We start from the raw sequence: 72,089 nt of genomic DNA, 5'->3' as shown, positions 1-72,089 counted from the left end.
GTCGGATTATAAGAGAGCATGTTCTCGCACCTTTATATTCCAGACTCCCGAGTTACTGATCGGGTTATAAGTGAGGATGCTCTCGCTCCTTTATATTCCAAGCTCTCGAGCCATCGACCGGGTATAAGAGAGCATGCTCTCACACCTTTATATTCCAAACTCCCTGAGCCACTGGCCAGGTTATAAGTGAGCATGCTCTCACACCTTCAAATTCTAGACTCCTGAGCATCGGCCAGGTTACAAGTGAGCATGTTCTCGTGCCTTTAAACTCTAGACTCCTGAGCATCTGGCCAAGTTATAAGTGAGCATGCTCTCAGTCTTTATATTCTAGACTCCCGAGTATTCGACCGAATTATAAGCGAGCATGCTCTAGCACCTTCAAGTTCCAGACTCTCAAGCATTCGGTTAGGTTATAAGCGAGCATACTCTCGTGCCTTTAAATTCCAGATTCCTGAGCCACCGGCTGGGTTATAAGTGAACATTCTCTCGCGACTTTATATTCCAGACTCTCGAACTACCGACCGAGTTATAAGCGATCATGTTCTTGTGGCTTTATATTCCAGACTCCCGAGCCACCTGCTGGGTTATAAGCGAGCATGCCCTCATACCTTTATATTTCAAACTCCCAAGCCACTAGTCGAGTTATAAGCGAGCATACTCTCGCGCCTTCAAATTCCAGACTTCCAAGCATCTAGCCGGGTTATAAGCGAATATGCTCTCGCGCCTTTATATTCCAAACTCTTAAGCCATCGGTTGGGTTATAAGCGAGCATGCTCTCGCACCTTTATATTCCTGACTTCAGAGCCACTGGCCGGGTTATAAGTATGCATGCTCTGGCACCTTCAAATTCTAGACTCCCGAGCATCCAGCCGGGTTATAAGCGAGTATGCTCTCGCACCTTTATATTCCAGACTCCTAAGCATCTGAATGGGTTATAAGCGAGCATGCTTTTGCGCCTTTATATTCCAGACTCTTGAGCATCCGACCGAGTTATAAGTGAGCATGCTCTCGCATCTTCAAGTTTCAGACTCCCAAGCATCCTGCCGGATTATAAGTGAGCATGCTCTTGTACCTTTAAATTCCAGACTCCTGAGCCACTAGTCAGGTTATAAGCGAGCATGCTCTCATGTCTTTATATTCTAGACTCCTGAGTCACCGACCGGATTATAGGTGACCATGCTTTCGCGCCTTTATATTCCAAACTCCCGAGCCACCGGCTGGGTTATAAGCAAATATACTCTCACACCTTTATATTCCAGTCTCCCGAGCTATCGATCAAGTTATAACTGAGCATATTCTCGCGCTTTCAAATTCCAGAGTTCAGAGCATCCAGCTGGGTTATAAGAAGCATGCTCTCACATCTTTATAGGTCAGACTCCTAAGCATCTGACTGGGTTATAAGTGAGCATGCTCTCGCACCTTTATATTCCAGACTCACAAGATACTGGTCGCATTATAAGTGAGCATGCTCTTGTGCCTTTATATTCTAGACTCCTGATCCACCGGCTAGGCTATAAGTGAGCATGCTCTCGTGCCTTCAAGTTCCAAACTTCTGAGCATCCAGTCAGATTATAAGCGAATATGCTCTCGCACCTTCAAATTTTAGACTCCCAACCATCCGGCTGAGTTATAAGCGAGCATTCTCTCGCACCTTTATATTCTAGACTCCTAAGCCACCGGCCAGGTTATAAGCGAGCATATTCTCGCGCCTTTATATTCCACACTCTCGAACCATCGGCTGGGTTATAAGCGTGCATGTTCTTGTACCTTTATATTACAAACTCCTGAGCCACTATCGGGTTATAGGCGAGCATGCTCTCGAGTCTTCAAATTCTAGACTCCTGAGCCACCGGCCAGGTTATAAGCGAGCATGCTCTCGCGCCTTTAAATTCCAGACTCCTGAGCCACCAGCCAAGTTATAAGTGAGCATGCTTTTGCACCTTTATATTCCAAACTCCCAAGCATCCGGCCGGATTATAAGAGAGCATGCTCTCACGCCTTTATATTCCAAACCCCTAAGCATTTGGCAGGGTTATAAGAAAGCATGTTCTCGAGCCTTTAAACTCTAGACTCCTAAATTCTCGTACGAGTTCTAATTATAACGAGTCTATTATATTAGCCGGTCTGGTTATTCCGCTGGGCATCATTATCTTGTCCAGTTTATTATTTAGTCCAATAATCAATTATGAAGAGTTACCTTGGAGGTTACATCATAAATATATTAAGGGGTTATAGTTGACTGGTCTGACTATTTTGCTCGGCATTAATAGATAGCCTAGTATATTATTTAGCTAGAGATCCCTTATAAGACAATTCATTCGCTCGGCCAGATTATTCTAACTTGGGTTATTAGCTCGTCCATTTTATTATGCAGACTAGTAAAATATTTTATGAAGAATACACATGAAATCTATTTTACAAGAAATATTGATAGCTCTGAAGATACATAAGAAAATAGGTCTAATTTAATAATGTTCCATGCATATCTTGACATTTAAATTCTATTTCCTTCAACGATTATACAACAAGAAAAATACTATCATACAATACTATTATACACTTAATCAAACTTGCTCAAGAGGTCCTTCATATGCTCTTTGAGAAGTCGGTGATGGTTTATGAATCGTCAAGGAGGTTCTGCTGATAGATAGTTGCCCTCACGTAATTGTTTGACAACTCCTCTAGCTACATGCCTGAGCGTTCTTGAGATGCGCTTGGAAATTTTTTTACCGAATTCAGGAGAGTCAAGATAAGCCCTCCGTCTAACCTCAAAATGCTCGTCCTCCCCGGCCTTGTACATTTCTAACTTAGCCTTTGCAAAGTCTAATTCAGCTTGAAGTGATTTCAGCCGGACTTATTGTGTATCAAGTTCCCTTTATTGCTCTGATATTAATAGGTCCTTGGAAGATAATTCCTGAATTCGTTCAGAGGGTCCAGATGTGTGAGAAAGTCTCAGCTCCTCTAGAAGAGCAGTTTTCTGAGCTAGATCAGAAATGACCTTGGCCCTCATAGCGATTTTTGCTCAGAGCTCAGATTCGCTAGTCTGTATCAAGGTTTCTATTTTTTTTTCCTATCCATTTGCTTAGATTCCATCAGTTGTTGATATTCCTTCAAGGTTGCCTCCATACCGAAGAGAAGCTCGGCCTGATCCTTTACCTCTTGTTGCAAGTTAGCCATCTCGATGTTTGGAGCAGACGCAAAAGCTTATAATTCCTCTATCCATTCTCTCAGGATTTTGTTAGCCCGCTCCAAATCCACAACCAGTTGACTTAAATGTAGCCCGGAAGCATAAAGCTAAAAAAGAACAATAATGAGGTCTTAATTCATAAGGTAGACCAAGTTTGGAGCTTACTGCTGTAGCATTTTAAGCATGTACATCTATGCATGCCGACACCAAGGACCCTTTGACTATCCCCATGCTTTCTCCCAAGATTCGGCTAACGAGCCATTTAGCTTTAGTACCCCGTAGGAGGATGAGGCAAAGACTCCTAACCCTTGTTGAGATGGTAATATATAGGATTGTTTGAAGTATTGATGAGGGCTAATCGGGGAGCTGGGCCTTGAAGGAGGAGCACCAGAAGCCCTTGGTGACGTCGGATGAGTAGATGGGGGAAGATTCTGATATTGTCTTGATCGACTCAAGATTTTGTACGACCCTAGAAGGCACCAGTGTAGGGCCAGCCAACCTCATAATGGGATTTTTCCTAGGACTCCCCAAGGTGATGGAAGGAATGCCTAAGGCTTGTGGCAGTGCCAGATGAGTGGACGAAGGCTCCAGTATTTTCTCGATCAACTCAGATGCTTGAGCGATAGCATAAGGTGTTGGAACCCCAACGTTGTTTTGGTGTGATCAACAAGTTAAGTTAGGTCCTGTGTGCTTTTAACCTTTTGTCTAAGTGTACAGAAGCTTAGGAGCATAGGTAGTCGAGCGGAAGACGTAACTAGCGAGAAGGACGGCACGCGGTGTGTCCGAGAGACGAGGCGTTGCGGAAGAGTACACCGACGAACGAGAAGGAAGTGTGCGGTGGTTCTGAGGGACGAGAAACTGGAGCGGAAGACTGCTCGAGAAGCAAGAGACGCAGCTAGCGAGAAGGTCGGCACGGGGTGCGACCGAGGGACGAAGACTGTGGATGAGTACGCTGGCGGACGAGAAGGAAGCATGTGGCGATTCCGAGGGATGAGAAGCCGGAGCGGAAGCCTACTCGAGAAGACCGGAAGTTGGGTTCGGGTGAGCCCTATTCGGATGACAGAGATTACCCAAGCGAGCTGAAGACTTAGTCTAAAGCGAACGGAGCTGGAGCAGAAGACCCAGGCGGGAAAAAGTCAACAGAGTTGACTTTTCCCTTCGGGGCGCCCGGAGCTGTCCAGGGTGCCCGGAACAGTCTAGGGCGCCTGAAGCTGTCCGAAGCGTCCGGAGTTGACTTTTTGACCGGATCAAGTTTTGACTCAATCTGAACATTGAGGGATAAAGTTTATCCCCCCAGGGCACCCGGAACCCTCAGGGCACCCCGACCAAGGCTATAAATATAGCCTTGTCCAAAAGCTTTTCAACAACTCAAGCAATTCATTCTTTCTGCACTTGTACACTTTCTTTGTAGTTAAGCTTCTATTTTCTGCACTTCATCATTGTAAGAGGCTTCTCCGCCTGAAGGAGTTCTTAGTACGATCATTTTTCTTGGATTAACAACCTCCCCGATTGTAACCAAGTCAAATCTTGTGAGCCTCGTCTTTTTGTTTGTTTAGTTAATTATTTATGCAAATGTTAGTTTAAGAGTTCGAGAAGGATTTGATTTTTATTTTCAGGCTATTCAACCCCCCTTCTAGCCAGCCACCGCAATCCAATACAAGGCACAAGTATAAAACTAGTCAGCTTCGTAATAAGCTTAGATTGACGACGTTTTGGTGGCATGGACTCTTTTCCTCGAGCAGAAAAAATCTCATTCATATCAAATAAAGTCCGCTTATCCGAGAGTTACTCAGATAAATTCAGAGTTTTTGATTGGGGTCTTTTGCGCTTAAATGTGAGGGGAGCATCCAAATCGAAGGAATCAGAAGAGGAAGTTTCTATTTGGGGGGGGGGGGGGGTCTATGGGGGGAACATGGCCAACACAGGATGAGGCTTGCTCAGCTTTGCGCTCCTTTAGCAGGGTCTCTCCCAGTTGGTTTAAAACATCCTCTTTTATCCGAGTATTCTAGAAAAGAAAGGTCGAGACAATAGTCTCCGCTACATATATGAGTAAATATTATGAAAAAAAAGCATTTATAAATAATTAAGGGAGAAAGAAAAACTCCTTACTAAAAGTGGTTCTTAGCCTAAGGTCAATAAGACTAAGCCCAAAAATTTACAACAAGCCCTCTATAGTCAATTCAGGAAGACTGAACTTCAGACTTTTTAGTTTATCTGAGGCCTTGCTTAGGGCTAGATCCGTGTTGATATGGCCCGCAGCCAGGATAGGGGGAAGTTATTGTTGCCACACAGTTGGCCAAGTCAAAGAAATTAGGACTCAAATGAAGAAGTATTTGTCTCTCCACTCACCTTGAGGTAGAATCCTATTAAATAAAGTCACTTTAGGATGGGTGCGAAAGCGAAGTAAGCCATCTGCCACTTGTTAAGGGTGGAAGTAATGATGAAACAAACGAGGAGACAAAGAGATGCCGAACAGACAAAAAATAATAGTAGCGCCGCTTAGAATGCGAATGGAATGGGGGATAAGTTGATGAAGTGGAATATGAAAATATTGGCTAATAGAAGCAAAGAAGGGGTGGATAGGGAAGTGAAGCCCCACCACAACATGCTCCTTAAAAACAGTGATGCTTTCTTTAGGAGGAAGGTGGGGACGATCATGGCCATTAGGTATGACTACATAGGTGAGAATCTTGTAGTTAAAACAGAGGTCGTTGACATCCACAGTGTGAAGATTTGAGGAATAGAGTGTGTACCATGCACAATCTTTAGCCATTTTGAGAAAGAAGACGAAAAGAAAGAAGGGCGTGGGAACAACGTGTTGGTTGCTACTCGGAAAACCTATAGGTTCCACTGTACAAAAATTTTGTACAAAGGTCTGAACCTTTTCCTAGCTACCATGTGTTCTTTTAAATTAAATTTTGGATCGCCTGCGGAACTTAACACGTTTGATCCAAAACTTAATCTATTTGTTCTTTTAGGTTTTGACTTGGATCTCCTGCGGAACTTAACACGTTCGGCCCAAGTCTCCTTAAGTTATTAATTTCATTAAATATTAATTTCCATAAAAGGTTCCCAGTACTGACGTGGCGAGGCACATGACCTTCTTGGATATGGGAGCAACAACCACCGACTAGACAAAACCTTTAATAGAAAGCTAATATTTAATTTCCTAAAATAACTTTAGGTTAACCAAAGAGAACAATCAAATCACAAGGAAAAGAAAAAACAAAAGAACACAACTTCGAAAAAACATATTCGAAATTCTAGAACGTAAGCCTCTTGTATTTGGTATTATTTCCATAAATAACTAGCATGATGCGGAAATAGAAATTACTAGTTATACCTTGTAGAAAACCTCTTGATCTTCTACAGTATTCCTCTTCTAACCTCGGACGTTGTGTGGGCAGCGATCTACCGAGATGAGAAACCACCAACCACCTTCTTCTCCTCCAAGCAAGGTTCGGTCACAAAGGAAGAACTTCACCAAAGAAGAAAATCAAAATACTAACCAAGCTCCAAGAGATGCTAGCTTTCTCTCCTTCTTCTTCTTCTTCTCCAAGTAGTATCCGGCCACCACAAGAACTCCAAAAGAGATGGAGTATTCGGCCACCACAAGAGGAAGAGAGGGAGAGGGTAATGGCCGGCCACAACACCAAGGAAAAAGGGAGAGAAAACAATAGAGGTTGTGTCTCATGAAGGCACCCTACCCCTTCTTTTATATTCCTTGGCCTAGGCAAATTAGGAAATTTAATTACAATAAAATTTCCTTAATTTTTCTTGACATGAATTAATTGAGAAAAATAAAACAAAATTTCCCAATTAACTTGAGATGGCCGGCCACATCATTGGAAACAAAAGAGGACAAGTTTTAATCAACAATTAAAACTTCCTAATTTGTTTCCGGAAATTTTAAAAAATAAAATTTCTCTTTAAAATCTCTTCATGGTTGATAAAAGGAAATTTCTATAATTTTAATTTTATCAACATGTGAATAATTTTTAAGAAAAAATAAAACATATCTCCAATCTACAAATAAGGAAAGAGATCTAATCTCTTTCTTTAATCTTTTGTAGATCTTTTACAAGAGAGATATTTTAATTTTAATTCTCTTTAAAATATATCTTCCACATAATAATAAAATTAAAATTAAATTTCTTTTTAATTTTATTTGGCCGACCCTACTAGCTTGGGTTCAAGCTAGGGCCGGCCACCCAGCTTTTCCCAAGCTAGCTTGGCCGGCCCCTATTAGTGGGTATAGAAGGTGGGTATAGGTGGGTATAGAACTCTATAAATAAGAGGTTACGATAGGGACCGAGAGGAGGAATTGGTTTTGGTCTCCCGATAAAATTAAGCATCCCGTGTTCGCCCCGAACACACAACTTAATTTTATCAATGATAATTCATTCCACTAGAGAACTATCATTGAACTACCGCACCAATCCCAAATTACATTTTTGGGCTCCTTCTTATTATGAGTGTGTTAGTCTCCCTGTGTTTAAGATATCGAATGTCCACTAATTAAGTGAGTTACTGACAACTCATTTAATTAATATCTAAGTCCAAGAGTAGTACCACTCAACCTTATTGTCATGTCGGACTAAGTCCACCTGCAGGGTTTAACATGACAATTTTTATGAGCTCCTCTTGAGGACATTATCAACCTAGTATCTCTAGGACACAGTTTCCTTCTATAATCAACAACACACACTATAAGTAATACCATTTCCCAATTTATCGGGTTTGTTGATTCAACGAACTAAATCTCACCCATTGATAAATTAAAGAAATAAATATCAAATATATGTGCTTGTTATTATATTAGGATTAAGAGCACACACTTCCATAATAACTGAGGTCTTTGTTCCTTTATAAAGTCAGTATAAAAGAAACGACCTCAAATGGTCCTACTCAATACACTCTGAGTGTACTAGTGTAATTATATAGTCAAGATAAACTATCATCTAATTACACTACGACCTTCTAATGGTTTGTTCCTTTTCCATTTTGGTCGTGAGCTACTGTTTATAATTTATAAGGTACTGATAACATCATCTTCTGTATGTGACACCACATACTATGTTATCTACAATATAAATTAAATGAACAACTACAAACAAATGTAGACAATTAGACCAAATGTGATTCTTTATTCATAATAAATGTTTACAAAGCTTAGGCTTTCAGTATACATTCAACAATCTCCCACTTATACTAATGACTAATTGCCATATCTTCTACCATACATCGATTCCCATTCCTCCACATGCCGATCGAAAGCTTTCATGGGAAGGGCCTTAGTGAAAGGATCGCCAGGTTTTCCGATGCAATCTTGGCGATGACAACTTCTCCTCGCTCACAATATCTCGTATCGGGTGGTACTTACGCTCTATATGTTTACTTGCCTTATGAGCTCGTGGTTCCTTGAGTTTGCAGCACCACTATTATCACAATAAATTGTGATGATTTTGGGCAAACCAGAATCACATCTAAGTCCATTAAGCGCTCCTGAGCCATCAGCTTCTTTAGACGCCTCGGAGGCTGCCATATTCAGCTTCCATGGTTGAGTCCGAAACGCATTTCCGCTTAACACTCCTCCATGAAATGGCTCCACCTCCTAAAGTAAACACATAGCCTGATGTAGACTTACTGTTATCCCTATCTGATTGGAAATCTGAATCCGTGTAACCCACAGGGAGCAGATCGTCTGCTTGGTAAACTAGCATATAATCTCTAGTCCTTCTCAGGTACTTCAATATATGCTTTACCGTAGTCCAATGTCCTTGTCCAGGGTTACTCTGATATCTGCTGACCATGCCCACGGCAAAACAGATATCAGGTCTCGTACATAGCATTGCATACATTAGGCTTCCTACAGCCGAAGCATAAGGAACTGCTTTCATGTCCTCTATCTCTTTTGATGTCTTTGGAGACATCTCTTTAGATAGAGCTACTCCATGTCTAAAAGGTAAGAAACCTTTCTTGGAATCCTGCATGCTAAAACGAGCAAGGATTGTATCTATATATGAAGCTTGGGATAGACACAACATTCTTTTCTTACGATCCCTTATAACTTTGATCCCAAGAATGTGTGCACATTCTCCTAAGTCCTTCATATCAAATTGTTTGGACAACCATACCCTTACGTCTGATAATACCTTGACATTGTTGCCAATTAACAAAATATCATCTACGTATAGTACAAGAAATACCACCACGTTTCCGTTACACTTCTTATATACACAAGACTCATCCGGACTTTGAATAAATCCATATGACTGGATTACTTCATTAAACCGGATGTTCCAAGACCTTGAAGCTTGCTTCAGTCCATAAATGGACCGATTGAGCTTGCACACTAGATGCTCTTTGCCTTTTTCAATGAACCCTTCTGGTTGCTTCATATGGATGTTCTCTTCAAGACTTCCGTTAAGGAAAGCTGTCTTGACATCCATTTGCCAAATCTCATAATCCATATGAGCAGCAATGGATAAGAGTATCCGGATAGACTTAAGTATGACTACCGGTGAAAAGGTCTCCTCATAATCGATTCCCTCTTTTTGAGTGTACCCTTTTGCAACAAGCCTAGCTTTGAAGGTTTCTACCTTCCCGTCTGTCCCTCTTTTCCTTTTGTAGATCCACTTGCATCCAACGGCTTTTACACCATCAGGTGGTTCTACAAGCTCCCAAACCTTATTAGAGTACATGGACTCTATTTCAGAATTCATTGCCTTTTGCCAAGATGCTGCATCTATATCTTGGAGTGCTTCGTCATATGACCGGGGATCAGGTTCATGTTTACCCGGGATCAAGTCCGAAGACTCTCCCAAAAACATGAATCTCTCAGGCTGCCTCACAACCCTCCCACTACGACGAGGCACTGTCTGTGGTTGTGTATCATGTGTGACACGTGTTGCAGTCTCTTGTGGTACTTCATCTTGTACTGTTGATACTGAAGTAGACATGTCCTCTCTAAGTTCTTCTAAAACAACTTTACTCTTGGGCTTGTGATCCATTATATAGTCTTCTTCTAAAAGCGGGCATTGGTGCTAACAATGACCTTGGTCTTAGGACTATAAAATAAACCACCTTTCGTTCCTTTGGGATATCCTACAAACACGCGAACTTCTGACGAGATTCTAACTTATCAGTATCTGGTTTCAGCACATGTCTGGACTACCCCAAATCCGAATATGTCTTAGGCTGGTTTTCGCCCATTCCACAATTCTATGGGAGTAGAAGAAACTGATTTAGAAGGTACTAAGTTCAGAACGTATACTCTTGTTTCGAGCATATCCCCAAGAATTTAGTAATTGAATAACTCATCATCGATCTAACCATTTCCATAAGAGTCCTATTCCTTCGTTCTGCTACACCATTCTGTTGGGGTGTTCCAGGTGCAGACAATTGGGATTGAATCCAGCCTCGATAAGTAATTCCTAAACTCTCCTAAGAGGTATTCGCCACCACGATCTGACCGTAGTGTCTTGATACTTTTACCTAGTCGTTTCTCCACATCAGCCTTGTATTCTTTGAACTTATCAAAGCACTCGGACTTGCGGCGCATTAGGTAAATGTATCCATATCTTGAATAATCGTCTATGAAAGAGACAAAATATTCAAAACCTCCTCTTTCCTGGACAGACATAGGACCACACAAATCAGAGTGAACCAACTCTAACACTTCTTTGGCTCTATACCCCTTGGCCTTGAATGGCCTCTTGGTCATTTTACCTTCCAAGCAAGATTCACAAGTTGGAAAATTTTCCAACTCTAATGAACCTAAAAGTCCATCGGCTATAAGCCTCTGAATCCTACTTAAGTTAATATGACCAAGCCTTAGATGCCAAAGATATGCTTGGTTCATTTCCGAAGGTTCTTTTCTCTTATTAGAATTAGAAGATGAGTTATAAATTTCCATGTTTTGCTTTGTGGAAGAAATTGGATTTAAAGTATATAAATTGCCAACTAATGCACCAGAACAGATAATCACTTTATTTCTTTTAATAACTACATCGTTACTAAAAGAAACTGAATATCCATCTAAAAACAGTTTAGAAACTGAAATTAAATTCTTTCTAAAACTGGGTACATAAAGACAATTTCTTAAAACCAAATTTCTATTTCTACTAAAAGATAAGTAGACGTCTCCCACTGCAACAACTGCCACCATAGTAGCATTGCCCATGTAGACGGTAATTTCTCCTTCAGATAATCGTCGGGTTTCCTGGAACCCCTGCAAGGAATTGCAGACATGATCAGTGGCTCCCGTATCTACACACCAGGTGCTGGTAGATAACACCGCTAAACATGTTTCAACAACTAGAGTATGAGATATACCTTTGTTTTGGTTCCTACGAGGACGATCCGCCTTCGATGTCACCTTCTGGATGAAGCACTTGCCCTTGACTTCTTCATTCCGACTTTAAATCCAGTACTGAGATTTATTCACTTTCTTTCTGAACTAGCTTGTTTCTTCTTCTTCTTTCCTTCGGTTTAGAAGTAGAACCATTTTCACATAGTGAATTTGAGCATTGTGACGAAATAATCCTTCTGCTGCTTTAAGGTAGTTCCGCTAATGAATAAACCCTCTTATTCATATTATAGTTCAAAAGTGCTCAAAACTTCTAGGTAGCGTTGGAGGATCATATCGATCTGGGTTTCCCATCAATTTCTCCTCCAAGGATCGTATCTCGTTCAGATAAGCCATCATCTTTAGGATATGATCCCTTACAGGAGTACCCTCTTGCATGGTGGCTGTCATTATCTTTCTCATGGCTTCTTGCCTAGAAGCCCTATCTTGATGACCAAAGAGTTCCTTGAGATTGTTCATAATATCATAGGCTGTTGGTAAATCTTGATGCTGATGTTGCAATACATTTGACATTGAAGCCAAAATGTAACACCGCGCCATCTCATATGCTTTTACCCATTTCCTATGATATTCAATCTCCTCTTGGGTAGATTCACCAGTAGGTGCATCAGGGCACTGCTCAGTCAGTACATATTTATAGCTTTCAGCAGTAAGAACAATGTCCAGGTTTCTTTTCCAATCTATGTAGTTTGGTCCAGTAAGTCTATTCTGTTGAAGTATGATGGACAGTGGGTTGAAAGACATCCTAAGAATCACAAATAACTTTTGGTCAGAACTCTAAATTTAGAATAATATTGATTCCTCAAACAATACTATTTTAAATTAACCAACACCTCATAACACCATGAATTTTGTATGCCACGTTAGTGTGGACGTATACAAATTCAACATTTGTAAAAGGAAGGTTTTAACCCATTAATTTTATTATCTTGTCAACCTAACTTTTTGACAAATAAAATTAATAGTTGGTATCATTTGGTCACACAAATAATAGCAGTGACTCCGTTAGGGAGGATACTATTAGATGTGTCTAAGTGTATACCATTACTTGACACTAAGTCCATTAATAAGATTATGCCCCTTCCGTTGGGGAAGATCACACGCTCTTAATTAACTTCCTATAGTCATCCAAAAATGGAAGTCTGTTCTAGTGATCTGCAAATAAGCTCATCCGTTATGGAGGAAGGCACTCAGAGCCAACGCGCAAGCTTGTTTGCATCACTTACAAACCAGTAATGGAGACCATGGGATTTATTTAAAAATCCCTCTCCCACTTAGTTATTTATAAATGAGGAATTTTAACTATGCTAGCCTACTTAAACTTGTAAACTAACATGCACACACAGCACAATATAAAAGCAATAAATAGAAAATTTAATTTTCAACTATTATGACTTTTATCTCTAATTGTCCTCCGTGTGTTGTCATCCCAAGCTGCTGCCATATTTGGCCACCGCCACCGGGTCTAGCTGTCGCATCCATCTTGCTCCTAGTTCCGCTGCGCCTCTGGTCCTTAGAAGGTTCCACGCTTTGCAAGATTCGATCCGCGACATAAATAGAATTTTACATTTTGATCCTATATTCCATAAAAGGAATGTACATGTATCTAGATCAAAAATAAAATCCTAATAAAAACTAAATACAGCTCCTGCTGTATTTTAATACAATCATGCACACACATTAAATGCCCTTGACATGTCCAAGGGTCCAATCACACACATAATAACTAAAAGTCATAATAGTTGGATCCTGCATCCACAAAGTTAGCACATCCTACTATTATCCTGCCTAAATTATGTATGACATGTGCATAATTAAACTAAATACCAAATACACAGAGGCAAAACCCTAGCTCTGATACCAATTGTTGGTTGCTACTCGGAAAACCTATAGGTTCCACTGTACAAAAATTTTGTACAAAGGTCTGAACCTTTTCCTAGCTACCATGTGTTCTTTTAAATTAAATTTTGGATCGCCTGCGGAACTTAACACGTTTGATCCAAAACTTAATCTATTTGTTCTTTTAGGTTTTGACTTGGATCTCCTGCGGAACTTAACACGTTCGACCCAAGTCTCCTTAAGTTATTAATTTCATTAAATATTAATTTCCATAAAAGGTTCCCAGTACTGACGTGGCGAGGCACATGACCTTCTTGGATATGGGAGCAACCACCACCGACTAGACAAAACCTTTAATAGAAAGCTAATATTTAATTTCCTAAAATAACTTTAGGTTAACCAAAGAGAACAATCAAATCACAAGGAAAAGAAAAAACAAAAGAACACAACTTCGAAAAAACATATTCGAAATTCTAGAACGTAAGCCTCTTGTATTTGGTATTATTTCCATAAATAACTAGCATGATGCGGAAATAGAAATTACTAGTTATACCTTGTAGAAAAACCTCTTGATCTTCTACCGTATTCCTCTTCTAACCTCGGACGTTGTGTGGGCAACGATCTACCGAGATGAGAAACCACCAACCACCTTCTTCTCCTCCAAGCAAGGTTCGGCCACAAAGGAAGAACTTCACCAAAGAAGAAAATCAAAATACTAACCAAGCTCCAAGAGATGCTAGCTTTCTCTCCTTCTTCTTCTTCTTCTTCTTCTTCTCCAAGTAGTATCCGGCCACCACAAGAACTCCAAAAGAGATGGAGTATTCGGCCACCACAAGAGGAAGAGAGGGAGAGGGTAATGGCCGGCCACAACACCAAGGAAAAAGGGAGAGAAAACAATAGAGGTTGTGTCTCATGAAGGCACCCCTACCCCTTCTTTTATATTCCTTGGCCTAGGCAAATTAGGAAATTTAATTACAATAAAATTTTCTTAATTTTTCTTGACATGAATTAATTGAGAAAAATAAAACAAAATTTCCCAATTAACTTGATATGGCCGGCCACATCATTGGAAACAAAAGAGGACAAGTTTTAATCAACAATTAAAACTTCCTAATTTGTTTCCGGAAATTTTAAAAAATAAAATTTCTCTTTAAAATCTCTTCATGGTTGATAAAAGGAAATTTCTATAATTTTAATTTTATCAACATGTGAATAATTTTAAAGAAAAATAAAACATCTCTACAAACTACAAATAAGGAAAGAGATCTAATCTCTTTCTTTAATCTTTTGTAGATCTTTTACAAGAGAGATATTTTAATTTTAATTCTCTTTAAAATATATCTTCCACATAATAATAAAAATTAAAATTAAATTTCTTTTTAATTTTATTTGGCCGGCCCTACTAGCTTGGGTTCAAGCTAGGGCCGGCCACCCAATAATATACCTAGGCCGGCCCTAGCTTGGTTCCCAAGCTAGCTTGGCCGGCCCCTTATTGGTGGGTATAGAAGGTGGGTATAGGTGGGTATAGAACTCTATAAATAAGAGGCTACGATAGAGACCGAGAGGAGGAATTGGTTTTGGTCTCCTGATAAAATTAAGCATCCCGTGTTCGCCCCGAACACACAACTTAATTTTATCAATGATAATTCATTCCACTAGAGAACTATCATTGAACTACCGCACCAATCCCAAATTACATTTTTGGGCTCCTTCTTATTATGAGTGTGTTAGTCTCCCTGTGTTTAAGATATCGAATGTCCACTAATTAAGTGAGTTACTGACAACTCATTTAATTAATATCTAAGTCCAAGAGTAGTACCACTCAACCTTATTGTCATGTCGGACTAAGTCCACTGCAGGGTTTAACATGACAATCTTTATAAGCTCCTCTTGAGGACATTATCAACCTAGTATCTCTAGGACACGGTTTCCTTCTATAATCAACAACACACACTATAAGTGATATCATTTCCCAACTTATCGGGTTTATTGATTCAACGAACTAAATCTCACCCATTGATAAATTAAAGAAATAAATATCAAATATATGTGCTTGTTATTATATTAGGATTAAGAGCACACACTTCCATAATAACTGAGGTTTTTGTTCCTTTATAAAGTCAGTATAAAAGAAACGACCTCAAATGGTCCTACTCAATACACTCTGAGTGTACTAGTGTAATTATATAGTCAAGATAAACTAATACCTAATTACACTACGACCTTCTAATGGTTTGTTCCTTTTCCATTTTGGTCGTGAGCTACTGTTTATAATTTATAAGGTACTGATAACATCATCTTCTGTATGTGACACCACATACTATGTTATCTACAATATAAATTAAATGAACAACTACAAACAAATGTAGACAATTAGACCAAATGTGATTCTTTATTCATAATAAATGTTTACAAAGCTTAGGCTTTCAGTATACATTCCAACACAACGAAGAAGGAGAAGTGAATGCACTAAGATTCTCGAAAATTTCTTATGAAATCCCTTAAAAGTTACTTTTTGAGTCTTTTTTAGTAGAGCCATTGGATCGTAACAATAAAGAGGTGGACAAAATTTTAGACCATAGGATGGTAAGATAAAATTATGGGTATGTGGAAAAGTGTACATTGAAGATAGTGTGAATACACACGTGTAATGATGTGATAAGTACTTAGCCTAAAACATCGGCAGGTTTACCGAGTTAAAATTTAATTTTTACTCAACTCTTAAGGAAGCCTGATCAACCCTAATCTTGAGCGAGTTTTTAAAGACTTGCCCAAAAGGACAGTAAGTGGGACAATAATCGAAAGGCCCATCAGATTCATTCTGGACTAGTTTTAACTCCAAATGGAGTTAATACCGAATGGATCTAATCTCGACCAGTCTCAAATATTGTCACCCTTAACTAAATAAGCATTATCTATGACAATCCATCCGGCCTTAAAGTTCGTACGAACTTGACTCTGAATGATTTCTAAAAAAGTGTTACACCTCCCTAAGTAGTCCTCACCTCATTATATCCCATCCAAACTTTGGCTCGGAAGGATTTATGCTATCCTTAATGTTGGTTGCTACTCGGAAAACCTAGAGGTTCCACTGTACAAAAATTTTATACAAAGGTCTGAACCTTTTCCTAGCTACCATGTGTTCTTTTAAATTAAATTTTGGATCGCTTGCGGAACTTAACACGTTTGATCCAAAACTTAATCTATTTGTTCTTTTGGGTTTAGACTTGGATCTCTTGCGAAACTTAATACGTTCGACCCAAATCACCTTAAGTTATTAATTCCATTAAATATTAATTTCCATAATTGGTTCCCAGTACTGACGTGGCGAGGCACATGACCTTCTTGGATATGGGAGCAACCACCACCGACTAGACAAAACCTTTTATGGAAAGCTAATATTTAATTTCCTAAAATAACTTTAGGTTAACCGAAAGGAACAATCAAATCACAAGGAAAAAAAATAAACATAAGAACACTACATCGAAAATAAATCCGAAATACTAGAATCGTAAGCCTCTTGTATTTGGTATTATTTCCAAAAATAACTAGTATGATGCAGAAAAGAAAAATACTAGTTATACCTTTTAGAAAGACCTCTTGATCTTCTACCGTATTCCTCTTCTAACCTCGGACGTTGTGTGGGCAACGATCTTCCGAGATGAGAATCCACCAAAGCACCTTCTTCTCCTTTCTTCAAGTTTCGGCCAAGCACAAAGCTTCCAAAAGATGAAGATCATTTTCCACCAACCAAGCTCCAAGGGATGCAAGAAACAAGACTCCTTTCTCTCCTTTTCTCCAAGCTAGATCCGGCCACTTCTATGCCTCCAAGAGATGATGAAGTCTCAGCCACAAGAAGGAGAAGAGAGAAGGAGAAGGGGAACCTCTAGGGGCCGGCCACACCAAGGAAGAAAAGAGAGGAAGAAAAAGAATAGAGGTTGTTCACATGAAGGCTCCTCTACCTCCTCTTTTATAATCCTTGGTTTTGGCAAATAAGGAAATTTTAATAAAAACTTCCTTAATTCTTTTGCCATGAAAAGGAAAAATTTATTTAATTAAAAATAATTTTTCTTCTCCAATTTATTTAGCCGGCCACCTCTTTCCCCAAAACAAGGAGAGTTTTAATTAAAACAAAAATTAAAACTTCCTAATTTGTTAATAAAAAAGAAATTTTATAAATTAAAATCTTTCTTTTAAACATGTGGATAATTTCCAAAAGGAAAGTTATCTAAAAATTAAAATCTCCTTTTAATCTACAAATAAGGAAAGATATTAAATCTTTTCTTAATCTTTTGTAGAAACTAATAAAAGAGAATTATTAATTTTTAAACTTTCTTTTAAATCATGAACATAGTTAAAAGGAAAGTTTTTACCAAAATTAAAATCAACCTTTTAATCTACAAATAAGGAAAGAGATTTAGCTCTTCTCTTAATCTTTTGTAGAATCTTATACAAGGAAAGATTTAAATTTTTAAACTCTCTTTTAAATCATGTTATCCACATAAGAAAAATTTTAAAAATAAAAAAACTTTTATTTTAATTTGGGCCGGCCACACCAAGCTTGAACCCAAGCTAGGGTCGGCCACCTTGAAGCACCCATGAACCAAACTTTGGCCGACCCTAGCTTGGTCTCCAAGCTAGCTTGGCCGGCTCCTATGGGATGGGTAAGAAGGTGGGTATAGTACTCTATAATTAAGAGGCTACCATAGGGACCGAGAGGAGGAATTGGTTTTGGTCTCCCGATAAAATTAAGCATCCCGTGTTCGCCCCGAACACACAACTTAATTTTATCAATAATAATTCATTCCACTAGAGAACTATTATTGAACTACTGCACCAATCCCAAATTACATTTTGGGTTCCTTCTTATTATGAGTGTGTTAGTCTCCCTGTGTTTAAGATAACAAATGTCCACTAATTAAGTAAGTTACTGATAACTCACTTAATTAATATCTAGCTTCAAGAGTAGTACCACTCAACTTCATCGTCATGTCGGGCTAAGTCCACCTGCAGGGTTTAACATGACAATCCTTATGAGCTCCTCTTGGGGGCATTCTCAACCTAGATCACTAGGACACAGTTTCCTTCTATAATCAACAACACACACTATAAGTGATATCATTTCCCAACTTATCGAGCTTATTAATTTATCGAACTAAATCTCACCCATTGATAGATTAAAGAAATAAATATCAAATATATGTGCTTGTTATTATATTAGGATTAAGAGCACACACTTCCATAATAACTGAGGTCTTTGTTCCTTCATAAAGTCAGTATAAAAGGAACGACCTCAAATGGTCCTACTCAATACACTCTAAGTGTACTAGTGTAATTATATAGTTAAGATAAACTAATACCTAATTGCACTACGACCTTCCAATGGTTTGTTCCTTTCCATCTTGGTCGTGAGTTACTGTTTATAATTTATAAGGAACTGATAACATGATCTTCTGTGTGTGACACCACACACCATGTTATCTACAATATAAATTAATTGAGCAACTACATTTATCATTAATGTAGACATTTGACCAATGTGATTCTTATTTCTAGATAAATATTTATACCAAAAGCTAGACTTTTAGTATACATCCTAACACTTAATTTATTATACATACTTAGAAAAAGCAACAGTTATTAAACAATCAAACATTATAGTGAAGACAGAAAATAAAATTAATAGAAACTTAAATATACATACAGTGAATACAAATATCGAGTTCTGGTTCATTAACTACAAGGAGAAAGAAAGACAAAACAAATAATAGCAAATTAGGAAACAAAATGGACGGACGATTCTGGATCAATTTCTTACTGACAAGGAAGCAAGGGGTTTAGATGCCAGATATCCTCCCTCCCTTAGTTGCTCCACTGCACCATCAACTCTGAAAAGAAGGGCTTTATTGATGGAGCTGGCGATAGGTGCATTGAAATCACATGATTGAAGGAGGGCTTTCTTCCTCATTTCAAAGCGCTCGTCTTTCCCTGTTTAGTAGGGCGCCAACTCCACCCAAATAGCTATTAATGCAGCAGAAAGTCCCGACAATTCAGATTCTTTATCAGATAGGGTGGTTTGGGTAGTCTTTAGGTCCGAGCTCAGAGAATTCCACTCAGCATTTCGAGCCACGAACTCAGACTCTTTGGTGGCTAGCTCAATGTCATATATAGTTTTCAATGCCTTCAGCTGAGCGAAAAGATGCTCAACCTCTGCAATTTCCTCATCTAGCTCTGTTCCCAATTTTGCTCGATGATTTGTTTCCGATCAGAGTTTGGCTTCAGAAGTCTCTAGGGCGGTCTTTAATTTGGTCAATTTTTTAAGTTCAGTTTTTGCCAACCCTTGAGCTTCTTGAAGCTGAGTCTCTAGCTTGCTCAGCGATTGGAAGAGTGTACGAAAGCAGCATCATAAACTTGTTACTTCAGGGATGTATTTTCCTCGGCCAAAGATGATAATTTCTATGCTAGGCCCATCCCTATCACCTATCACTAAAAGATAAACAGTGTTAAAAATATCCAATAGGGGATACAATAAACAAAATTATCTTACCTTGGTCAGTTTATAGGAATATTCATCAGCTAGCTCCTTGGGAGTAAGCTCGCTCAGCTAGTTCCCTATTATCTCCTAGGCCTCCTTTAAGTGACCCCTCAAAAATATTTGGCCATTAATCATAGGGGTGGTCTATGGAGAAAGTGTGGCCTGGGTGGATGGTAGATCAAGGGCGGTCGAAAATTGATAAGGCCTCCTTGGCGCGACAAAGGTTGAGGTAGAAAGAATCCTCGCACGAGCAGGAGCCGGAGAGCCGCTCGGTGAGGAAGTGACTTCCTATACTTGAGTGGTTTTCAGCGTTGGACTGGCAGAAGGAAGGGCGGACAAGGTCTGCTCGGAAGATTGCTCTAGCGCCTCCTTCCAGATGGGTCCTTCCCGAGCACTTCAGTGGAGGGCATTCATCCTTCAAGGACTTAGACGTGGATAAGCTTACACCTTTTGCATCTCTTTTTTGAGACGACCTTCGCCTTCGAAGGGGAACCCTCAGATACCGGGAGCGGGTAAGGAGATAACTCCCCAGAAGCAGTGATCGTGCTGGATTCGGCTGTCCAGCTACCAGAGGCTCCATTGGAAGGGATGGTCGGTTGGGCAGCTCGCTTGGCTAATAGTGCCCGCTTTTGTTCAAGGAGCTCTCTTCTTCTAGATTAATCTCTTCAGTGACCAAGGATTCAAAGATGACATCCATTGCATACAATAAGAAGAACCTTAGTCATAACATAAGAACCAAGTTACCAAGGCTTACCAAAAGAGCAAGGTAGTTTCGTCCAAATGGGGCTCAGACCAAACAAGTAAAACAGACCTTTGCTCAACCACTTGTAGATTTTGAAGTATTGGTCGCTCAGTTTAGTAGAATATGATATGAAGGTCGGGTCATGCTTGTAATTTCCTAAGTCAGGAAGAGGAGAAAGGGAAAACTGTCATTCACTAGACCAAGGGGTCGGCTCAGGCATCTCAATGAAAAAGAAGCGAGATTTTCAACCCTTGTTCGAGGAAGGCATGTCCTTGAAAAAAATTGACTTCGGGCGGGATTGAAAAAGGAAGACCCCCGGTTCTGATTTTGTAGGGTAAGAAAACAAATAAAGATTGTGAGAAGTGATAGGAATGTCATACAAGCGAAATAGCATAAACATGCCGCACATAGCGCGGAATGCATTTGAGGCAAACTACTGTAAAGGGATATTGAAATACCGACTCACCTCCGATATGAACGAAGGGACAGGGAAACATAGGTCGACTACTAACTGGTCCTTAAAGAAAGTGATGTGGTTTGTAAGAGGATGATGAGGACGAGCGCCCGAGGAAGGAATAGCAATATTATAGCTTTTTGGGATCTCATACCTAGAACGAATAAAGGCCCTATTAGACTTATTGAAATCTGAAACAGTAAGGGTATACCATGGGAGAAGGATTCTTGAGCCATGAGAAACGTAAAGCAAACAAAGAATCAGCAACTTACTATATCACTTAGGGCGCAAGAAAGAAGAAGTTTGTATAATAGAAGTCGCCGGAGAGAAAATCGGGGAAGACGAAAGGCAAAGTGTGGAGAGTTTGTGTTATTTAGGGTTTTTACATAATCAACTTAATTATAGTCGTTCAGTTAAAATAATAGACACATAGAGGATTGTTGATTTGAAGGGGAAGATGTGTTGTTGAGTCGTACGAAGAAGTGTGCGTTAAAGGCTATTTTAGAGAACAAGGAGTGGTGTCACGTGACATTCACCCATAAATAGACATTTTTGATGGAGGTGACAACCAAATCATTCCGCTACTAAAGGGCCTCTCCGCGCGTCCTCAGTACTCTCTTCTGAATAGCCAACCACTGGCAGACAGTTTCTGAAAAAATATTATTAAGTGCCCCAGGTGCAAATGAAAATATAAATTTTTGGACGGCCTTAGTAAAAGGGGTGAGAGGATGAGAGTTATACTTGAGTCCAATCAATCGGCTACACTTCTTTCGACTAGACTTAAAGGGGAGGCTAGTGATACGAGCTATAACAAGCAGAATTAAAAGTGACGTGGTGGTCAAGATCATGGTGACATGGCAGTTAAAGTCAAGATAGCATGGCGGCCAAAGTCAAAGGGAGGGAGCATTCCCCACCTGGCTTCATTGCTCGCTCAGTGCTAAAGCTCTTAAGTCTAGCCCGATCGGATCATAAGCCATTCGAGAGAAGGTCGATCGACCCTTAAGTCGGTCGAACATAAGAGGTTTAGTGTGTTATTCTTGAACTGAAAAGATAGCATGTCTGGTCATTCAATAGCCGACCAAGTTTAAAGGTAGTTGACCTTATAGATCGGTCGGAATGTCCTACCCACCTCACAATCGACCAGCTATAGGTATGGTTAAAATAAAGGTCAGTCTCCCCGATGCTCATAAATCTCTCTATGCATGCCCGACCAGATGAAAGGCTTACCGGGTTTAAGACACTTACCCTCATAAATCTCTCTATGTGTGCCTGACAAGATAAAAAGCCAACCAGACTTAAGATACTTAGCTTCATATTGATTCTCAAACGGATTTCCAACAGACACAGTTTATCATATGACTTCTTGAACGAATTTTCAATACTCCCAATGCATCATATTATTCTCTAAATGAATTTTTAATAGCATTTAATACATAACAAAGCAGTTTAATGTGAGGATATACATAAAGACTGTTGACGAGTGGCTCATATTTGGATGAAGGGATGTCATGGAAGAAAAATCTGTTAAGATTTTTCGTAATAAAATTCTGTTAAGATTTTATATAACAGAATTTTGTTATGTTTTTCATAACAAATTCTGTTACGTTTTTACCGGGTCTGGGGGTTTAGCAGTATTTATAGGGATCATTGTAAACCCATTGAAGATCAGACAACACAAGAATCATTAGATGTGATTCTCTTGTGTAGAAGAGAATTCTAATAAAGCTTCGGCCGTTTTGTGGAGTAGGCAAGTCGCCGAACCACGGTAACTCTTTTTCTTTCTCTTCTTCTTCTCCTTCCTGGTGTTTGCTCTCTTTTGTGCGTCTTTGTCTTGTTGTTCCGCGCGATCTCTTTTCTCTCTTCCTCTTCTTCCGCGGTTCAGAGGTTGAGAGGTATTGCCCTCTCTTTGCACAACAATTGGTATCGAGCTCCGTGTTTTTGGATTTCTTCAACATGTCGGGGACGACTTCTGCGAAGTTTGATATGGTGAAGTTTGACGGAACCGGAAACTTTGGATTATGGCAGAGAAGGGTCAAGGACTTGTTGGTGCAACAAGGCATAGTGAAGGCGCTAGGAGAAAGAAAACCGGAAAGCATGGAGAAATCAGATTGGGAAGAACTTCAGGCGAAGGCAGTAGCAATAATCAGGCTTTGTCTTACGGATGACGTGATGTACCATGTCATGGACGAGGAGTCACCGGTGACAGTTTGGCAAAAGCTGGAAAGTCGGTACATGTCAAAATCATTGACAAACAAGCTGTATCTCAAGCAGAAATTATTCGGGCTGAAGATGACAGAAGGAACCGATCTGAGCCAACACATCAACGTATTCAACCAGATTGTAAGTGATCTGAAGCGGATTGATGTGAAGATCGAAGACGAAGACAAGGCGCTGATGTTGTTGAATTCTCTACCTTCATCTCCTATGTACGAGAATTTGGTTACTACTTTGATGTGGGGTAAGGAAACTCTCAAATTGGAGGAGATCACAAGTGCGTTGCTAGGTTTTCACCAAAGGAAGAAAACAAGCGATGAAATTTCTCAAGGAGAAGGACTTGTGGTAAATAGCAACCAAGAGCGTGGTAGGAGCAAATCTCGACATGGATATGACAACAACAACAAGACTCGTTCTAAGTCGAGAAGGAAGAAGGTGATCACGTGCTACAAATGTGGAGGTAAAGGTCATATCAAGAGAAATTGTCCAGAGATAAAGAAATATGTTGCAGAGAACAAAAGTAGTTCGGCAAAGTCTGCAAACATAGTTGAAGAAGAAAATTCAGAAAGCGGTGATGAAGATATGCTATCAGTTATGTCAAGTTCGGAGCAGCTGACGGATGCATGGATTTTAGACTCTGCATGTTCATATCACATGACTCCAAACAAGGATTGGTTTGACACCTATAGGGCAGTGGATTCTGGTTCAGTGTTGATGGGAAACGATGCATCATGCAAGGTTATCGGCATAGGGAATGTCAGAATCAAGATGTTTGATGGTGTGATCAGAACTTTATGTGATGTCAAATATATACCAGAGCTAAGGAAGAACTTGATCTCACTAGGCACACTGGATGATATTGGTTGTAATTACAAATCAGTGAGCGGGGTGATGAAAGTCAGCAAGGGAGCTCTGACGGTAATGAAAGGACAAAAGGTCGCAGGAAACATCTACAAGTTGATAGGGACTACAGTTGTAGGTGGAGTCGCCTCGGTGGAGTCTGAATCAGATAGTACTGTCTTGTGGCATATGCGGCTAGGGCATATGGGTGAACGTGGGATGCTAGAACTTCACCAGAGATTTGTTGAAGGGTGTCAAAACGTGCAAGCTTGAATTCTGCAAATTCTGTGTTCTTGGGAAACAGAGCAAAGTGCAATTTAAGACGGCAACAAACAAGACGGAGGGGATTCTGGACTACGTACATACGGATCTCTGGGGACCGGCCAGTGTAGCATCACGTGGAGGGCACTTGTATTTTGTGAGTTTTACTGATGATTTCTCACGAAAGGTATGGGTATACTTTATGCGTCACAAGTCAGAAACTTTTGCAAAGTTTAAATTGTGGAAAACTGAAGTAGAGAACCAGACCGGAAGGAAGATCAAATGCCTTAGGTCAGATAATGGGACCGAGTACACAGATTCAAAGTTTCAGGAATTCTGTGAGACATGGGATAATGAGGCACTTCTCGGTTCACGCACCTCAGTGGAATGGGGTGGCGGAAAGGTTGAACAGGACAATCATTGAGAAGGCAAGATGTCTCAGTCTGAATGCAGGGCTTGCAAAGAATTTCAGGCGAAGCGGTTAACATGACATGTTATCTCATTAATAGATCACCAAGGGCAGCACTAGAAGGCAAAGTATCGAGGAAGTTTGGACAGGGAATCAAGTAGAATACTCTCATCTTGAGTTTTTGGATGTCCAACCTATATGCACATATCTAGTGAGGAAAGATCAAAGTGGATGCAAAGTCAAAGCAATGCATTTTTCGGGCTATCGAAAAGGAGTTAAAGGCTTCAAGCTTTGGGATCCTAAGGCAAACAAGGTGGTGATCAGCAGAGATGTGGTGTTTGACGAGAAAGCTATGTTACAACGTACTCAGGAAGAAGGAAAGGAAACACCACAAAGCAACAAAGAGAAAGATATTGTGCAGGTGGAGCTAGAGACTCATGACTTCGATGATTCTATCTCAGAGCACATGGAGCATCGCACTATAGCTAGTGGTAGAACGAGACGAGTCGTAAAACCACCCACTAGATGCGGATTCGAAGACTTGGTATCTTATGCACTTACCACTAGTAGCGGAGACCCTACATCTTTTCAGGAGGCAATACATAGCTCTGAGAAGGGCAGGTGGACGGGTGCTATGGCAGAGGAGATGGAGTCGTTGCATAAGAACCAAACGTGAGATCTAGTGGAACTTCCTGAAGGAGAGAAAGCTATAGGGTGCAAGTGGATATTCAAGAAGAAAGAAGCAATGTCAGAGGGAGAAGAAGTGAAGTTTAAGGCTCGGTTGGTAGCAAAGGGGTATTCACAAAGAAAGGGGATTGACTATGAAGAAATTTTCTCTCTAGTGGTAAGACATACGTCAATTAGAGCGGTATTGGCTTTGGTGGCACATCACGATTTGTATTTGGAGCAAATGGATGTGAAGACGGCATTTCTTCATGGAAATTTGGAGGAGCAGATTTTTATGTCACAACCTGAGGGATTTAGTCAGTCCGGACAAGAGCAGTTGGTTTGTAAGTTGAAGAAATCACTCTATGGACTGAAACAATCTCCTAGGCAATGGTACAAACGTTTTGATTCATACATGATTCAAAACGGATATAGGAGATGCGAGTATGACTGCTGCATATATGTGAAGGGCCTTGAAGATGAATCACTGATTTTCTTACTACTATACGTAGATGACATGCTCATTGTTGCGAAGAAGATGAGAGAGGTTGACAAATTGAAGAGGCTACTGAGCAAGGAATTTGACATGAAAGATTTGGGAGAGGCCAAGAAGATTCTTGGGATGGAGATTCACAGGAATAGAGTTGCAGGGAGATTATGGTTGTCTCAACGTAGCTATGTGGAGAAGGTGTTGGATAGGTTCAACATGAAGAATGCAAAGTCGGTGAGCACACCCCTGGCGCATCACTTCAAGTTATCCAGTACACAGTGTCCAAAGACGGATGACGAGATCCAAGAGATGTCAAAGGTTTTTGCAGGTATTTAGTTCGATGTATGCTTGGTCGTTACACGAGATTTGGCGCAAGCGATTAGTATGGTAAGTAAGTTTCTCTCAAATCCTGGTCGACCACATTGGGATGCAGTGAAATGGATTTTCAGATACTTGAGAAATACAACTAATTATGGCATCATGTTCAGTAGACAACCGGAAGATCCTTTAGTTGCTGGGTACGTAGATGCAGACTATGCAGGAGATTTAGATAACAGGAGGTCTACTACAGGATACGTATTCACTGTGGCAGGAGGACTTATTTGTTGGAAATCTATGATACAATCTATTGTTGCATTGTCTACTACGGAATCCGAGTACATGGCAGCGGTGAAGCGTGAAGGAAGCTTTATGGCTTACGGGGTTGGTCAGAGAATTGGGTGTTCAGCAAGATGGAGTCAAGTTGTTATGCGATAGTCAGAGTGCTATCTATTTGGCGAAGAATCAGGTGTATCATGCGAGAACCAAACACATTGATGTGAGGTTTCACAAGATCAGAGAGTTGATTGCTTCCGGGGAAATTCAACTTGAGAAGGTTCACACTGCAGACAATGCTGCAGATATGCTGACAAAGCCAGTGACCACAGAGAAGTTTAAGCATTGCTTGAACTTGATCCATATCTCTAGATGCTAGAGGAAGGAAGCCCAGACCCAGAGATCCAGATGGAGTTTTGTCCAGATATTCGTATTCTTCGAAGGGGTGAATATTCGCCAAGGTGGAGATTGTTGACGAGTGGCTCATATTTGGATGAAGGGATGTCATGGAAGAAAAATCTGTTAAGATTTTTCGTAATAAAATTCTGTTAAGATTTTATATAACAGAATTTTGTTATGTTTTTCATAACAAATTCTGTTACGTTTTTACCGGGTCTGGGGGTTTAGCAGTATTTATAGGGATCATTGTAAACCCATTGAAGATCAGACAACACAAGAATCATTAGATGTGATTCTCTTGTGTAGAAGAGAATTCTAATAAAGCTTCGGCCGTTTTGTGGAGTAGGCAAGTCGCCGAACCACGGTAACTCTTTTTCTTTCTCTTCTTCTTCTCCTTCCTGGTGTTTGCTCTCTTTTGTGCATCTTTGTCTTGTTATTCCGCGCGATCTCTTTTCTCTCTTCCTCTTCTTCCGCGGTTCAGAAAGGTTGAGAGGTATTGCCCTCTCTTTGCACAACAACGATCGACCTTATAGGCCGGCCGATATATATTTAGCAGACAACATGAGCAGAGAATTCGAAAAACTTGTGAGAATAATAATCGTATGTCAGAGAATATTCTTATGAAATTTTCGTTAGGGATTATTATATTTTTCATCAGTCGATCACTTATAATAATATATTCCTTTAAGCATCTTGTTAATAACATAAGTTATAAATGATAAAAGAGATATACATATTGATAAATAAAAATTTTCACAAACAATTATTGCATATTATACCGATTATACACTTCTATTTACCTAACAACTTCTAATATTTTTAGTCATCTTATAATTATGAAAATTATAAGAGATAGTATATAAAAGATATTCTCTATTAGTAAAATATATTTTCTGAACATGTGAAATTTATTTTCACGCATAAGTTCTCTACTACTTTTTGTATTTTTTATTTACGTGGCCAAAATTATACTGATTAGAACATTAAAAGATATTCGCCACTCCTATTAATTTTTAGAGACTGACGTCTTATTTACTCATATGAGCGTGCACAGGATAAAAAAAAAGTCCCTCTTCCTAGACTAAAAAGGGTTAATAACTTTAAACCCCCCTGAATTTTATAGCGAGTTACATTTTGTCCCCCTCTATTTAAAAAACTACACTCAACCCCCTTTGACATGAAGTAAAAAAAGAAAAAAAAAGTAAATGACCAAAATAACCCTAACCTAAATGATTTCTAAAAAGAAAATGAAAAATAAAGATAAAAATCTTATAAAACCGTTAAAAGCTTAACCTTAACACAACCTGATTTATATATAAGTTCAAAATCTCATTTGTTCCTAGATAAATATCCTCATAAAATTCATATATGTACTAACATAAATAACAGAAAAATTGTAACTCTGTATTCTAAATTAATGAATCAAAATTAAATAAAAATAGAACAAAATTTATCATTAAAAATAAAAAATGAAGACCATTTATGATTTAGAAAAAAATCATCCTTTTAATTTTTACCCAAAAGTAAATTTTCATTTCAAAATAATAGCTTTTTGAAACGAAAAATATTTTTAGCTGCTTTGAAATGAAAATTTACTTTTGGACAAAAATTAAAAGAGTGATTTTTTTTTTCTAAATCGTCAAAGGGTCTTCATTTTAATTTTTTAATAATAAATTTTATTCCATCTTCATTTAATTTTGATTCATTAATTTAAGATTTTAACTCTTTTTTATTTGGTAAAATGAGTTTTTGATTGATTATAAGTTTTAGAGTTGTTGTTTTTCTGTTGTTTATACTGGTGTATGTATTGTGGCATACGAAAAAGGCGAATGCACTCGCCCCCAGTACTCCGTCAATTCGTCCCAGAACCAACACGAAGGAGGTAAATTTATACTGATGTATGTATGAATTTTGTGAAGATATTTTTTTTTAGAAACAAGTGAAATTTTGGACCTATATATAAATCAAATTTTGTTAAAGTTAAACTTTCAATGATCTTATGAGATTTTTTTTATTTTTTTTCTTTTTCTTCTTAAAAGTCTGATTTAGATTAGGATTATTTTGGTCATTTACTTTTTTCTTTTTCTTTACTTCATGTCAAAGGGGGGTTGAATGTAGTTTTTTAAATAGAGGGGGACAAAATGTAACTCGCTATAAAATTTAGGGGGGCTTAAAGTTATTAACCGAGTAAAAATTCTACTTTAGTTAATAATTAAACCACCGTTTCCTGCACATAATTTTTTCCATTTTAATTTTAATTTTAATTTTTATTTTCAGACAAGCTTGTCTACTAGATCTACTTCCTTTCCAAATAATGTCAACTTTATGGTGATGCTCACTTGACAGCCCCCACTCAATATAGAAAAAGCTGGGCATCGTGTCCTCAGCTAGCTGTTGAAAATTAAACTTGATTTTTAGATAAAAGTGTTGCCACCGGATTTTTGCTCGCCGACATGAACTCCGCCACTATGCCGTCGCCGCACGTTGCTTTCATCGCCTTCCCGTTCGCCTCCCACCCGCTCTCGATCTTCCAAATTGCCCGAACCGTCGCCGCCGCCGCCCCCTCCGCCGTCGTCTCCTTCCTGGCCACGCAACGCGCCCTCTCCTCTCTTCCCCCAGCTGACGACACCCCCAACCTCCGGTACGTCCCAGTCGCTGATGGCCTTCCTACGGACGCCTCCTCCCCTCCAACCAAGGACATCCTCCACCAGATTGCGCTATTCGTCTCGTCGACCCCCGGTAACCTAAAGCAGGGCATCTCCGCTGCGGTTGAGGCCAACGGCGGCGTGCCGGTGAGCTGTATTTCCGGCGACTCGTTCATGTGGATGTCAGCCGATGTGGCGGCGGAGATGGGCGTGCCGTGGATCCCGCTGTATACGGCGAGCTCCGCTGCTTTCCTCGCTCATCTCCACACCGATCTGCTCCGCCAGAAGTTCGGCGTCGACGGCGCGGTCGGCCGTGAGGAGGAGCTTCTAGACTTCATTCCCGGCCTCGAAGGGCACCGGGTCCGAGACCTCCCCGAGGGAATAATCGCTGGTGGCATCGATTCCCCCGTCTCCGATCTCTGCTACCGCATGGGTCAACGGACCCCCAAATCCACCGCCGTCGTTTTCAACACCTTCGATGGCCTCGACTCCGCGATCGATAACAGTTTAGCCTCCGCCTTAACCAGATACCTTCCGATCCCCTTTCACTTCTCGTCCTCCTCGCCGGCGGCGGACCCCAACGGCTGCCTCCCCTGGCTCGACCGCCAGGCCCCTACCTCGGTAGTCTACGTGAGCTTCGGCTCCATCATAACCCCGCCGTTGGCAGAGCTCGCCGAGCTAGCGGAAGGCCTCGAAGCCAGCGGTGTGCCGTTCATATGGTCTCTCAAGGAGGCGTTGTGGGAATGCCTGCCGCCGGGGTTCCTGGCGCGTGCGGCGGCGGCGGGGCAGGGGATGGTGGCGGGGTGGGCGCCGCAGCAGGCAGTGCTGGGCCACGCCGCGGTGGGTGGGTTCGTGATGCACACCGGGTGGAACTCGGTGATCGAGGCGATCGCCGCCGGCGTGCCAATGATATGCCGTCCGATCTTCGCCGACAATTTCATGGCCTTGCGGTCGATGACTTTGGAGTGGGGGAACGGGATGGGGTTCGAGGGGGGAGTGATGACGAAGGAGGGGGTGGTGCAGGCTCTGGATGCGCTGATGAGAGGGGAGAAAGGGAGGCAACTGAAGGCGCGAGCGAAGGAGCTCAAGGACGCCGCCATGGCGGCGGCGGCGCCCGGTGGTAGCTCCCACAATAATTTCGAGACCATGCTCCAGTTGATGCTCGGAAGTAAAAAATAACCATTTTCACAGTAGTATTTCAAAAAATAAAAATATCGCCGTGCCAGTTGCACTTTTATTTTATCTGACTATGGATGTGATTTTGGAACCGCATCGACCGGCCGCTTCAATTCGCTGAAACCCGGTTTGAATATCCTAGCCGTATCGGGCATGAACAGGGCGAACTAAACCCGCCGGACACGACGAATTAATTTAGACCTCGAAACTCTTGCCTGGATCACGTGATCAATTTCGTATGAACTTAATTAATCTTAAAGAGAGATATTGTACATTGAGCTGTTTATTGTATTATATCATTCGATGCGTTAAACCCTAGCGCTCAATCGATGCTGCTGCGCGCCGACTGATCATGTCGTCGGAACCTGAGCAGTTCGCCCGTGGATCGGAGGCGAAGACCATTGAGCTTGCCGAGAAGGGAACAATTCGCGTTTGAAGCTAGCGTAAGTGATGACCAGTGAGCTCCTTTCGGTCCTTCAGCATTTTGCTATTCTCTACCTTTATCTTCTTCTTTGTCTTCTCTCGGGTATGGCAACGAGTGAGTGGGAAAAGAGAAAAAGGAGAAGAAGGGGATGCGATGAACGGGGATCAACCTCCAATGATAATGATCATAGAGAGAAGATTGAATTTTAATAATCAAACTAAGTTAATTAAATAATTGTATTACTTCATTGATTGCTTTTAAAGGCTATATAATGTCCTATATATAAACGAGATGATTTGTCAACATAAAAATTAATCATAAATTTAATTGATCAACTCTAACTAATGATATTTTGAAAGAGAAAATTAAATAATAAATCTAAGGGCGTATTCGAAAGGCTAATTTGAATATCTTTCACTTGCCCACAGTCCTTCAAAATAGCCATGTCCTCAAGATTTTTTTTTTCAACGATTTGCATAAAATGTCTTTTCATTGCAAATCAATTGAGACCTCCTATCATTCTTTGACGATGACGTGTATTGTGTTGGGACTTCGTTTATGAGCATGTCAATACTTTCTTCTGTAGGAGCAGCATTGAGTCTCCCTTTGCTTTGCCTTGTGTCAAGTTCTCATCGAGTTAAAACAAAAACATACTCCATGTCATGCCTTTATTGAGCAGTAGTTAGTGCATTTAGTTGTCATGTCATGTGATGTTTTTTTTTTTTTGAGTAAAAACTAGTTTGATAGTGTCGCTCCAAGGGAATTACTTTATGTTGTCGATCATGGCAAGATATTATTGCTTTGCTCTCTTCAATGAAAGAAGTAGGGATTGTTGTAGATTTAGTAACTTCAATTATAGGTGTTGCGATGATTGTGATAGATGAATTCTTTTGGTCATTAGCAAGGTGTAGATCTTCATATGGATTATCTTTGTAGCTATCTTGTTGTTTAATGATTTTTTTAATCTTTATTGTTTGTAGAGTTTGTAATCCTTCTAAGGCATGAACTCATATAACTAGAATGCCATCTTGTATTTCGTTGGCACTTTCTTGTGTTTCACTTTCAGCAACTATCTTATTGTTTTTTAATGAATCCTTTTACCTTCATTGTTTGTGGAGTTTGTAACCCTTTTAAGGCATGAATTGATTGTTCGCTATAGTGTCATCTTGTGCTTCATTGACACTTTCTTATGTATCACTTTCATTGAGATCAATCTCCAATAATCAAAGTAATTTGATTAAATAATTGTATTATTTCATTGCTTATCTCTAAAAGTTACATAATGCCTCTATATATAACCACATAAGCATGCCTCATCAACTTAAAAATTAATAATAAATCTAATAATATATTCTAACTAATAATATTTTGAAAGAGAAAATTTATAATAAAGCTAATGACTTATTCTAAGGATAATGTCCTTAAGAGGCTATTTGGATATGTAAATGGCTTGCCAATCTGATAAATGCAAAAATGATTGCTTTCTCTATTTCTTGTATCTACTCCATATAAAGCTTGATTTTATTCAACAACATGCTGTAGATGTTACAATTTGCCCCAGTGATATGAACAATTGAGGGTTGTAATACAGGTTGAGGCTATCACTAACTGTCATATGCTATTTTGTATAAACCAACTCCATGTCTTCGTTTATCTGGAGTTGATTGAAATTAAATCTTGGTTGTACAAAACATACAGTTTAGCTATCTTCTCTGAAAATTCAGATACTTGATGCTGAACCCAAATACAAACATAAATAACACAATTATTGCAAAGTGTAGGGACACAATGAGTGGAAGATAGCTCTCTTGTACCCCAAAATATTGCTTGAGAAACTCCTTCACCATCATCTTGATCCCGCCCATAATTTCCAAACTATCATCACCGTCACCTAGCTGTGTAACCATTAGACCATAAACAGTCCATGCAGCAGGATTAGCCCAATAATACCATCTCCACCAAATTGGTATCATCTGAAACATAAATGCCATCAACATATGTTGGAATAGGTTGTAGTATCAACATAAGCTGCAGAAGTACCAAATACCATATACCTTTTGAGGAATGAAGAATCCGGAGAAGATATTCCACGTAACAAAGAGGAAAAAAGAGAGAAGCGCTGCTATTTCTTGGTTTGGTGTTAGTGAGATTGTCATCATTCCAAAGAGAACAAAATAGATAAAACTCAAGACCAAGAACAGAATGAACCAGGAGAAGTTTGCCACTGTAAATGGGAATCCAATCATTGGATAAACAATGGCTGAGAAAATTAAAGCTTGGCTCACAACGTAAGGAATCTCAATGGCCACCTGAAAATTAGAAGTCATCAGAGGGGTGTAGATCAATTTTGTAAAGGGCAGTATCTATAAACTAAGATATTCTTGTTTTGCAAACCAAATGTGCACATCAAATTCTCATAATAGAAGCATCAGATTGGTTGTTGGTCAGGATGAGTGATATGAGCTTCTTAATTTTATATTATGTTTAGAAAGTACTGAGACAAGTGCCATGTATCAGATGGAAGTAGTGATTCATGTAGCATTCTATTGGGAACAACCTGATACTTTTCCAAAAATAATCTTGCTACGACATCTAATATTTGAATTGGTTGTTTTATATATCTGTAAATATATCTCGGTTATTCATTGGAAGCTAAACTTAGATTGACATAATAGAAATTGAAACAGATGTGACACTTACTTTGGTGCTTTTTACTATATTTTTTTGCACCAAAGAGTTACAATCATAATTTGTAATCTAATAATTTGGTGGTGTCAAGCGTAAATATTTTACGGGTGCAAGAGCTTATTCTTTTATTTATTTTTCATGCTTGCAATGAAGCACTTATGAATTTTAGTAGGGTAAGTCATTCCAACAGAGGAATATTGTGTCAATTCTTGTAGGTATTTTTTGCATTTTCTAAATTGAAGAATTTTACTAGTGTTATAGAAGGGTAGATAAATCAATATGAGAGTTTATTAAAATGAGAATTGCAGAAAAATAGCCATGAAAAAACTTTTCTAGGATATTTTACTCTTTTTGGTAGTTAAATCATTATTGTTTGTTTGTTCATCCACCCGTGTCTATGATTATATTAATTAGCAGTAGTACCTGAGCTATGGCATATGGCAAAGAAGAATACATCCCAGCTGCCTTTTCACGGTAAAATACAATCCTCTCCCTTTCCACAATAGGCTGTACTACACTAGCATTTGCGAACCCAATAAACAGTGCTGAACCATACATTGCTCCTAGAATGTTGAAAATATCTTGCTGTGTGTCTCTGTTTTTTTATTACAAATTATTAGTCAACAATAAAATTAGAGTAAATACACTGAGTCTTGGTTTCTTACCTTCTAGAGCCAATTTTAAAGAATACTAAACCAAATAGAAGTGATACTGAGAATGTGATGATGAAACGAACTACATTATGCTCTGGATTCTTCCAGTAAGATCTATGTTGTTTCCACAGGCAGGATATACACTGAGATGAAAAACTTTGTGTATATTTGGATTTGAAGTGAAGGTCTTCTGTGTTAGTCTGTCTTTCACTCAACTCATCAACCAGGTTAATGTTGTCTCTGAGGGATGCAAGAAGCACGTTATCAAATTGATGTATGATGCTTGTTTATACATCTATCAAGTTGGATATGGTAAACTTACTTGTGAAGTGATGAATTGCGATATATAGTTCCAAAATCTATGCCAAGCTTATACTCCATGGCAGGAGAAGTGACATTTAACATCCATGTTGCAGGATTTTGACCATCTATAATCATGGGTACTCCTGGAATAGCCTGAAAAAAAAAATAGTATGGGGTTAAACATGTTCTTTCTCCTGGTAAACTGGCTGTAGTGACTTTTCTTACTTCAAAGTATTGTCTCATGTTCTTCGATAAATTTCCCAAAGGTCCACTGTATATAAGCTGCCCTCCTCTTTTCATTAGAAGTAACTGAAAATCACAAAATTAACAAGTCCAACAATCAACCTATTTGGGGTACAGGCAGGAATAAGTTCCACACGGAACTTCTGTACAGTGTCTTAAATATCTGTATGTAGTTCCAATCTACTTATTCTCTGGTCTCTGTCCTACTATGAAACAAAAGCTTTAAATTCTTGCTTAGTCTGTGTTTCCTTGTTGGACAATAGCTATCACATAGTTTGTGGACATATCCAATGCCTTCAAACATGCCTTCAAACATATTAGATTACATCTCATCATCATTTCATTGATGTTCTTAATACATCTTTTACTTTGTGATTCTTATTAAATTATTGCGAACATGCTTACTACCACACCTACGTTTGTGTTTCATATCCAATATATCAGTTAGCACAAGAAGCCTCTAATTTCTGACTACAGTTAATGGTTTATATATCAAATGATGTGTCATGGTTTTAATAATACTAGTCTCTTTGAAAAGGAAGAGAATTACTTTCATGTATATATGCTAAAGTGTTCAATAGTCTATTGATTACCTTGCTGGTAGTGTGCACCACTAACTTATAGTATGATAAGAAAGCTGGTTTGATTAGGAAAGATGTGGAAGGCAGCTATGTGCTTGGTAAATACCTCTAATATTAATAGACTAAATCCGCCAGCTTGGGTAAATACCTCATCAAAAGCTTCAAATATCTCAATGCTTGGTTGATGGATTGTGCAGACAATTGTTCGCCCAGTGTCAGCTGCCTTTCTAACTGTTCTCATGACAATTGCTGCAGCTCTAGCATCTAAACCTGTTGTGGGTTCATCCATGAATATGATAGAAGGGCTTGAAACTAACTCCACTGCAATTGTTAGACGTTTGCGCTCTTCTGCGGCAAGGCCATTTACTCCTGGTAAACCTACCATTGCATTCTTCAGTTCCTTTAGCTCAACCAGTTCCATAACTTCATCTATGAATAGCTGAAGCAGAGGAAAAAATACAGAGTTGGTTTACTTGAGAAAACAAAGGTATGACAGTATGCATGAATTGTGTCAATGTAACCATTGCATGCAAAATAATTGGTCATTTAGGTTGATAAATGCTCTGGTTTTTGTTGGTTTTCTGGTATCATGATTCGGGATAACTTACACTTCTTGTGTATGTGTCTATGTCTGATGGAAGACGAAGCCGTGCTGAGTACCATAAAGATTCTAGAACGGTTAGACAAGGAGAGTGAGTATCTGATTGTTCACAATATCCTGAAATCCTGGCAAATGTTTCCTGCTTTTTAGGATATCCTGATATCTTGATGCTTCCTTCAATGTACCCTGCTGTTTTTCTTCCTGCTAAAACATCTAGTAATGTAGTCTTTCCAGCACCTGTCACTCCCATTAGTGCAGTTAGTACTCCAGGCCTGAAGACTCCAGAGACTTGCCGTAGCAACTGAAGCTTATCCTGCTTCACTCCAGCTTGCTTCAGTTGCTATGAACAGTTAGAGAGAAGAGCTTAGTCATGTAACATACTAGGTGCACAAACTAACCAATCTTGTGTCTGAAATGATAAACTTTAGCCATTTACCTTAGGCATGTCTACATAATAATTAATATTTTTGAATGCTACGGTCAGAGGTTGAAATGGTAGAGACATCCTTCTCTGGTGTGTTGCTTCAGCTGTTAATTCTTGGGCGTCATCTGCATTAACCTTCTTGAAATCTGTAGGCGCCATACGTATGTTGGATCGACTTCTCAATGGAGCTGCATTTGTTGGAGCAATATATTAAAAGAAACATGATTGGGTATCATTCCGCACATGAGACTAAAGATGGATGCTATAAATCAATCATCCTATCTGCTGAAAGATCTATGATTCAAAATTCAAATCAGTCTTGAAACAAAAAAAAGTAATTTGAACTTTGAAGTAGTTTTTGCATGTTTCATCATGTCAATGTGGAATCAGTTTTCAACAGCATTTCTGCAGTGAACTATTATCATCATCAAGCTGAGTTTGCTCATCTTCTGATTATTTGAGGTTAAAAAACATTGGTGCTTATTGTTTGTTAGCCTCATAAGGCTGAGAAAAAAATTGAATTACCTAATTGGAAGGTCTTTTCCCCTGCTCATAGGTTTTGGCTTTAATATAAAAACACCCAAAACCCACTAAACTCAGCTCATGCCTAGTCAAACACTACTCAGCAGAAATCAAATTCTCATAGATGTAAACAAAATTTTGCTACCTCTGGAAGCCCAGTTCATCATTGTCAAGTAGAAGTTTATGCTAGAAGTTGAAGTTAACTACAGACTATTTTGTAACTGTTTGTACTTTGTTGGGATACATTTCTAACTCAAAAGTTAGCAAGGAAAATATGTCTAGTTTTGTATGAATACAGAGTATATGCTGTTTTGTGATTTTCTATCGAACTTTTAGATATTTTAAATGCTGTTGACAGGTTGAATTTTCATTCTAAAGCTTTTGTGCTGAGTAGTTCACTGTTATTGAGGCTATATGCTTGTTAAACTCTAGATAATATTCTAGATAAACATATGCAAGTGTACGCTTGAAGATGAGATCTGGGAATTTATACCTCGTAGGTATTCAAGTGCAACAATGCTGAGAATGTTGAAAACCAGAGCAAATGCAAGCAATATCGCTACAGAGTACCAGTACCAGTGCCACTCTGTTAACATCCCTCTTTGTCTCAGAATGGTCTTTCCAACTGTATCCTCGTTGCTTCCTCCATTGTCAATTTTCTGTAAGAATAATTGCAGATAGTGAGTTATCCCATTGAATAAGGAAGTTTAAGAATTTAGGCATTGTTAATTATATTTTCTTCTGAAATTACTAATGAATAAGGAGAAGTATCTATTATTCTTGTGAAAGCAAGTATAAATTGCTTTGCTCATTTTGTCATCAGAAGCTATGAATGTGGAGTCATAAACTTTTCTTCATATGCATATTCAATGCTTTTCAGAACATTACTGTAGCTACAAGTTTCAAGCAGTGAGTTTGCAATTTTTATTGCCGTAATAGCTTACCGTACTCCATCTTTGATCAAGAAATTCATTGATTGCTACAGCATTCTGACCATATGTCAAAGGTGATAACCAATAGCCCCAGACCAACCATGATTGAATAGCATCTGTTTTCAACGTATTAAACAAGTATTTAATTATTAGGAAAAAAAAAGGTTAAAGCAGGATAGGAACAGATTTACATCTTATAATACCAAACTGTGAAACCATCAGTAAACTAACCTTTGGATATGACAAAACCTCCTAGAATGTAGACAGCCACTAAAGTGGCTGTCCCTAGTGTGTTAGCCATCAGCTGTGTTCTTCCGATAACCGCTATAAAGCGGAAAAGTGACATCGACATCTGATGCACACAAAATAATGCCAAGAACTGTTGCAAGAATCTGCAATGGAACAAATATATGTTTCTTTTTAAATTCATTGCAATTGTTATGCCCACCAAATCAAGATTGAGGAACAAGGTATATGTGTGGACCTACCTAATTGCTGATGGTGCAAAGCCAATTACATAGTATGTCAGACTTGTCCATAGACCTGCTTCAACAAATGAGGCTGGGAGGCTGAGGATTGTAATAGGTAAAAGGAAAGCCCATCCTGGCAGAAATAGTACTTCCCTCTGCTTGTAATAGATAGGAAGTCTTCTGATGATAATTTGCAATTCTGTCATACCATTGAATTTTACCATCACCACTCCACCAAATATTGCTCCGAGATAATGATAACCATCCATTACTGTCTGATGTTTCATTGTTGTTCGGAGGAAAATTGTCATAGTGATAAATGCCAGCAAGATGATTTGTATGGCCTTGAATATGTGAAATGGAGAATTTCTTTTCATTAGTAGCTTTTCCCTTGAGAAGCTGGCCTTGAATATCTCCCACTTTGGGACGCTATACATCTGGTTTAGTTTGATAATTTGATCACCCTCGTCAATGTTAAATGGCTTTTGCAAGTCTTCTTGGAGTTGCTGGCCAAAGCTGGAAGATCTGAAGCATTCTGAAAATTTTTGTACGGATATGTACTGATAAGTACTTTTGCTACCTGTCCAGTATTGTGATTGATCCATCTTTGATATTATCTGGATAAGTTCATTTCACACAGTCATTTCATCTGAGAAATTTCATAGACCTACATAACCAGTTTTAACATGTTTTTTTGTTTGATATTTTTGATTTTTTAGTTTCAGTAGTCACGTATTCAAGCATGCTTAAATCTTTTCTTTTCTTTGTCAGAATTCTTGAAGCTTTTTCCAATCTCTGTTCTGAAATATGCTTCTACTAGGGTTTTCATTAAGTTGTAAATTACAAAGAACTTGTAGTCAGTGCCTGACACATCTATTTCAAATTATATAATTAATTCTTAATCCATAATCCATGGGAAATCAGTTACTTAGAGGAACAACTGGTATTTAATACCTCTTGCAGGAAGTCTGCAACGTTCTTTCTGTCAGGACATTTGAAGCCCATCCATTCAAAATATTTAAGGACATGTTCTCTTGGTCCTTGGTAAGCAATTTTTCCCTCACATAAAAGGATTATGTCATCAAATAGATCAAATGTCTCTTGAGTAGGCTGAAGCAAAGATATAACCATGGTGAAATCCAAACCATGTGTAAGCTGCTGCAGAAACTTGAGAATACGAAAGGTAGTGGAGCTATCAAGCCCTGTGGAAATGTCATCCATGAAAAAACATTGTGCTAGTCCTACTAGCATTTCACCTGCAGGTATTTTTTTTCCCAAACCAAACAAATGTCTCAGATTCTGAATGAAAGTCATTTTAAGTATGTGAAGATGGTTAAGATAATAAATATGATTATAACTCTACTGCTTTCTTCAATATCTTGTTTACGCTTCAAGAGATTTATCATAGTGATTAAGGTCTCTAATATTTGGGCCTGTTTTGTTCTTGTCCAGATGGTAACACACTTCAATAAGGGCCACACAGAAGGCTATGAATTATAGCTAGCTTATCCAATTGCCATTAGAACAAACACTGTAATTATATCTTGAGAAATGTCGAAATGGTGTTAGAAAATGGATAGGTAAAAAAATTCGAAACTTTAGCAAATTATTTTTTGGGGCATGAAAACATACATTACAAAGACCTAAACGCATGCAAAATGCAGAACTGACGTTCCAAAGGTAAGATGCATACCAATAGTGACTCTTTTCTTTTGTCCTCCGGATATTCCCCTTCTCATCTGATCACCTATTATTATGTTTGCACACTCATCCAAGCCAAGTACCTGAAAGAATAAGTTACAGGAAGTCACAAAAGATAAAAGTTAGTTTGTGCATGGAAAAGGTTTTTAAGCTTCTTCTGGGAAATGGTTTCGCATGTTTTTAATTCATTAGCTATCGATCATTCTAGAGATTTTTGTTACTGTCCATGTGAGAAGTGAAAGGTTTACATTGGAATTGAAGGTTTCATAAATCGTACTCTGATTCTGCATCCTTCTTTGCGAGATTTCGAAAAGTATAACTGATATGCAGTTGAGTCACTGCATATCTTGTGTGTCTATGCATATAAGGGTGGTGCACATGCAGTTCATATTTTATTAAAAATGCTAGATATTTTTATTGAAATATGAATTTGCATCAATTACATATTACATCAAATAATCCACCTAACCATCGTTGTCAACAAAATTTGCATGTATTACTTAATCAAAATTAGTCAACCTAATAAATCCTGTTTCATATATACTTTTTATAATATGAATCTGTGCCGTATCTATGCTAACCAACTATCACAATTCCTGTAACCAAAAGGTTTACTTGTTCAGCTAAGATGTTCATATAACTTGCTTGTTTGCCTATTAACTGATTTAATTTCTTCAATATCAACTTAAACAAAGATGCACACTTAAACAAGCTAGGTGTTGGTGTAGCTCTCCTGGTCCTTATCCATAAGCAAATGTTATGCAATCCCTCACTGCATGAACTTATGTGGCCAAATAAGTGGTTTTGACTGAGACTTTTCAAATAATTCTTATGAACATCTAAAAGGTCCCATTTATTTGGCTGTACTTAGCAGGAAATAAAGGAGTACCTTCAGAATGTAGTTGACTACGAAATCCCCTTCATCTTTTGAAAACTCAGTTTCCTGCATAACCCATAGTTATCTCAATTGAGCTTCATCTCTATGTAAATTTTAATGAAGGGAAGAGGAGAATAATCATGATTACCGTGGCATAGGTATTTGTCTCTTTTTTGATGCTTGCTTGTGTCTCTCCTGTGCTCATTTTAAGCATCTCTGCAAAAGCACCATTGATTGGTTACAACAACATAGTGTTAATTCATATGAGATATGCATTATATGTTTAGATAGTTTTGCTTAGTATTATTTATATTATGATTTTCTTCTTATTAAATCATCATCTAGGAGTAGGCATAACTTAGTCTAAGGGTTGTGCTCTACTCTTTCCATTTCGATGTTAAAAGAGAAGCAACAATTAAAGGAAGGCATAGATCCTTGCCTTTTTCATCTCCGGCATTTAACAGCTTCTTAGAGAACTCCAGGGTCTCCTTCACTGTCATCTCAGCTTGATGGGCGTCAAGTTGGCTAACATATGCACACATCCTTTGTGAGATGTAGTGGTTCATCTTTTGCCCATTGTATGTGACTTTCCCTGTGACCTAGGAATGGAAAACCAAACAAGTACAAAAAATAAACTGGAAGAAATAGAATAGAACATTTGCAAGTTGATAACTTATGTTAAAGAAACAATAGGGCGAGAAGTAATAAATACTTACTTTTAAACTAGGATCTAGTTTCCCAGAAAGTGCTCTCAAAAACGTTGACTTTCCCGAACCTGGAGATCCTAACACAAGTGTCATCCTGAAATAAATATATTTAACTTAGTACAAAATTGTTTATGTATTATGTAATCCAATTCAGAGAATTTATAGAAACTGCTTTATCATTTACAGTTTAGAATATCACACAGGGATTCACAATGATCTAACTATGAAAGGCTCTGACTTTTCATCTACTTCGTGCAGATGTGCAACAGTGCAAGTTGCAAAATTAAATGCCTCTGGAGAGTTACTACAGCATGGTACAACATCTCAGCATACATCAGCCAAGCCTATATGATGCTTCAAATTTCTAAGCCCTCCATCCCAGCCTTTCACTTCCACACCCATAATATTATGAATTATAAAGGTATGTGGCCAATCTTATTAGTCTACATCTATACGTGTGTTTATGTGATACATACACAGTCAATTATATGCCATAATCATGTGGGTCCAATTTATGGTATGCTGACTAAGAACACTATTATCAGACCGAAATCCATCCTACGTTTTAATTTAGATCAATACAAATCATATTTTCTGTATTTATGTGAATAATTGCTCTAGTGATGATTCTCATCTGTGTAAGACCTTATGACTATTATGGCTTTAGCTCTGCTAGTTGAGTTAGGAGTTTAAGTTTAGCCTATGTGAAACTGTTGTATCTGTAGCCTAAATGCCTTTGCCTAACTTTGCCAAAACACGAGCTTGAAACCAATATAGTAAAAGATTCCTATCAGTCTACAAAGGTTGATCAGCTTGGGTGTGTTGATCCGATTGATTCTCATCTGTTGTATTGATCAGATAGGTTGGCCTAATGACTCGAAAGTGTGAGTCGGGTGTGTCAATTGAGCAAAGTCAATCAAGTAAGAGTCTAGACCTCTGGTCCGTAATCCTTTGTCCCTTTTGCAATTTGCACTTCAGATTGCGGTCCGAATCTGGTCAAAATTGGTTATGATCTCTCCTGGGTTCATCTTCCCACCTAGGTTATAGTTTTGGATTGAGTTAGGCCGTGGGCGGATTGTATGGTGCCGAGCAGGGGACGGCCCGCCCATCGCCGGCGGCCTTCAACTACTTGGCTCAATCCAAAACTATAACCTAGGTGGGAAGATGAACCCAGGGGAGATCGCAATTCTGGCAACAATCCGATGTGCAAATTGCAGAAGGGACCAACAAGGGATCAAAGATTGCGGACCAGAAGATCTGCACTCATCAAGTAGGCTCGGGTGAATCAAACAATTAAATAGATCAATCAAACCGAACAAATTGGGTAAGTCAAGCAAAACAACTTTGGTCGATCTCTAGAGTCGTTAGGTGAATTAAACTAATTGACAGGATGAGTAGTACAAATGGGCTAGATGGATTATGGATAAATTATATCCAATAATATTTAATCATGTCAAAGATTATTCTTTATTTATTACTTATAGTATTTTTAGAAATAGCATATTCAAAGTTATATGGAGTTTTTATTTGCCAACTAAGCTCCAAGTATACATAAACAAGCATTTTACTGAGATCTTTAACAGCATGTGAATTTGAAGACTAGAGAAATATAATAATTTATCAAAGCTTGTGCCTAGATTTGTGCCAGCTAAATGTTAAAATCTCAAAAGTTTATTCTGATACACAACAATGTTTGCACGTGACTTTTCTGACAATGTTTCTTGAAGACTTGTTGCAAATGTACAGTTCGAAGAAATCCCGTAGGAACTGTCAGAAAAGTAAAACTTGTCCTCTTGTGCCAAAGAAAAAAAGAGAGTAAAATTATTCTCTTTTTTTTTTAAATGAAGAAAGTCAAAAGTCAACCTGCAAGCTATTTTGTAATCTATCTCAATGACAGACTTAAAAATGAGTACCTAGATGGCTTTACAATTCCTTTCAAATCACTCAGCACTTTGACATGCCTCCTTTTTGTATCATACACTTTTAGCCATCCCAGAAGTTCCTGTTAAAACATACAACAATTAAGTTAGGCAAACCTTGGCAGGCACACATCTGAAAAATTTTAAGTAAAATGCAGAAACACCATGATCAGGATAGGATTCTCTGATCAATTTACATTTATTATGCCCCACAGCTTTTACTCGCTTTTATCTGCAACGACTATGTTGTCACTAATATCAACAACAGTACTCTGACACAGCTTTTACTCCCTATTTTTCATCACAAAAGAGCTTCCATGATGGCTTTCAAATCTTCTGCCATGTTTCATAGTTTGTTTTAGCAGTAGCTAAAGTATTTGATGGTGAGAAATGCAGTTGCAAGCAATAAGACCATCCACATCAGTATCCTCATCCAAAATCTAAAATTTAAGATAAAAGAACTACTTTATTAAATTTAGATATTCATTTTTCACTACATGATACTTCTCTATAATTTGCCATATATTTATTTTTTTATTATTTTTTCTCTTTCCTTCATATTATTATTATTATTAGATGGAGGAAATAGATAAAGGAGAGAGAAATTTTTTATTATTAAAGGAAAGAGAGAGAAATTTTTTATTATTAGAGGGAGAGAGAAATAGTATTTAATGTTTAGGGAATGAAATTCATTCCCTAAATTTAAAGAACTACTATTCATAAAATGTATATTTAGGGAATAAGTAGGATACTTGATGCGGATATTTTTTAATGCAAAATGTAAAATTTAAGATAAAAATTTAGTTTAAGGTAATTGATATGGATGCTCTGACATATCTTTTATTTCATTGCTTCCCAATGCTAATGAGTTTGGCTATTTATTCTACAACAGCTGGCACATTTATAATGGTGCTCAACAGCGCTCCCTCTCGCCTTGGCTGAACAAAGTGACAAGGAACATGATTGGAGTTAAATCACTGTCTCAATGCACAGTGTTTTTTAGGAAATCTTCCATGCTAACATAGACAAGTGGAAGATGAGGTAATTGTCAAACAACATTTTTTTCCATGAATCAATCAGTAAACAAATTATTGCACCAAATTTAATTTCTAGGTAGGCATTTTAATGAAGGGTTACTGCATCTGTACTGATCTAGCAGATTGAGCGCAAGTAATCACTTCTGCTACAGTACGTAGGTATTATTGAGATTCAACTAATGGATGGTCTTTTATTCAGATTCAAACAAGTTTATGAAACTTCTGCGGGACCAAAAGGATATAACTTTTGGCAACTAGGAATTAAGGGAATGTTTAATTATCAACAGAGGTAAGATTCCATCAATCATGGAGATTATTAATTAATCTTAAACTGTTGAAGCTGATTATATATGCGCTTCTTCAATTATTTTGTCACAGTACTGAAAACATAATTATCTAGTAAAAATGGGCCATGAAGGTATATTAGGAACCTGAGCAGTGTTGATGATGACATTCGGAAGGGTGGGAAGAACTCTCCCCGAAGCATGGACCTCGGTCTCCACTGACAAATGCTCGAACCTGACTTCAATCTTTGGAGCTTTGATCCCCGACCTACAATCATTCAATTGAAAAAAAAAGCATGAACAATGAGTTGATGGAGTATTTTTCATCTCGTCACACACTAGCTATATATACCTTCTTCTCCAATCCTTCAACCTGGTTACGAGCTCTTCATGCTCCTCACAGGTAATCGAAAAGCCTTGTGATTCTTCCATGGATCCTCTCTTTCCTTACTCTATATAATCTCTTGCAGATCCTCAAAGAGAGCATGCATGCATTAATTGCTCGCTGCTCTTTATCACTTCGAAGACGCTTGGGCAACAAGTTAATGATTGTGGTAGCAGTGGAGAAGACGAAGGGAGAAGGTGTGCATATTTATAGGGAGAGAAGCAAAGTATTGATGCATGAAACCATTAAACCTAACTCCTTACGTGGTGTAACTGTCTCCATTAGCTATTTTGACGTTCATTATATCAACTAGAGTGCCGGCCTAAACTTGCGGTACCATGTCAGACCAGTCAAACTTTGCTTACATGCGAAAAACTCGATTGGTCTACGTGTACAGTCAATCCATGCATGGGAACAAAACTATACTTGGACATTTCAGCACTTTTACGTACGTGAGATGAGAACACTCTTAGCATTTTAATTAACAAGGGTACTTTGCTTAATTAATTAAGAGGATTTTTGTCATGTAATTAAACCCTTTATGTATTTTGCTTTATTTCCTTGTAAAAGTTTGTATTTCGTATCATTGGTAAATGTCCATGACAAGTGTTAGGCGAGTGGAGCTGAGGTGGACTCAGGACTCATTGAATTGAACTTTTGAAAAAAAAATCCGACCTACCCTGCCTTGAATTCGTGTTAGTTTTGAAACAAAGTTTGACTTGAACTCGAGTGATTGATTCTGACATCGAAATTTGGTACCCCCTGTGATCGAATGATTGAAACCTGATGCGAGCCGATGTGTTTGCAATTTGTGAGATTCATACATGCTCTATGATCATCGACACCTATCTACCTTTTAATTTTGCCTACACGATATTGACCCTTAACTGACTAATCCCTTTCTTTAATAGACACATATGGATATCTAGCTCAGAAAATTCAAAGAGATATAAAAGAAATCTAGAGAGTGAATTCTGAAAATTTAAGAATATTAAAGCCAATGACACCATCCCAGTGACTCAAATCCGTTGGACAACGAACCATTTAATTACTATTTTAATCCTCCGTTATTATTTTAAGCTTGCTTACTAAACCCTTCCTACTTTACTAGATTCCCCCACCATCTTTGCTAGATTTTGCGTCACCCAGGCTTCTTCCACACTTGTCGGAGCACGTTTTCCTGCCTATTTGCATGGCGGCCGTCCACCCTACGTACGTCCAAAACAAATCTCACGTAATTAAACGTATAGATATATAAATTAATAATGATAATAATAATAATAAATACCAACATTAATACCTTCCAACTTCAGAATACATTTCTTAGACGCATAAACCATTAAATCTACACCCTCATTTTCCTCCTCTAGATAAACTGATGACCTGATGCACATGTGGAACATGAGAACGATATTGTGGTAATACATTGGACACCAGTTTTGGCCTGTATAGCTGCGGGTCAAGATGAGACAAAAATTTAGGCATCGAGTTTCAAACATGGCCTTGGAAATTCCTGACAATTAACTAATTAAACTTGTACTTCTATCGAACTAAATTAAACCGATTCTTCGATATACCGGTGTGATCACAAAGCACTGATCAAAACCTTTCACGCTTACATTTCTGTCTTGACCGGATTAGGCAAAGATCGTTGTTGCTTGTGCAAGAAATAAAATCGTTTTGGGCATCGAAATGAAGGTACATTTTCGTAGAAAGATGCATCACGTTATAAATTCATGCCTAGCTAGCTTGTTCACTCCTTGCAATAAATATAGGCGATAACATGGCATTAAATAGAGTTAAATATTGGATAGAGTTATGAGTTTGAATGGTCCATTCCATTCATGATCTGTTGATAGCAATGCATTAATTTAAAGATTTCTGGTTGTCGGATAGATGTTGTTATCTAACTTTAAATATATTTCATTACTCTGCCAAATAATATATATACATATATATATATATATATATATATATATGAGGATAAAACTAAGAAGGGTAAAAATCATTCGTGAGTTTTTTTTTAATAAAAAGGCATCCCACTCTATCAATCCCTATAAACTAATAAAGTTACCATCAAGTACACTGTTCGATATTATTATCTCTCATCATACATATTAAATCTTGAATTGGCTGACTAGTTATATGAACATAACAAGTCTGTTATGACCTAGACTTGTTATGTGTTTTGCCACATAACAAGTCTGGATTGTAACAACTACAATTTTATAATTATTACAATACCAATTTATCTTGTTCAACAATAATATTCATGTTATAACAATTATAAAGTATAATTATTGATACAATTATAATAATTATTATGAAATTATAACTATTATTATTATGAAATTATAACTACTAGATGATAGACATGCCATATTCATATAATTGACCTTAATCTATGTGACAGAAGATAATAATATTAAACAATACACTTAGGGACAGCTGTGCTCTTTTTAAAGGGGGCTGATATGTGATAATAGAAAAAAAATGCTCTTTAACTTTTTACCCAACTAAGAAATATCTATCTTGTGTTAAGTTTAATATTAATATTATTAATATTGTGTTTTTTTTTTGAGTTTATATATATATATATATATATATATAGATATAAGATTAAGGACTTCATCTTTTTTATATATATATATATATATATATATATATATATATATATATATATATATATATATATATATATATATATATATATATATATATATATATATATATATATATATAGGGTAGTTTGCCGACCCAATTAATGTTAGAGAGATTTTTTTATAGATATCTTATCTCTATAAAAGAACATTTAATTATATAATATATAGCATTTAAATCAATAAGATGATTTTTGTAAATTATTTAAAATTTTATATCTTATCTTTTACCCTCGCAAATTGATTCACTTCTTGTTGTAACATAATGTAATCTTAAAACTAAACTATATGTTTCTTATTTTCTCATTCACTATTTGATTTTCTTAGTTACGCAAAGATCACTTAAGACTCCAATTAAAAGCTCCTCTCTACTTCAATCATTCATTCTTTATTTTATTGAATAATAAATTCAAGATATCTCCAACTACTTAACTTGGTCTCCAACTACTTAACTTGAAAACATCTCCCCACCCTACCGATATGGGCTATGAATAATCTTAATATTTTCTTCCAAGTGTGAGGAAACAGATCATAATTAAGACTCAAAGTCAACATTGTCTTCTCGCGCATTGAATTAGACATTCAAAATTGAAGTTTCTACTGATATTGAATGGTATTTATTTAATTTGTTCTTCTCCAACCAAACAATATATATGCGTGCGCTTAACGAATATAAAAGTTTTATTTCATTTGAAAGAAGGTATGAAAAGTATACTAACAAATGGACCTTTCTGTCGAAGTAAAGCTAAAAATTAGTCATTACATAAAGTCTACATTTGGGAAATAAAACTTGGAAGCTAGTTAGAGTTTGTGTTCCTTAAGATAATCACACTACTCCTGTGCACATTATTTTTTTCTATACTTAGTCAAACTTACATATTTCATCATCTTCCAAGTTAAATAGTCATTGCCTATAAGTCAAATAAAGAATTTGTTCCATGGAGAAAATATTTTACTGTTGAGAATATAATTAAAATTTTCACATTCAAAATAAATATAAAAGATCATGAATTTAAAAAATAAAAATATTTTCATTAACATGAGGTCTTTTGGGTAGAACCTAAATATAAATTCATAAAAGTTTAAATTCAAAGTGGACAATATCATACTATTATAAAGATATGTGAATTTTTTTATCCTAACAATTGATATAAGAACTATAATGAATTACATAAATTCTTTTGATTTTAACATTTAAAAATCATATATTTTTATTTTTGAGTGATATAATTGATCTAACTAGTGATTCATGCCCAGAGATAGATCTTGCTTAGGGTTGGACTAGTTTTAAAATAAAAATTATTACCTGTGTATTTTTTTATCATACAATTGATATAAGAACTATAATGAATTACATAAATTCTTTTGATTTTAACATTTAAAAATCATATATTTTTATTTTTGAGTGATATAATTGATCTAACTAGTGATTCATGCCCAGAGATAGATCTTGCTTAGGGTTGGACTAGTTTTAAAATAAAAATTATTACCTGTGTAAAATTTTTATTTAACCCTCTAAAACTCACTCTTTCTACACCTAAAGCTCAGTCCACCTCATTAAGTTCAAGTCTCTCTCAACTCTAATTTCTCGATCCGTTCCTATCCCGTTGATTGATTTTGACAAGATACAAAAAAAAAAAGTCCAATTTGAATTGAGGTCATTAATTTTGTTCGGTTAACATTTATTACTTGTGTAATGCTTTCATGTTAAATCTGTAAATATAAAAATAGCCTATACAATTAATAGATGTATGACTTATTCTTCTTTGATGTTAGCTCTATAATATAATAATTAGTCTATCTCATTAACGGTCTTATGATTATCTACTTCTTTGATGTTACCTCTAGGATAGAATAATTAATAAGGAATCTATATAATTATAGATTAAATTTGTTTCAACAATCATTTAGGTCTAATAAACTAATAATATGAGTTTATTAGATACATTTTGATTCCTATATGACTAAAAAATATTTATGAAAAATTACATGATAGATCTACGAGTAAATTATGATATGTAAAATTAGTTTATCTTTTACTAATTGCATCATCTACTAATTAGTTTATATTCATAAAGTTTAGATAAAATTAATTACTATATATATATAAATGATCTATATTAATTGCGGTCATTAGCATGCCTACTGTTTAAAATGGTGTTTATCATTCTTTTGTTCTTTCTCATTAAATACATATTAATTATAGCTTTAATGAGAGTTTTTAAATCTTAAAAATATGATTGACTAAGTGAATAATAATATATGTTCTATAAAGTAACTCGTCTTTCATAACAATTAGAAATTTAGATATCTCTATAATGATATAATATTATCCACTTGGACCTAAATTCTTTAGTTTTATTTTTTAGTTTTATTCAAAAGACATGATACCAATAGAGATATATATTTCTTATAGGTTCATGATCTTTCCCATATATTTTCAATATGACATTTTGTTTGCAACCCCAACAATCTCCCTTTAAACGAAAGACTACAGATCCTCTCAAGTGGAAAACCTATTTGTTTGACATTCGATCCTCGATTCATCAGGTTTTCTTGCCTCTCGGTCCAACCGACCTACTAGGTCTTCTCGTCCCTTGGTCCACCCGACCTACTATGACTTCCTTGTCCCTCAGTCCAACTGACTTATTAGGTTTTCCTTGCCTAGTCACAACTAGAGGTTCTCTTCCTAACTGTCTACCCAGATTTTCTTTGTTCAAGGTCAATATTCTATTCACATGATTCGATTAGACTATTCGAAGATTAGACCTAGCAGTCCAGACTCTGATACCATGTGTTAGAACCAAAGGAATTTAGATATCTCCATAATATTATAATATTGCTCATTTTAGATCTAATCCATTATGATTTTATTTTTAAGTTTTATCTAAAGACCTCGTACTAATAGAGATAGATTTCTTCTAATATGAGATTTTAATTGTAAACTTACAACCCCCTGACTCGAGGCTCATTTCGATTTACTTGACGCTCATCAAAGTGTGTTCCCTTTTGCATATCTCTCACAAGGTTTGAACACCACACTTTTAGAATTACATAATCAATTCGATGAAGTTATATGACGATTGGCAATTGCCATACTTGTCGATATAAATTCGATACGAGTTAACAACCACTCGTCCATTATTGGCACAAATTGTTAAGGCAATTGCCAAAACAAACGCGTAGGAATAGGATACATGCTCGAAACGAATATTAATGGCACAAAAACTTTCTCACATGGACAAGCATGGGGAGGAGATATGTAGCCCCATAAGAGTAAAAGACCTTTGAAGCACTTAACTAATTAATGAATTTGGCCAAAAGACAAGGGAACATGTGAGGTCTCCTACATGATAATACTAAAATATGGAAAATGCTCCCTTGTGATTTTAGAATAATTCACACTCAAACCTTGGGCGGAGTCACGTATAAGCGAACTGGCTTTAGCCCGGGGTCCATCCGAGGTCATTTTAATTCTTTTTTTATACGCACATTAGTTTTAAATTTCGAAATCAAATTTTGCTATAAGCCCAAGGATTTTTTTTTTTTTTTTTTTTTTTTTTTTGCTGTTGTCATTTTTTTTTTATTAAATTTTGGTTAACCAGTAGATTATCATTCTGGTTCCGGCAATTCACAACCTAATTTTGAATGTAATCCATAAGAAGCCAAGGAGAGGCAATGCTTAGTTGGCTTAATTAATTGGAGCAATCAAAGTCCAATATAATCATCCAATAAATCAATATTCTACATTCACTATTAATGGACAATAAATTAATGCTTAATTCTATTTATTTATTTTTAGATGATTTAGGTATCCGAATTTCATCTAATAATCTAGAGATAGATGGTGTTTCTCCTATTTTAATGATGAGGTAAATTTGGATTGATAATCTAGCTCCATTTGCTTCTTTAATAATGACTAGTGAATACTTCATAATGTTAATATCTTTGATTTATTTGGTCTTCATCTTATTGAGATGACTAATCTAAAGATTCACACTGTGCACATAGCTCCACTATGAACACACTTCTTCTTAAAAACTATCCGGAGGTGGAGAAGCCTAGTACAATCGAACATGAGAAATACAACAAGAATACAAGCGAAAATGAAAGTAAACACTTTACAATGAAATCATACTTAGCTTGCTATCATACTTGCTATCATATTGCGTGGAAATGCCTCTTGATCGTTTGGAAATGCAACAATACTTCTTCCTCAATGTCCTAAGAATTGGCGGCAAAAATCCTAAATGAACTCCCCTATATATGGACGCTGTTCAAACTACTTTTTACCTCCTAATCGATTAACCTTTCTTCTAAATCAATTGTCACGTCATCATTCGACCGTTCAACTTATAGAACTACTCTTTTTAAACCCATAATCGATTAATAAGTCATACCAATCGATTCGACAACTTTTAATCGATTGTCACAATCAATTCAAAATCTTTCTGTTCACGAGAGAAAAGCAGCCTAATCGATTCCCAAGCTTTCTGTTCTCTCATGACAAAGACCTCAATTGATTGGCCCAATTTATTGGGAAAGGCTAAATAGATTGTCGTAATCAATTCACCAAGCCTTTGTTCTCTCATGACAAAAGGCCTCAATCGATTGACCTAATTTATTGGGAAAGGCTGAATTGATTGCCTCAATCAATTCACCAAACCTTTATTCTCTCACGAATCATTCTCGAGAAATTATGTCCAATTGATTGACTCAATTGATTGGACTAAGTCCATTCGATTCCGACCCTCACTATGTTTTTGCAAGACACTTCCAATTGATTAGGCACTCTGGCCTTGAGCTAATCGACTGAGTTGATCGATTGCCCAACCTTAAACCCTAAAATCCAAGTTTAGGGTGTTGGTGCAGAGAGCACCATAATCAAATTTATGTTTTGATGTTGTCAAAAGTTCAAGTTAAGTTTTATTATTTTCTAATGAATTGATTAAGTGTACAGGAAGCTCAAATTGGAAAGTCCTAGGAGGTCAGCTGGACCCTCTATTAGGCAAGGGAAGTCTCAGCAGACCGTAGAACCTGACAGGAAGTCCATATGGCTTAAGTGGACTTAACATTTGGCAGGTAGACTTGATAGGTCTATAGGACCTGATATCGAGTCAAGTGGAAGCCCTGACAGCCGATCCGATACTGAGCGGTTAAGTCTAAAGAGGTTTGGAGGACCCGATGTTTGGCAAGTAAGTTAAGGTAAGTTACTAAAGGTAGCGCAGTGAGGTCGTGCCCCATTAGGGATAAACCTTAGGTGTTGATCCAAATGGAGAAACCAACCGAGGTTTCTATACATATTATATTTATACTAATCCTGTTTTATAGGCTTATTTCCTAAACTCTATTTTGCATGATAAATTTTCTAATTTATTTTTTGTAGGATCATTCCATTTACGGAAAGGGGTGTTTAGTCGACGAATCCTTGAAAAACCAGAGCAGTAAGATTCAATCCAAAATGCAAATGGAATTTTCTATGTCGTCAATGGATAAATATGATCAGTCGACGGATCACTATATTTTCAGAATTAAATCAAGATTCGAATTAGAGCACAAAAGGTAAAAGAGGTTTAGCCGACAATAAAGTTTATCAGTCGACAAATTAGTTCATTTCTAGAATTATAATGACTCGAATCGGAGTACAAACGCTAAAAAGGTGTTCAGTCGACGGAAAGACTTTGATCCGTTGATGAAACAACAAGACTTCTACAATCGAACTAATCAGATCACCGTAAACAAAGAAGGAACAGAGGATCTATTGATGGATAAAAGGATCAGTGATGAAAATGTTCACTTGACAAAACACTTTATTAGTTGGCAGAACGAGACTTATAAAAGAAGTCCTCAAGCTCCAAGCCAAATATAACTCTTACCTTCGATTCATTCTATTTCTGTCACGACTATTCGTGCAAGTTTCAACACCTCTGCTCTAAGAAGCTCTCCAACAATTACGCTTATTCTTCAATCTAGTGTTGTTAGTAACATTTTTATATTCTTGCATATTATAATCATACTTGGACAATTATTCTATCATTTAGTCGATTACCCAACGAAAGCAATCAACGATCGCTGGCCTTGGAGTAGAAGTCGTCAAAGGCTCCGAACAAAATAAAAAAGAGGTTGTCTCTTGTTTTATTTCTTTACTTTATTCTGCTACATACTCTAATCTTACGAAAGAAAAAAAAAGTTTTTAAAGTGATGAGATTCACCCCCCCCCTCGCTTTCTCGTTCTCTTACGATCCAACATAGGGTTTCCTTACCAAACATTCGGTCAATAATGACTCGTTGGGACTTCTCCACCAAATGTTCGGTCGACCCTTGATCCACTTTAACTTGCATCTCATACCAAATGCTCGGTCAACCTTTGACCCAGTTGGACTTTCTCTTTATCAACTTCACGTTTAGACTTCCAATCACCAAGCGTGGTTCTCATTAACCCATTTGGATTTTCCTTTTGCTTAACCTCCAGTTAAGACTAGTCACTCAGTAGACTTCCATCCTACTTAACCTTAGTTTGGACTTTCCCTTGCTTAACCACAGTTAGGGCTTCCTTTACCAATATATAATACTCCTTTACCCACTTAGACTTTCCTTCACCTAATCTCAGTTAGGACTAGTCACTCGATAGACTTCTACCTTGCTCTTGCATATAATCGTAGTTAGGATTTTCCTTTGCTAATGTGTGATCCTTCTTAACTCATTTAGACTTTCCATTGTCTAATCTCCTGTTAGAACTTTCCATTACCTAACCTCCAGTTAAGACTTCCCGTTGGCTAACCTCCACTTAGAACTTCCCATCGCCTAAACTTTAGTTAGGACTTTCCTAGACAAGTATCCGGTCACCCTTTGACTTACTTGACTTTTCTTTCACATATTGTCAAACATTGAAACTCAAGCTGGAGCCAACTTGAGTTTAGTGAAACTGGTCAATCTAAACCTAAGGATGGTTGCACCAATAATCTCTCCTATTTTGATGTTTGACAAGTTAGGCTAATGCATTAGTCCAAATTTCCATCTTCATCTCATGAAAAAGCATGAACGAGGGTTTTCTAACTTAAATCTTACATTCTTCCCATTTGATGACACACATCAAAAATTCTTCCCAAGAGTTAATTTGTTCAAAATAATCCAATGAATTCTCATACCTTTCATTGTATCCTATACTCAATCTTGAGTATACATCGATCACAATGAAAATTCTCAATCTTCTATTGTCTCATTAAAAAAATCCATGCCTTTAAGGAAGACCTCTCTCTCAAAGCATGCTCCAATTTCTATCATTGTACCAACAATAATTTGGAGTTCCTAAATCTTTAGAAAATTCTAAAATTGAAGTTGTGAGGTTAAAGATTCCTCATTTGATCTGAATGTAAATGCTTCTTCTCGTTCGAGTGTCAATGAGTTATGCTCCTTCTCAATACTTGAGGTGGATGTCTCTTCAACTTTATCCTTGGATGTTGAGCATCTCTTAAGCTCCTTTGACAATAAGTCCTTTGACTTGTTAAAATTTAGGGCTTCAAACTTCAAACTTCAAACTTCAAACTTTAAACTTTAAACTTCCAACTTCTTATTCTTCCTCTAGCTTATTGCTCTTTATGGCGATTAGTATAAAGAAGAGTGACCTCATTCTGATACCACTTGTTAGGATACGTAGAGAGCTAGAAGGAGGGTGAATAGCTCTGTTCACTTCTTCAATGATGATTTGTAGTTGAAACTCAAAGAAAAGACTTCATAATGCTAACATCTATAATTTACTTGGTCTCCACGTTCTTAAGGTGACTAATTCATAGATTCACACCGTGCACACAACTCCACTATGAACACACTCATTCTCAGAAATTTTCTAGAGGTGGAGAAGCCTTGTACAATCTTTAACAAGAGAAATACAATAAGAATACAGAAAATGAAAGTAAATACTTTATTATGAGATCTTGCTTAGCTTGTTATCTTGTTGCATGGAAATGTCTCTTAATCAGTTGAAAATGTAGCAACACTTCTTCTTCAACATCCCAAGAATCAGTGATGAAAACCTTAGACAAACTCTCATTTATATGAACGTTGTTCAAACTACTTTTCACCTCCTAATCGATTAACCTTTCTTCCCAATCAATTTCCATGCCATCATTCGACCGTTCAACCTACAGAACGATTCTTTCTCAAACTCGTAATCGATTTGTGAGTCATACTAATCGATTCGACAATTTCTAATTGATTGGCCCAATCAATTTAGAAGCTTTTTGATCGTGAGAGAAAGCAACCTAATCCATTACTCAATCAATTACCAAACTCTCTGTTCTCTCGCGATAAAGGCCTCAATCGATTGAGATGAATCAATTGTCTCAATTGATTTACTAAGCCTCTGTTCTCTCATGAATCTTTCTCGAGAAACCCTGTCCAATCGATTGGATCGATTGCCCAATCGATTGGATCGATTGCCCAATCGATTCCAGCCCTCATTGTGTTTTCACAAAACACTCCCCTTGCCTAATCAATTGGCCTTAGGCTAGTCGATTGAGCTGATTGATTGCCCAATCCTAAACCCCGAAATCTAAGTTTAGAATTCCCTTGCCCAACATTTGGTCAACCATGACTCGTTGGGACCTTTTCCACCAAGTGTTCGGTCAAACCTTGACCTACTTGGACTTTTCATCTCGTGCCAAATGTCTAGTTAACTTTTGATCCACTTGGATTTTCTCTTTGCCAACTTTCTGTTTGGACTTTCAATCACCAAGTACGGTCCTCATTGACCCATTTGGATTTTCTTCTTGCCTAACCTTGAGTTAGGATTAGTCACTCGGTAAACTTTGACTCCACCTAATTTCAGTTAGGATTTTTCCTTGCCTAACCGCAATTAGGACTTTCTTTGCTAACATATATTCCTTCTTAACCCACTTAAACTTTCTTTCATCTAACCTCAGTTAGGATTAGTCACCTGGTAGACTTTCATCCTACCTAACCTCAGTTAGGATTTTCCCTCGCCTAACTGCAGTTAGGGTTTTTCTTTGCCAATGTATAATTCTCCTTAAGCCACTTGAACTTTCCATTGTCTAACCTTCCGTTAGAACTATCTATTATCTAACCTCCAGTTAGGATTTCTTATCACCTAACCTCTAGTTAGGATTTTCCCAGACAAATATCCGGTCATCTTTTGACCTACTTGACTTCTCTCTCACATATTATTAAATATTAAAACTTAAGTATGAGCTAACTCGAAATTAGTCAAACTGATCAATTTTAACCTGAGAATAATTACACCAATGCATTGTATCACACCCGTGGGCGTCGTAGCTTATGTACACTTGTCAATTGTCTTCATTGTTTATTATAAGGAATTGCTTTTGGCAGCCAGAGGAGAAGTACAAACTAAACCCTCTTCCTTCACTAAAGTCCAACACTTTGGGGTTGAATTTAGGGCAAGTTTGAGATAAGAAAGGAGTTTCACTTTCGAGTGATAGACAAGAGAATGGAAAGAAAGGCCATGCAAGAGACCCTAGCAAGCCAATAATTAATTGGACCAACTTAGCTTAGAATCGTAAGTATGTATTTATTGAGCCGTGGACACCTACACAAATGACATCACAACAAACGAGTAAACACCGACCACTCGGTGTCTTGAAGCACCAACGCAATTAAATCGATGTTGAGTGTGCATCAAAACAAATGGGCTATCTTTGTCATGTGGATAATTCCATGATGTGTTTATGGCAAAATCGTTTCGTTTAGACACGCATGTGGTCGGAAATCAATTGCCAATAAAACGAAATTCCAACTATGTATTGCGAATCGTATATCGTGCCTTGCAAGGTAAATTGAATTGCCAAGGTTAGGCATGGAGTGGATGTCGGTAACGGTTCCCCATCGATTCCTTTTGTGTTTCGCAAGTGAGAAAGCGATGGAGGTAGCAACGCAATTATGCTCTGTTTATTCTAAGTGTAGGAAAAAAAATTTATTATAGAAAATTATAGGAAGAGAAAGAAATATATATTTATTTATTTGATAGAGGAAGATGAATAATTTTTCTATTGTAAAAATTTTTTCTTTATGCTCTCCAAAGTAAAACTTTTCTACTGTCCAATATCAATATTTTTTTTCCAATCTCTCATAAATATTTTCAAATATCAATATTTTTTTATTTTTCTCGGAAGTAAATAATGATAGCAATAATTACGCGTTGACTATTAGGTAGATGTTTTTTTATTTTCTTTTTCTTTTATTTTAGTAAAATTATTTTACTAATTGCCCCTTTTAATACGGCATATATCAACTCGATCGTTATCAACCAGAGTTTCAATCAGACATGTCACATCCAAGCATGTGTCTATTGAATTCCTTTATCTATACGGTTATAAATGTTGATGTCAAGTTGCCACGTGTCAAACGTATCCATTTTATTCATGAGGCCTCACAAATATTTAAAAATATTATATATATATATATATATATATATATATAACACAATAATTGGTCAGAAAGCCAAAAGCAAGAAATATGGGAAAGAATTAAATTTTAAAAATTATCTCTAAGAGAAGCATGTTTATTAGCTACTTCAACCATTTTTCAATAGATATAGATACTTAACATGTATGCAATAACTTCACCTATTGATTCCTTGGCGAATATATAAGGGATTCGATCGACTTCTAGGAGGAGTCGGTCCCTTGTTAATTTGACATAATTAAGGGGTATTTTCATAGATATCAATGATGATAAAATAACATATTGTTTTTCAATAACAACATTTATGTTTTCTTATTTAATAAGAACAAGAACAATGCAAAAGAGCTTTTGACAAGGAAAAAAAATAAATTCTAAGAGCAAGTATTGCCAATTGTTTTTAAGACAAGTGCAAGATTCAGCTGATCACCATCATCACTGACGTGAATGTGCAATGAAGGGAAGATTCCACTAAGATTTTAGTTAGGCATTGCGTTGCTTTCATATTCAGGTTGATTCTACTAATATCATTAATTATTTTCACAATGTTTTTGAATCTTTTACACTTAACTCGACCTTCCAAATTTAAACATCAAAAATATTTCATTGATCTTTGACATTTATTCTAGTGTGGTTAGGTCAGAACGCGTACGCCATCTCCACATCCGCTTCATTGATGATCTTCATATCATCGTCACCGCCACTTCAACATCTACCGCACGAAATGGAGCAATAAAGGAATGTAACTGTAGAGGTCGCACTCCGGGTTCAAATCACATGGAAATCCAAGAACTTGAAGAGAATAAATACAAGTTTGAATGAGCACCAAACATAAGTAATTGCGTGTGTAATTTCAAGATGGGACTGTGTGGGCACATGCCCGAGTTAGAAACTAGGCAAGCCGGCCAAGGCGGGGCGAGGTGGGGCTATGTTCGAGGGAGTTGAAGTTACGTGGAGACAAAGTGCCCAAGTGACGGAATGTTTGAGGTAGACTGCCCATGTTCTGTGTTTTTCAAATGACACAAGCGATAGTGTTTGAGGTAGGCACCACGGGAAAAAACAGTGATTGAGGGAACGTTTAATAATAATAATAATAATAATTCATCCGGTAGTAAGGACGAGGGATCCTCATTGGCAGGAGGTCAATGACACGTGGAGGTCAATGGTCAAGAGAGTCAACCCCAAGGTCGTGCCGGGCGGACAGAGGTCACGCCGAGCGGACTGGCGAGCCGACCGAGCATTCGGCCGACAGAACATCCGGCCGGGAGGCTCCCAGGCCGGACAAAAGACAACTCGACCAGGGGTCGGGTTTCCGATGCTCAAGGTAAAAAAGTCTCTGGGCCGAGCGGACAGGCCGCTCAGACGAGTCACAGGATAATAAGGCGCAATCCCATCCGAGCACATGAGCAGGGCTTCCCCGCCCGGTCCGAGGTATGCGCATTCTCTTAGGCCATGAGTGCCGAGCGGCTGGTCCGCTCGGCCCAGGAACAGGCAAGAGCGCCGAGACACCGCCACGACAAACAAAGATGGTCGGCGGTCGAGCGACAAAGTATCGTGCGGTGTTTCCACACATCGTGATATGCTCGGGAATGGCGTCAGGCATGCTTTTTTGACACAACCCTACTGAGGTATGTTTGGGTAAGCGCACACGCATCGAGAAGCATGCCCGCGCCTCCCCCAGGGTCCTATATAAGGACCCCCAGACTTTGACGGAGGTATGCGATTCTCATCACTGTAGCCACAGTAGCGTTACTCCTCTTCTGCTTCATTGCCTGACTTGAGCATCGGAGGGTCGTCGCCGGGAAACCCCTCCCGGCCCGGCTTCTTTGCAGGTTCGCCGGAGGTCTACACCATCATCAGAGGACAGCGGAGAGCGCCACGTCCCCAGTGTCCATCGACTCATCGCTCGGACAGGATCAAATTGGCGCTGTCTGTGGAAACATTCCTGACTCCGAGCATAGACGATGGAATAAGCTGGACGTCAACTCATGGTGACACTCTCCCCCGAAGAGCTCGACGCACTCATCCAAGCGCGAGCAGCGAAGATTGTCGAGCAACAGCAGAAGGCGCAAGCCGATCGGATAGCACAGTAGGCGACATCGGCATCTGGCAGTCGAGCGGCGCCAGAGGACCGGCCGGAATAGCTCTCAATATGGGGCCAGAACAAAGGGTCGACCGACATTCAGGCGGAAGCCCCGCCCGCCCCGATACCGTTCCATCGGGCTTTGTTCCAAACGCCCTCGGAAGTCGCGCAAGCCAACCTCAACCGGGGCTCTTCGTCCAATGAGGCGCCCCTCCATGACGCAAGAAAGGGCAAGGCGCCACGAATAGACTCGTCCCCCAAGCGGATTAATAGGCAGTTCTCCGAGGCCATCCTGCGCGATCCGCTACCAAGGCATTACGCGCCCCCGGCGATCGGGGAAACAACAGAACCACCGACCCGGACGACCATCTGGGTAAGTTCGACAACACAGTCACTTTGCATCAATATACGGATGGTGTGAAGTGCCGGGTGCTCCTCACCACCCTCTCGGGATCGGCGCAACGATGGTTCCGGAGGTTGCCGGACGGATCGATCACCAGCTTCAAAGAGTTCCGCACGACCTTCCTCAATCACTTCGCGAGCAGCAGGCGCTACTAGAAGACCAGCGTCAGTCTGTTCGCCATCAAACAAGGCTCGAAGGAGTCGCTCCGAGCCTACATCCAGCGTTTCAATCAGGTGGTCATGGATATCCCGATGGTCACTTCAGAAACCATGATGAATGCGTTCACACAGGGGCTTGTAGACGGGGATTTCTTCCGTTTGCTTATCAGGAAGCCGCCTCGCAGCTACGACCACATGTTGAACAAGGCCAACGAGTACATCAATGTGGAGGAAGCTCAGATGGCGAGGAAAAAGGAAGCACCATCCGAGCCACCAACTCATGCCGAGCAGAAGCCGCCTTCCAATTATCAACCACCGAGAGGACCTCGCGCAGAGGTAGCCTATTCTCATCAGCAAGCAAGGTTGCATGTCGTTCAACAAGTAGCGGCCGATCGGCCTAGGCCCAAGAGGAAGATATGAACTCTCATGTTTTGTTCACTCCATCAGTTAGCAACTCACAACACCTGCGACTGTCGGAGCCTCCCCCCAATCACTCATCCTACACCAAGGAGCTATCGCCGTCGATCACCTTCGCCGAGCCGACGACGTCAGCACCAAAGTCCTGGTCGACGTACAGAAAGGAGATCTCCCGAGCGACAACATAACCAGCAGCACAGGGTCATTCCTCAGGCATCGCATGAACGACCCCGACCATCCGCTCGGGAGGAGGAGAATAGAGGCAATGCGTCGAGGGGTGAAATCAACATCATCGTTGGAGGGCCGACCGGGGGCGACTCCAACAGGGCACGGAAGGCGCATGCAAGGCAGCTCACGATCCATGTAGTTGGCTGCAGTCAGGAGCGGGCGAACGGGCTCGAGATCAGCTTTGGGCCTAGGGACCTCGAAGGAGTCGAAGTCCCGCATGATGACGCCCTCATCATCCGAGTGGTAATAGCTAACTCTGCTATTCACCTCATCTTTATTGATACAGGCAGCTCGGTCAACATAATCTTCCAGAAGGCCTTCGACCAATTGCAAATCGACAGAGCCGAGTTGCTGCCGATGACAACCCCCCTCTACGGGTTCACCGGTAATGAAGTTTTGCCGGTCGGACAGGTCCGGCTGGCTATCTCGCTAGGAGAGGAGCCGCTTAGAAGAACGCGGACCGCCAACTTCATTGTGGTCGATGCTCCTTCCGCGTATAATGTGATCTTGGGGCGACCGGCACTCAACGAGTTCCGAGCAGTCGTCTCGACCTTCTGCCAGAAAGTCAAGTTCCCTGTGGAAGACCAGGTGGGAGAAGTCCGAGGGGATCAACTGGCAACTCGACGATGCTACGTAGAAATGGTCCGAGCCGAGGCTAAATCCGCTCGGAAAGTGCCACGAGTCGAGGTAAATGCTATAACCGAAAAGTCACCTTCTTTAGTTTATGAAGAAAAAGAGGAGGTACAGATCCACCCTACCCAACCGGAGGCCACGACTTTTATAGCATTCGACTTGGAGGCAGGCCAGAAGGAGGAGCTGATCGGATGTCTCCAGCGAAACTGCGACGTCTTCGCTTGGTCAACTCATGAACTGCCAGGGGTCTCGTCGAGCGTAGCGCAGCATGAACTCGACATTCGACTGGACGCTCGGCCGGTGAAGCAGAGGAAGAGGGACTTCAGCGCTGAACAGAATGTCATCATCCGAGCTGAAGTTGAGAAACTGTTGGAGGCCGACCACATACGGGAGGTGCAATTCCCAACTGGCTCGCCAATGTGGTGTTGGTCTCCAAGCCAGACAACAAATGGAGAGTCTGCATCAACTTCCGGGATCTAAACAAGGCATGCCCAAAGGATTTTTACCCTCTGCCCCGGATCGATCAGCTGGTAGACTCTACCTCGGGGTGCGAGCTGATATGCATGCTAGATGCTTATCAGGGCTACCACCAAGTGCCGCTCGCTCGGGAGGATCAGGACAAAGTGAGCTTCATTACTGTGGACGGCACCTACTGCTACAACGTGATGCCGTTCGGACTCAAGAACGCTGGGGCTACCTACCGACGATTGATGAACAAAGTATTCCGGGAGCAGATCGGGCACAACCTGGAAGTCTATGTGGATGATATACTAATCAAGTCACTCCGAGCGACCGATCTTTGTACAGACATAGAGGAAACCTTCCGAACACTGAGGAGGTATGGAGTCAAACTGAACCCCCAAAAATGTCTGTTTGGAGCAAAAGGCGGGCGCTTCCTGGGATATATTGTGACCGAGCGGGGCATAGAGGCAAACCCTAGCAAAGTGAAAGCACTGCAAGACATGCCGCCTCCCAGGAATCTGAGGGAAGTGCAATGCCTCACCAGCCGGATAACGGCATTGTCAAGATTCATCTCTAAGACAGCTGACCGGAGCTTATCATTTTTCAAGATCCTGCGCCGAGCCACCAAGTTCCAGTGGGATCAGGAGTGCGACCGGGCGTTCGAAGAGCTAAAAGCCTATCTCAACTCACTACCTGTACTGGCTAAACCAAACATGGGCGAGCCGCTCCGTATATACCTGTCATCAACCGAGCATGCTGTCGGCTCGACACTGGTAAAGGGAGGCGGAGAAGAGCAGCCAGTGTATTTCTTGAGCTATATCTTAAAAGATGCTGAGTCCCGCTATACTGGTCTTGAGAAGCTCGCGTTCGCCCTAGTCCTGGCCGCACGGAGGCTCCATCCTTATTTCTTGGCGCATATTATCATCGTTATGACAAACAGCCCGCTAGGAAGAGTACTCCTAAACCCTGAGACGTCCGGGTGGCTCATTAAGTGGACGACGGAGCTCAGTGAATTCGACGTCCAGTATCAGCCCCGCTCGGCAATCAAGGCGCAGTCCTTGGCAGATTTTGTAACTGAGGTACAGAATCCCGAGCCTGAAGCTTTGTGGAAAGTATTTGTGGACGGATCGTCCACTCAGCTCGGGAGCGGAATAGGTATTTTACTACTTTCCCCTCAAGAAGAGCGGATGCACCTATCCGTCCGTCTGGATTATTGGGCAACAAATAACGAGACAGAATATGAGGCCCTCATAGCCGGCCTAAAGGCCGCGCGGCATGTGGGAGCCCACCGGGTGATGCTGTACTCTGACTCCCAGTTGGCCGCTCAGCAACTCTTGGGGTCCTTCGAGATAAACAACGCAAGGCTCCGGCTCTACGCGGAGGCCTTTGAAAAGCTCAGAAATAACTTCGTCGAAGTTGTCATACAGAAGATTCCCCGAGTCGAGAATCAGTCAGCCGACGAACTAGCCAAGCTCGCTAGCTCAATATCACCGATCGTCATCCAACAACCGATTGAGCAGGTGTCCTTGGTGGCGCACATCGATCGGATGGAAGGCTTCACGTTCCCAAACGATTGGAGAACGACCATAATATAATTTTTGCTCTCGGAAGCCATGCCGTCCGATCGGGAGGAAGCCCAGCTACTGAGGAGGAGAGTCAGCCAGTTCACGCTCATTGGGGACCAGCTTTACAAGAAGGCGTTCTCTCGCCCGCTGCTGAAATGTGTCACCTCGGAAGACGCAGAATATATTTTCCAGGAAGTACATCAAGGATCCTGCGGAGGTCATCCGGGCGGGCGATCGTTGGCTAGGAAGATCCTACTGGCCGGATACTTCTGGCCAACTCTACAGTAAGACGCCGCTCAGACCGTCGCTACCTGCCTTTCCTATCAGAAGTTCCACAGCTTCTCCCATAGGCCAACGGAGAAGATGAAGGCGTCCTCTGTGTCTTGCCCGTTCGACCAGTGGGGTATGGATCTAGTGGGGCCTTTCCCTATGGCGATCGGGCAACAGAAGTTTTTATTAGTGGCGGTCGACTATTTCTCCAAGTGGGTTGAAACCGAACCACTGGCCAAAATAACCGAGCAGATAGTCAAAAAGTTCATCTGGCAGCATATAATTTGTCGGTTCGGCATTCCTCGTCGGCTCATTTTGGATAATGGGCGACAATTTGTTGGTCAGAAGCTCGGAGAATGGTGCAAAGGATACGGCATCGAACAATACTTCACTTCCGTGGCGTATCCTCAGAGCAATGGTCAAGCCGAAGTAGCCAATCGGGAGATCCTGCGAATACTTCGAGTTCGGCTCGATCACATGGGAGGAAGCTGGGTGGGCGAGCTGTCCGGCGTGCTATAGGCCATTCGCACAACCCCAAAAAAGGGAACGGGGGTAACACCGTTCCACTTGGTATATGGGGGCGTGGCGGTCGTCCCAGTCAAGATTGGAGTTGAGGCCGATCGGATCCAGAACTACGATGGGGCCAACGCTGAGTAGAGACAGCTGGAGTTGGACCTAGTCGACGAAGCACGAGCTAAAGCAGTCGTCCAGCTGATGGCGTACCGGCAAAGAATGAAGTAGAATTACAACAGGTGTGTAATTCCCAGAGCATTCCAGGTCGGCGACCTAGTATGGAAGAAGGTGAAGCCGGTCAGCGATGTGAGTAAGATGGAAGCTCTCTGGGCGGGGCCATTCAGAGTCGTCGAGAAGCTCCGATCGGGTGCATACTATCTGGAAGATGAGGACGGACGACGGCTAGAACGACCGTGGAGCGCAAACCATCTCTAGCCATACCGAGAGGGGTAAAAGGTGCGCCAGTGTAATTTATCTCATGTATGCCTTGTTCGTCTGTATCCTTTGGCTGTAGGAGTAAACATTGAAAAAGACAAAGGATATGAGCATTCGTAGTCAAACGGTAAAACTCCCGAAAGACCGTCGAGCGGCGACGTTAAACTCTAGGGTCGAAGCGGCGACCATAAATATCCCGTTCGGAAGAACGTCGAGCGGCGACGTTAAATCCTAGAGTCAGACCGGCGACTATAAACCCCCCGGCCTGAAGACCGTCGAGCGGCGACGTTAAACTCTAGGGTCGAAGCGGCGACCATAAATATCCCGCTCGGAAGACCGTCGAGCGGCGACGTTAAACTCTAGGGTCGAAGCGGCGACCATAAATATCCCACTCGGAAGACCGTCGAGCGGCGACGTTAAACTCTAGGGTCGAAGCGGCGACCATAAATATCCCGCTCGGAAGTCCGTCAAGCGGCAACGTTAAATCCTAGAGTCGGACCGGCGACTATAAACCCCCCGGCCTGAAGACCGTCGAGCGGCGACGTTAAACTCTAGGGTTGAAGCGGCAACCATAAATATCCCGCTTGGAAAACCGTCGAGCGACGACGTTAAACTCTAGGGTCGAAGCGGCGACCATAAATATCCCGCTCGGAAGACCATCGAGCGGCGACGTTAAAACCTAGAGTTGGACCGGCGACTATAAACCCCCCGGCTCGAAGACCGTCGAGCGGCGACGTTAAATCCTAGAGTCGGACCGGCGACTATAAACCCCCCGGCTCGAAGACCGTCGAGCGGCGACGTTAAACTCTAGGGTCGAAGCGGCGACCATAAATATCCCGCTCGGAAGACTGTCGAGCGGCGACGTTAAATCCTAGAGTCGAACCGGGGACTATAAACCTCCCGGCTCAAAGACCGTCGAGCGACGACGTTAAACTCTAGAGTCGGACCGGCGACTATAAACCCCTCGGCTTGAAGACCGTCGAGCGGCGACGTTAAACTCTAGAGTCGGACCAGCGACTATAAACCCCCCGGCTCGAAGATCGTCGAGTGGCGACGTTAAACTCTAGAGTCGAACCGGCGACTATAAACTCCTCGGCTCGAAGACCGTTGAGTGGCGACGTTAAACTCTAGAGTCGAACCGGCGGCTATAAACCCCCGGTCGGAAAAAAATGGCGTGCGCTTACCAGCGCCGACCAACGAAAAGCTAACAGAAGTTCCATGCGGAATGAAGGTCGTTTTGACCGAGCGATGCAATTGAGAAAAACCCTTCTAACGAAAAACTAACAGGAGTTCTGTGTGGAATGAAGGTCGAGCGGTGTAGTTACAAGAAACACTTCACGGAAGAGCAAAAATTGGCATTTCAAAATTACATTTATAAGTTCGTCGATCGGAAGGATTACAGAAAACACTTCATTCTAGATAATTGAAAACATGCTTTGGAATGGTGGTGAGAAGTGTCGCATGCTCCGTAGCAGGGATGACCACGGACTCGGGGAGCTGACCCTTGGACTTCAGATAGTCCGCCGTGGCGGTGATGGCCAACTCGAAGGCAATAACCATCCGGTCGCAGACCTTTTCAGCAAATTCCTCCGAGCGGATGTACTTCTGCCTCAAGGTGGCGACACGGCCTGGCTCCGCCTCCTGGTACTCCTTGAAGGCGACGCGGGAAGCGTCGAGAGCATCTTGCAGGGCCTTCAAATCGTCCCTGAGAGCCGCCGCCTCGACCGAACGACCCTTCTTCTCACGGTCCAGCAAATCTGCCAATTCTTTTACCCGCTGTTCCAGGGCGTGGGCCTCCATGTTCTTCTCTTCCAAGTCGATGATAGCGGTATTTTTCTGAGTGGTGGTGAGTTCTATCTTCCGGTCAAAGGTTTTGACCTGCTTCTCGTATTGGGCCAGCATGTAGGCCTGGTCGGTCGTCTTCTTCCGCTCGGCCTCCAGCAAGTCTTTGGTCTTTGCGAGCTCCTTCTGCAGCTCGGCATATGAAGGGCCTTGAGAAGAAGACGAGCCGCTCGGACTCTTCAGCCTCTTCAGTTCCTCCTCCACCATAGCCAAGCGGTTGGCGACAACGATCTCTTCCACCCATCTCTGATGTACGCAGGGGTGTTAAAATGTCGACCGGGAAGACTACATAAAAGAACAGGAGTGAAGCTTACCCCTGTGGCCTGCTGCATGTGGCTGTCAGCCAGTTTGCCGACCGGCATCACAGCGACACGAGCCCGGGCGTCCGCCCACATCTCAGCAAGGGGCCCCTTGATAGTGATCATGTGTTCAGGAGCCCTCGGCTGATCTGACTCTGCCATAAACGCCTCAATGGGGAGGTGCAGGGTGGCCCTAATAGTGCGGCGCCGGCCCGGAGTCGTGTGAGCGGACGCCGAGGGATCGGAGGGCGGGCTGGACATTGTGGACAGAATGCCCGAGCGGCGGACTCGGCGGGGTGCAGGAGGAAGAGAGCGGACCGGCACCGTTTCGAGGGGGTTCGCAGGCGGATCCAGTTGAGACGGGGTCTGGTCAGAGGAGAGCGTCTCAACCGATGTCGCTTTGTCACGGGGAGATGCAGTGCCCGTCCGCTCGGACGCTTGCACTGAGGAGGTGGCCGAACGGAGAGGCATCTCAACACGCCGTCTTTTCCTGTCGAGTGGGAGCTCGTCCTCCGGATCGGAGTCTTCCTCCCGAATGGTCGGTTCCTTGCTAGAAGTTGCACCGCCAGCCGCATCCACAGGTGAAGCCTGAGCGGCCGACTCCCCTGCATTTGTCTCGCTCTCACCCTCGTGAGAGCCGACCGGAGCAATGCCTAACTGCTCCATTTCCTTGGCCGCTTCCGCCTCGAGCGCGGCCTCTTTTCTCTTCAAGATCCCGAGCAGCACAGACTCCATTATGACGTTCGCTGCAAGGAAAAGAGAAGAAAATCAGTTAGAACTCAAGGCAAATGCACAAGTAAATTTCTTACCGAAGCTGCTCGGGAGGGGGGGGTCCGGCTCGGACTCAAACCGAATATATACATCACTCCTTCAGGTAGGAGCTTATTGATATCGAGCTTCAGACCGGCTAGCATATTCGCTGCTTGAAGGTGGTCCGGTCGGGTTTTATACTTCTTCAGCTCGGGAGAAGTGGGCGGTCCGACCTGTCATTTAGTACGGAAAGGGAACCGCCCGGGAATACGAAGAAAGAAGAAGTTCTCTTTCCAATGTTTGTTGGAAGAGGACAGTTTATCAAAAAAGACTAAGCCGGGTCGAGCCTGAAACAGATAAGTGCCCGGCTCGGACTGCTTGGGATAGTAGAAATAATAGAAGACTTCCGGGCGGAGGGGAATGTTGTGTATCTTAAATAATACCACAACTCCGCACAAAAGACGAAAAGTGTTGGGAACCAACTGGGCAAGCGGAATGCCAAATAAATTGCAAATTTCAACGATGAAGGGGTGGAGAGAAAACCGCAGACCAGCTGTAAATTGTTCGCGGAAAAAATAGATAGTGTCGCGCGGAGGGTTGTGTGGCCGAGCGAAATGCGAAGGTAAAATCAATTCGAAATCGGAAGGGATGTCAAAAGCGTTAATCAGGCTCTCGGCATTACGTCGATCGAACCGCGATTCCATGGTAGTATACCATGGGCCGAGAGCAAGGTCCGCGGGCTGGGAAGAGCTAGCCATCGCCGGAACAGTGGAGGAGGCAGAAATCGGGAGAAAACACAAAGTCTTGAGGGAGATGAACGGAACAGTAACCAAAAGATGAGAACGCAGCAAAGAACGTAAAGAAAACACAGAACCGAAGAGAGAAAGGCAAAGAACCTTACAGAAAAGATGAGGATCGAAAGAACAGGGCAAAGGGTCGCCGGAGTGCCGAAGGACGAGGTCACCGGAGCAAGGAGCGCAGGGAAAGCTGCTGAGCATGCGAAGGCGAAAATGCGGCAGAAGAAGGTGACGAGAGCTTTATAAGGATGGGCTCGACCCGCCCGAGCTGTCAGATGCAGGTCACATAACCCGAGGCCCGCATCCAACCGTCCATTTCAAACCGGTGAACGTCGCATCGGGCGTAAGGCGGCGGCCATGCGATGACGTCAACAGCGCCACGTGGCACTTGGTCAGAGGAAGGCATTTAATGAGCCCCATCACGAGGCAGAACCCGCGTGCTCAACCATAATGGCGGAGATTTGCATGTATTCCGAGAAGATCTCGCGGACATCATCACAGGCCAGTTGGGCAGCCCTCGGCAATTAGCCGACCGACGCTATTCGACCCCATAATGGCCGAGCGGAGGTACACTTTCGGAGGTGGCAGGATAGCCGTCGCTCGACCAAACTCATAGTCCTGTCAGTCGGACTTAGCGCCTCCTTCGACTAGACTTGAGTGGGAGGCATGTGATCCGGTGGTACGGACGGGGGACCCTCGTTGGTGGGAGGTCAACGACACGTGGAGGTCAATGGTCAAGAGGGTCAACCCCAAGGTCGTGCTGGGCGGATAGAGGTCACGCCGAGCGAACTGACGAGCCGACCGAGCATTCGGCCGACCGAACATCCTGCCGGGAGGCTCCCAGGCCAAACGAAAGACAGCCCGACCAGGGGTCGGGTTTCCGATGCTCAAGGTAAAAGAGTCTCTGGGCCGAGCGGACAGGCCGCTCAGACGAGTCACAGGATAATAAGGCGCAATCCCATCCGAGCACATGAGCAGGGCTTCCCCGCTCGGGCCGAGGTATGCGCATTCCCTAAGGCCATGAGCGCCGAGCGGCTGGTCTGCTCTGCCCAGGAACAGGCAAGAGCACAAAGGGACAAAAAGGACAGCTGGTAACATCATCCTCAAGACACCTGCCGCCGACAAACAGCATGGTCGGCGACCGGAGCGGACAGAGTATCGTACGGTGGAAGTTTCCACTGTCACATCAGGGACATGCTCGGATAATTGCGGAATGGCGTCAGACATGCTTTTCTGACACAACCCTACTGAGGTATGTTTGGGGAAGCACGCACACATCGAGAAACATGTCAGCGCCTCCCCAGGGTCCTATATAAGGACCCCCAGAATTCGACGGAGGTATGCGATTCTCATCACTGTAGCCACAGTAGCGTTACTCCTCTTCTGCTTCATTGCCTGACTTGAGCGTCGGAGGGTCATCGCCGGGAAACCCCTCCCGGCTTGGCTTCTTTGCAGGTTCGCCGGAGGTCTACACCATCATCAGAGGATAGCGGAGAGCGCCACGTCCCCAGCGTCCATCGACTCAGCTGTCGGACAAGATCAATAATAATAATAATAATTATTATTATTATTATTATTATTATTATTATATATAGTGTTTGGATCGAATAACGTCCATCGTTTATCTAGATTATGTGCTCGTCGTTTGAATGCTAATGGAAAATTTAAATTAAACTTAATATCACATATATAATACTGTTGATTTTACTTAGTTATGTTGGGTCTGGTGGTGATGCAATTTGAGTGCGGGTAGAAATAGAATGACAGTATAATTCCACTTTGGCGATATCGAGATTAGAGTTGAACTCTATTTCTTTAAGACGAATTTTCTCTGCACACGATGCTCACGGAATATGGTAATCGTCTTCCAAGATATAACTTGCGATAGCAGCACTGCAAATTGCAAGATCTCCGAACCGAAGATGCTTCTTGAACTCTTCGAATACAAGTATGGAATGTAATGCTTGCTTTGCTTTGAATTGGAATGAAAAATAAGAATGTGAGGGATCTTATTGATACTAAATGAAAGGGTATAAGAACATCTAGGTTCAATTAAATCTCATCTATCCAACTTAAATTGGATGGTCTAGATTGCATCCCTTCCTAATGTTGGGCGTTACAGCTGTAAACTGTTGCAAACGCCAAGGAGACAAAGGGACGTCCTTTCCCCCTCGTCTTCCTTAGTCTTTTTATAAAGGTGTGTCCAAGCCTTTGAGAAGAGAAAGAGGGTGCAGAGGTTTTGAAAGGTGATCAAAGAGGAGTGCAACGAAGTGTGAGGTGATCAACAAGCAAAGGAGAACGTCCAGAGGTTGGGATTTGGCTTGTGAACTTTGAAGTGCTTTCTGGTTGCCCCGTGATCGTGCTTCCGATAGCGGTAGCCTCTTCATTGTCCAACTTTTTTAGGTGCGATTTCTTCGGGAGATCACTGTGAGTGGTTACCGTTTTCGCTTCGTTTCTGTTTCACACTCTCAAAAAGACCAACAATGGTATCAGAGCATAGATTTGAAAGCATGAAAATCGACGCGGAAAAGCTCGCGTTTTTTCTTCTTCTGTCCCGAAGAAGA

General features: G+C 40.2%; 2 protein-coding genes across 27 annotated transcripts; one reads left to right on the top strand and one right to left on the bottom strand.

Annotated features, from left to right (window-relative positions):
• Positions 1-29,303: 29,303 nt before the first annotated feature.
• LOC122042637 (myricetin 3-O-rhamnosyltransferase UGT77B2-like) lies at positions 29,304-46,128 on the top strand. 26 transcript variants are annotated; one of them, XM_042602865.1, is made up of 11 exons: positions 29,304-31,265; positions 35,970-36,201; positions 36,356-36,968; positions 37,762-37,922; positions 39,627-39,707; positions 39,828-39,925; positions 42,207-42,369; positions 44,760-44,908; positions 45,104-45,193; positions 45,283-45,591; positions 45,659-46,128. In XM_042602865.1, exon 1 carries the CDS (start codon positions 29,455-29,457, stop codon positions 30,823-30,825), a length of 1,371 nt encoding a protein of 456 aa, XP_042458799.1. In that variant the 5' UTR covers positions 29,304-29,454; the 3' UTR covers positions 30,826-31,265; positions 35,970-36,201; positions 36,356-36,968; positions 37,762-37,922; positions 39,627-39,707; positions 39,828-39,925; positions 42,207-42,369; positions 44,760-44,908; positions 45,104-45,193; positions 45,283-45,591; positions 45,659-46,128. The 26 variants fall into 26 exon arrangements, 24 of the variants coding, with proteins under 24 accessions (XP_042458799.1, XP_042458798.1, XP_042458791.1 ...); XM_042602864.1 differs by having other exon boundaries at positions 39,819-39,925; XM_042602857.1 differs by having other exon boundaries at positions 35,970-36,086; positions 36,163-36,201; positions 36,892-36,968; positions 37,762-39,925.
• On the bottom strand, positions 32,615-45,682 carry LOC122042636 (ABC transporter G family member 45-like). Its single transcript, XM_042602840.1, has 22 exons — positions 45,541-45,682; positions 45,336-45,456; positions 43,862-43,950; positions 41,958-42,042; positions 41,681-41,840; positions 41,390-41,457; positions 41,254-41,307; positions 40,357-40,447; positions 39,618-39,919; positions 38,682-39,280; positions 38,425-38,585; positions 38,206-38,309; positions 37,755-37,920; positions 36,752-36,927; positions 36,323-36,655; positions 35,863-36,153; positions 35,116-35,199; positions 34,910-35,043; positions 34,600-34,827; positions 34,358-34,529; positions 33,301-33,555; positions 32,615-33,219 (listed from the first exon to the last, which is right to left on the bottom strand). The coding sequence occupies exons 1-22, from the start codon at positions 45,618-45,620 to the stop codon at positions 32,950-32,952; spliced, it is 4,023 nt and encodes a 1,340-aa protein (XP_042458774.1). The 5' UTR covers positions 45,621-45,682; the 3' UTR covers positions 32,615-32,949.
• Positions 46,129-72,089: the final 25,961 nt, after the last annotated feature.

The sequence above is a fragment of the Zingiber officinale genome, chromosome 2A (assembly GCF_018446385.1).
Source record: "Zingiber officinale cultivar Zhangliang chromosome 2A, Zo_v1.1, whole genome shotgun sequence".
NCBI classification, from domain to species: Eukaryota; Viridiplantae; Streptophyta; class Magnoliopsida; order Zingiberales; family Zingiberaceae; genus Zingiber; species Zingiber officinale.
Note: the sequence above shows the minus strand (reverse complement) of the source record. Positions and strands in the feature narration are given on the sequence as shown.

Excerpts from the sequence above, each read along its gene's own strand:
- LOC122042637 (XM_042602866.1), top strand. The coding sequence starts at position 29,455 with ATGAACTCCGCCACTATGCCGTCGCCGCACGTTGCTTTCATCGCCTTC.
- LOC122042636 (XM_042602840.1), bottom strand. The coding sequence starts at position 45,620 with ATGGAAGAATCACAAGGCTTTTCGATTACCTGTGAGGAGCATGAAGAG. Across the intron at positions 43,951-45,335 it reads TCATCATCAACACTGCTCAG|GAACTTCTGGGATGGCTAAA; the intron begins GTTCCTAATATA and ends ATGTTTTAACAG. Across the intron at positions 41,308-41,389 it reads AGACAAATACCTATGCCACG|GAAACTGAGTTTTCAAAAGA; the intron begins GTAATCATGATT and ends TGGGTTATGCAG.